At 38.8% G+C, this 67,186-nt stretch overlaps 1 protein-coding gene across 3 annotated transcripts; it reads left to right on the forward strand.

Annotated features, from left to right (window-relative positions):
* The first annotated feature begins 29,295 nt into the window (after nt 1-29,295).
* Nucleotides 29,296-52,610, forward strand: LOC104333634 (pulmonary surfactant-associated protein A). 3 transcript variants are annotated; one of them, XM_075424163.1, is made up of 5 exons: nt 29,296-29,466; nt 47,937-48,089; nt 49,606-49,807; nt 51,326-51,403; nt 52,119-52,610. In XM_075424163.1, the coding sequence occupies exons 3-5, from the start codon at nt 49,624-49,626 to the stop codon at nt 52,493-52,495; spliced, it is 639 nt and encodes a 212-aa protein (XP_075280278.1). In that variant the 5' UTR covers nt 29,296-29,466; nt 47,937-48,089; nt 49,606-49,623; the 3' UTR covers nt 52,496-52,610. The 3 variants fall into 3 exon arrangements, with proteins under 3 accessions (XP_075280278.1, XP_075280275.1, XP_075280276.1); XM_075424160.1 differs by having other exon boundaries at nt 49,650-49,807; XM_075424161.1 differs by lacking the exon at nt 29,296-29,466 and adding an exon at nt 47,440-47,577 and having other exon boundaries at nt 49,650-49,807.
* Nucleotides 52,611-67,186: the final 14,576 nt, after the last annotated feature.

The raw sequence follows: 67,186 nt of genomic DNA on the forward strand, positions 1-67,186 counted from the left end.
GGAGCACATTGGCACTGTGCAATGAAAATAGATTTGAGTGCAAGTGTCAGGCTGCTGGATACTGTCATGGATGTACACCGTAGCAAATGCAAATATTTTCAGCAAAGTATGGCATGCTTCTAGCATATCCCTATACAAAAACAGAGGTTTCATGCTTTTCTGGGACTTCTCTCAACCCACAGCTGACCAGTGTGCCAATCTTCTTCAGTTACTCTCTAGGTTTCATAAAAACTCATTTAAAAATTATTTTCTTGGTAAATTAGATATTAGGTAAAGTTACAGTCAGTAGTGACACCTCATTATACTACATATATTCTGTGAGTGGGTTCGTCAGACTTTTTGGGCCATAGTACTTTTGCATATTACAGTGAGCGATGCTGGTGCCCAGGACTGGGGGCAGCACACTGTGAAGTACTAGCCTTGCTGCTGTCAGCAGAAACTTTGCCTTCTCCTCCCTTCACCACAAATCTGATTTTAAAGAGCAATTAAAAATGCACTTTAGAGGTGTATTACGATGGCCTGTTATCCCTAGGCAAGGTATACCACCATGTTCTAAATCCCTAGTATTCACAGCCTCCTGGTAGACACTTTGGAGAGCTGAGTCCTTGTCTGAGCTCAGAAATAACTCTTGCTGGAAGTTTGTGGAAAATAATTTCTGAAAAGTATTGGCAAGTGAGAAAAAATACATTGTTTAGTATTATGAATAAACTCTCGCATTTTTACAGGTAGTACAACTGTTAAAGTAGTACCGTTTTTGTCCCTGCAATTCTTGTGACACAAAACTCAGTTGTAAACCCTAAATTAAATTTGACCACAGAAATAAGAGAACGTCTTCAGGACAGTCTCATGTATGAGCAAAGTTGCCTATAAAATAGGCTGCTGTTAGGGAATTTAAGTACTTTTAGTGGGTTCCAACACAAAGATCTCTACAGAGATCTGGAAAGAAGCCATTTTGGATCATTATTTTTATCATCAGGGATTAGAAGGAATGATCGAAACAAATTCAAAGTTTTAATAAACAAGTTTCCATCTTCATTGGTTACATTACGATTTCCCTCTGTCGTGTTATGCAGGCATTACTAGATTGCAGGTAGCAGATGGGATTCTTGTTCTTCATTAGACTTTAATACCACTTCATATATATTTAAAATTTATAACAGGTCTCATGAATTCAGATGAGATCTTACAGTCCATAGATACAACTGCAATAGCAGTTATACAGCTTTTGGAAAATAGCCAACCCCAGGTGTTGACTCATGAATATTTATACACATCAGTCATCACGGAAGCAATACTAATTCTTCCCTGTCCCCATATGTTTCCCCAAAAAATGTGATGGGGGAGAGGAATCAGAAAATGAAAACACAGCACAGAATTTTTTTTTAATTGTTCAGAGGGTGTGTATTTTTCCTAAATTTGGAATATATTCTTAAGACATGTAAACGAACTCTTTTTTACACACAAAATTTTAAAATTGTGTCACAAAGTTTGAACTTAAGTGAATATTCTTTACGTGATAAATTTCATGAAGTAATTTTTATGCTGCCTGTGGAAGTAAAATCATACATAAATTTTTTATTGACTTAGTAAAGATTTTATTTTCATTTGCTATAACTAGAATGCATCCAAATGGATTTTTCTCACTTAAAAATCCACTCAATCAAAACTTGAAAGTTTCAATTCCAAAATACAATTTTGGGGATGTTCTAGGAAAAAAAAAAAAAGAGTCTGTAATTGAAATGAGATAAAAATAAAAACCTGGTAAAGTATGAGCTATATGCCAGATTCTGGTTTGAGGTACACCCTTGTAGATACTAGGGTATTTCCATAAAGTAAGTAACATTGTTAGAGATTGATCTCGTGGCACTGAGATCAGTATCATGCACAGGAATGACTGACAAAGCAGAGGTGAGATGCAGGATTTTTATATCTTGGGAAAGCCGAGCAGATAAACAGATCAAGATAATAGGACCCATCCCAGACTTTGTATGGAACTTACATTTTAACTTTCTGCATTTCTACATTTTCCTTCTGAAAACAAAACTCCATGAACTAATGAGATAGGAAAAAGGGTAGGAAAAAAATGCTTATGGCAATAAAAATATATGAAACTACATAAAAATAAATAGGTACATTTAATATCAATTTAGAATATAAATAAAAGCTTGTGAAACATGATTAGTTGTTTAGGAAGACTCAAGTGTGTTATTTTTTCTAGTGACCGTGGATGATGTGGGAAGTCATGCAGAACTGGCGACTCTGTTCTACTCCTTTTGCCAGTAGTCCACCATTTTCCTGAATTGGCAGGTAAGATATTGAAGTATGAAAGACCTAATGATCAGCTCAGTCTGGGAAGTCTTCTCTGTCAGTCTTCGGAGTTAAAGAGCTGTGCTGAGTTACAGAAGACAGTATACAAATGTAGTAATCAGCAAAATTAGATAGGAGTAATTTCTGATCTATTTATTGCAATGCGATAGTTGTCTAGCAAAGGAGAAGAAAAAAGTTGATTTTATGAGGTGACAGTGCTGTTACTCAGAGGACCAGAGCTATGGACCAAGACTTTGTGTGTGTGCGGTTGTCTTTCACCTTACTAACTTGTGTCAACTTCCAAAACTAACTACAGTTTCAGGAGCATTGTCACTTGAGTAAAACACGTAAATGTAGGAAAATTTCTGCAAACATTGCAGAAGTGATACTTCATTTCATTGTGAATTGACATTTATTGTATGAGAGTTTTTGAATAGCCATTGTGTATTGGTGATAAAGACTTTGAATCCCACAAGATTTACAGAAAGCACTTAAGGATGTTGTTTCTTTATTCTTCCATTTAAAACATTTCACACTTCATTAGGTAACAGAAACAATATCTGACTTCAGTGTTTAAATTTTAAGATGGATATAATCAGAGTAAAAAAGCTAATACTTTAATGGGAAAAGAATTAGCTTGGGAATTATTTATAATGTGCAGTAGAGCCATGAAATAATTGTTAAAGTTCTGCTTTAAAGGAAATACAAGAGGCTGTAAATTAAAATCCATTCCTACACATGGTCAGAGAATAACATTAAGTAGGCTGCCCATGTGGATATCATATAGGCATTTTTGCATTTTCTTTCATTTCTTTTTGCTAAATATATTTTTAATAAAACATGCAGATGTCTTTGAGGCCCATAGCGCTGCGTGGGCAGAGAGCAATGTCCAGGCGATGCATTGAAAATATGGAGTCATTACTGTATTCAGTGCAAGGTAAGGAAAGGCAATTGGGTTTCCTCCTGCAGTCTCAATCTGGAGATAGGTAAATTTGGATTGATTCCACATCTTACAAAGGGATTCATATCAGTGGGAATCAGTAACATAGAGCAGTTAGATGGCTGTTTGCAACCTAGGATCGTGGTGGAGCCTCATCTGTCTTTGGATATCAGGATAAAACCAGGCGGTGGCAAAGAACATGGGGTGTCTTTGCATCACCAGGGAATGTTATTTGTACGTGCTTCATAACTGTGACTGCTAACAGAAGTCTGCAGTATCTAGAGAAACAGCTTAGTGCGTATTCATTTCTTGGAATTGCCTAAAACAAAGCAGAAAGTACAATCCATTTTCTCTGGACTCAAACAATTAAGGCAAATTTAAATATGTTAAAAACATCTATCTGTACTTATGCAGAAAAGGAATTAGGACTTAGATGTAACAACCTAAGCTTGTTCAGCTGTGTGTGAGGCAAAGTTTTGGCCTCTGTGCTGCACTATGATTAGAATCCATGTAGAACCATTGCTTAGAGAGGAAAGACATTATAATTCATATCTTCTAATTAATTATCAACCAAATATCATGTAAAGACACCACAAGAGAAGAAAATTGTATGAGACATCAGTTGCTCTGACGCTTTGTTGCCATAAGAAACAACATCTTTAGTTACAGTTTCATGACTGCATTGCTGGGTTTGATAAATTACAGTACACAGGAGCAGTGTGGAACCCAGTGAAATTTGGATCTTAAAAAGAAATGGGGCAACTAAATGTGTGCCGTGCTCAAATTAGCAATTCAGACGAAGGTTGTTCTCTGGAGAGACCATAATGTTCTGTGAGAAAATCCAATTGGAACGTACCAGCAGTACATTTCATCGCAACAGCGGTGCTAGAGCCTGATGTGTTCTCTAGCCTCAGAGCAGAGATACACAGGTGAAGGCAAGCTTTGCCCTGTCCCCAGCAATGTGCTTTAACTCTGACCCTGAAAGGCCACACGGGGATCTGGAATAAATTGTTTTTGCAGCAGCATAACTGCATTTGAGGAAACATCAGTGTAGGCAGGATGGCAGCGTGGGTGTTTCATGACTTTAGTGTGTATTGGCGAGGTTGGAAAGCACTGCATGGTCTGGAGATGAGAAATCAAAGTATTAGCAAGCTGAAGGAGGAATCCCAATTCCTTCTCACTCCATTACTGATCCTGGCAACATCTAAGATGCCAACAGGCATGATATTCTCTATATGATGAGATTACACAGTTCATCACAGGGAAGCAGGTTGCACACAGACAATAAAGCCATTGTCAGACCAGTTGCTACTGGCCTAGACTGGTGTGACCCTCTGGCTTCTCCCGCTACTGACACTGCAGCCAGCTGGCTTTTCCAGATTGGGGCATCGCTGCCCGGTAGAGTGTTCACACAGAAACAGTGGCATCCTGTTTGGCCACCCTTCCCCTCTCCCTTAAAATCTGCAAAGCCAAAAAAGCAGTTTTCTGCACGAAGAAATGAGTGCTTAAGGCCGAGGGGATTGCAGGTGCTGGTGAGGCCAGCCCTGGAGAGGCACTGCCCCTCTGCACTGGGGCTGCGTATGGCTCCTGAGCGGGGCTGACCCAGACCCGATTCCAGTCCCAGCCCTGGTCCCAGCCCCGCTGCCCAGTGGGGAGCTCCTGGGCCACCCACAGCCCACTCCCAAACTGCTGAGATCACTCTCCCCAAGCTCCAAACGCACCAGGGAAATCCGAATGTTTGGTTTCAGTGCAGCTTGTTCGCCCTTCGTGAACAGCACGTTGGTTTCCGTATTCTCTCCCAGCCGGTTTTCCCCAGGTCCTGCCTGATAGCAGCAGCAGGAAGCGTGAAGAAGTTAAAAAAAGTGCTTTGCAAGGCTTTAAATGCAATAATCCACCCTTATTTTATGTGCCAAAGAAACACTCTGAAGAGCTTAATAACTGCCCAGTCAGCTTCAGGGGGATGCTTCAGCTTCAACCCAACAGATCAGCATGCTTTCCTTATCATCTTCTGCCGCTGAAGGCTCCTACTTTTGGAGCGGATGTCTGAAAAGTATTTGGATGGCCTTGGTCTGTTTTTGTCACACCTCTGTTGATCTATTCTTCTAGCTGCTCCGCAGCAGCCTTTAGAAGGGATTTCAAACCGTCACCATGTTGGATTGTGGAAGTGCATAAAAAGTGCAGCAGATCCCAGAGCATTGCAAGAAGTGTGGTAGACAAGTTTGTTGTGAAAACTTTCACCCGAAAAAGTAGCCTTTACTTTGTATGTTGTTTAAAAGTATATTTAAATTCAAAGGGCAAGCAGATGGTTTTGGGAAAAAACCCCAAATACTTCATAAACTAGCATATCAGAAATTCATATTAATTTAGTATGCATTCTTGTCTGGACTTTTGCTTAATACCTGTGATTGATATTAGAGGCCAGGCTGAAGAAGAGCACGTAGAAGGCATACCAGGAGGGCACGGCAGCCTGCACAAGCCTATGGAAAGGGGGTGTGTGTGGAAATTAGAGAAAAATGTGGAAAATACCCCTAGAGAGTATAGCTGAAGACACTGCAGAAAAAGGTAAGTCAAAGAAAAGCATACGAAGAAAAAATGTTTAGGTGTTTTAGCTTGACTTTTGGCAACTGATGTGTAGATTATTTGATAAGCAGAAATTACAAATTTTCTTTATTTTTCTGACTATTTATCCAGTTTATATCCCAGCATGTTTTTACACAAACTTTAAATACTACTGGTAAACAAAAGAAGAGTATCAATATAACTTATGTTTGCTTTACAGATTTAATTTTCTCCCCCTCTTTTCACAACGACCTGGAGTTAGTATGTTAAATATCCTTGGCTCCAAAATACAAGACAATTTATTTTTATGTCAAGATACTGAGGAATTTAGATATGAAGTAACACGTTCTTGTGCTTTACAGCTAATACCAGTTTCTTGCTTTTTCTTGATATCTTGACATCTCTTCTGCTTATGATCATCTCTGCTTACCAGTTAGAAAATACAAAAGCACCATAAAGACAAGTTCTAAGGAACAATAGTATGTTAGCTAAAGAGGGAGCCACAAAACCACTGCCAGGCTCTGAATGTCTCCTTCTAGAGCTGTTCTATGGTCCTGATTAAACTGGTTGAGCTGATCCTAGGTCAGAGATGCCTTCGGAGTGATATCAGACCCTCTCTCATTTTTACAGCCACCCTATGTTTCTCTGTCCACATCACACGAATGTATGTTAGTGCACACATTTATTGTACTGAACACAAATAAAAGGAGAAATAGTTTCCGTAGAATTTTAGATAATCGTCTATAGGAGCAAGATAATGAAGGTTTGGATGAAAGCCATGCTGTACTTCTATTCCATTGTTGTTATCAGAATATTTTTAGTCCTTAGTTGTCTTTTGAAACTATACAGAGTGCTCTTCATGAAAAATCAAGGATGATTAAGAGAACAGATCAGAGCAAGCATATTTTTCCAGAATAAAATCATCCACAGTCCTTTGATAGCTTGTTAGTACACATAATTTGGGGTGCAAAGGCACTCAGACATGCTTCTCTTCAGTTTTACGAGTACATCAGTTTTCTAGTTTAATTTATTGTTTTTATTAAATAAAATTCTCTAAGTTGCAGATGATATCTTTGTTATCTAAGTGGCTAGAATAGTGGCTAAAATTTGGCAGCAGTACCATTTCTTTCCCTACCTATCCCAAAGTCAATTAAAATTCTATTTTTGTGATACAAGTGACAATCTGTAATAATTGCGTTAGAGCAATTTAAATGACAACATCTTTAAAGTAATTTAGATGCATCTAAGGAAGACAGTTTGAGTTACAAATTTTGTCTTCTAATATTGGAAGTAATGTGTGTAGATGGAGACCCAATTATAAAACTTTGTTTCATGTTAATTTTGTGGCCGTGTAATGCTCCCCATTAGATTGGTATTACTTGAACTGTCCTCAGAATTTCAAAAATGCTGCTTAATATGTAATTAGCACTGTTATTTCTTTTAAGTCCTCATAATCTTAGAAACCTGTGTTCAGATTTCTATTTTGTCTGGCAACGAAAAAATAAGAGAACAAGTATTAGGGAAAAGACTGCGTATGTGATGAGAGCTAGCTAATATGTTTATCGGTTTTATTTTCTGCTCCAAAATTTTGGCTAGGTCCAGAGGCTTGGGATAAGCTCACAGCTCTAGCTTTTGAAAATCTCAGGAGACGGGGAGAAGGATATGCTTCCACTTCAGAGGCTACAGGTTCCTAACAGCGATCTCATTCCAAACCGAGGCTAGGAGGAGAACGTAGAAAACAAAGACCCACTTGAAAACATATTTTTGTGTTTCAATGCACACAGAATATTAGGAGATGATGAAGGGAATCACTGCGAGAAGGACGGGTAGTTTGGCCTTTTTGGGTTCTGCAAGACTGCATGTCCTTGGGTAGGGTTTGAAGTGGAACATCAAAGGTACACAAGAGGTCTCCAAGGAGAGTTGAGTGTCCAGCGCATTCCTCAAGACAGACACTGGCTGCCACTCAATGGGCATAATCATTTTGTCAGCCAGGAAATTCTACATAACAATAATCTCCTAGTAGAGAAGATCTGTTGGATTTGAGTTTCAAGGAAGGGATAAAAGTAATTATTTTTTCTTAATTAGTTTCCCTACCGAGCAGGTTGGTTGGTTTCTCAGCTTTTAACAAATGTCATTCTGATCCGTTTGTGTCTCCTTAAGCGACCCAAACACTGATGGTGGGGATACAGCAAACATGTTTTTGCTTATCCCAGAAGCGCAATGCAGCTCCTGTGGTAGTCACTACTGGGTAGCTGCTGGTCTTCCTCAGGGCATTTGGAGTCTGCAACAGAGCCATGAAGACAGTCAGGGTTCCAGTCAGCAGCCTTCTGCTGAGCTCAGAGAGGACAGAGGGCCCTGCTACCTCATATTTCAATTGTGTTAAGATAAAGCAAACAGGCAGTATTGCTTTATCATAGAATCATAGAATCATCAAGTTTGGAAAAGACCTCTAAGATCATCAAGTCCAACCATCCACCCAACACCACCATTCCTACTAAACCGTATCTAGAAGTGCCACATCTACATGTTTTTTTGAACACCTTCAGGGATGGCGACTCCACCACCTCCCTGGGCAGCCTGTTCCAATGCCTGACCAGTATTTCAGTAAAGAGATTTTTCCCAATATCCAGTCTAAACCTTCCCTGGCACAACTTCAGGCCATTGCCTCTTGTCCTATAGCTAGTTACCTGGAAGCAGAGACCAACACCTGCCTCACTACAACCTCCTTTCGCATAGTTGTAGGTTGTAATACAAGGTATTCTCTCCTGCCTACCCTGTCTGCCTCTCTGAATTCTTCCTGATGCTTGATGTAACATTTGGATCCATTCTCCCTCCTACACTGAATTTTTTTTTTTCCAGGATTTCTTCTGTGGTGTGTTGCATGTAACTATGAAAACTGGACTTCAGAGCACTGTGGAGGTTTACAAGCCTAAAACACAGAAAATGAATCAAAGGGGCTTTTTTTGTTTGTTTTAGGAAAATTGTTATAATTTTTAAACTAATAGCATGAGCTTCTGCTTTTAAGTTCTCATTTTTTTTAATGCTGAAGAGGGAAAATAATGAAATTATTTGTATACGTAAAGGAAATATTTCTGTGTAAGAGTATGTCCTGCATGAGATAGATAGCTAGACATATGGCCAGTGAACCACTTATTTTATGTGTTGTACATATTTTATGTTAGCTATCCACACAGCTGATGTTCAGTGTTCCTCATATTGTTACGTTAAATTTAATGTCAAAAGATCAACTCTTCTGCTTTTTATGATTAAAAATACCATAAAAAAGAATCCTCCACAATGTAATCCTAAGTGCTGAAGTTAAAATACCTCTCTGCAGTATGCAGAGACAGAGCGAGCCTTGCTAATAACAAGATAACAGTCTTGTTTCCATTAGAAGACAGGTCATTTATATCACCATGTGAAATTTGAGAAGACCAGCAATGACTTTTTCCTTTCTTAACTACAAATCCAGCTGATTTTAACTATAATATTTTTACTGCAGAATGGCAACAGATGCAGTGACAGATATTTGAGCATTTTTGTACTAAAGCCCAAACTATTTTCATCTGTTGTTAAGATTAGGTTCTAATACAACTTTGATTGGGCTGCATGTACCTTCCCAGCATCAGCATTGGATGGGTATACCCAGCTCATCTCTTAAAGCTGCCCTGATTTTTGTACTGCCCTAAGTAGGTTAAAATGAGGTTGAGGTTATCTACAAGATGATTGTAGTGTGCACTGCCTATGGTCAGAGTGGTCCTAGTCTGCTCTGCTCTAACTCCTCGCAAGTGGTGCAGCATACTGTTCGCTCCTTGGGATTTGTTTTGGAGACAGCTGAGTTTCCTGCGTTGCTGTTATTTGTACTGAAAATGTAAACACAATTTGATAGATTTTAGAAACAATTTCTTTCTCATTTCCCTTTCAGATGTAAATGAAATGGTTAAGTGTAAGTACTGTGATAAAGTCACCAGGATACACATTAGATTTTCTTTAGAGAATTCAGCGAGAGACTCTTAGTGTGAAGAGATCTAATTCAATAGGTTTCTTTGATAACTTCTATACAGAAATAGGTTTACAACTCCTGGACTAAGAAAATATCTGACTAATCTTTGTCCATGCGTTTTTTGCTTTTAATCCAAAATACAGCATTAAGTTGCAAGGATTGTGCATTTATATGCATTTCATCCTAGTTTCTCAGAGGTCTAAATAGCACACAGACACTATGCATCTGAGATGCTCTTATCTTAAATATTTTAGGAGCAAAACCCTTGCTAAGTGTGGCTAGCTCTATCGGGTAAGGAAAAAAAGTGGAAAATTAGGGAAAAAATGGAAGTTGAGACAGTCCAGTTTGGTGTACCACCTTCACTTTCTAGTAAAAATGCATTTTTAAATAATTTCACAACTTTGATGTCTCTTTATGTGATGTTAATTTAAATACACGATTCCCATGTATATCTGGCAATTTCCAAAAGGTGAGATGAGCATGGATGAGGACTGATTCCTAACCGCATGGAATTTCTTTAAGGCAATGCAAAGCTGAATCAAGTACACACCTCCACAGTGGTCACCTGGGAGAGCTCGTTAAAAGAGTGAAAATTAAGATATTTTAGCTTAGTTAGTCTAATAACATTGTGGGGGGACACTACAGTAAATCAGGAGCTCCCACCTTCTGATTCCATTGAATAAAGAACTGTAATTGAGAAAGGCTTGTAATCTATTGAAGCTCCCCTACTAAGGATGACCACAACCGGTACATAACACACAGTTTTAGGAAAAAGCTGATTATGGAATATTAAAATAGCCTAGTATAAACAGCTGGCTTAATATGTTTTGCAGGTGTAAAAGGGCAGAATAATCATGGTTCCTTTCATTCACATGCCGTGTAATCTAGCTGTATAAATATAGCCTTAGAATATGTGCATCTTTTCGTTATCACGCCTCACTTATACCATTGGTACCTATTATGCTCTGCATAGGTTTAATCCTTTTATTCTCTCTGTGACTTTGCAAATGTACTCCATAATGCTTTGAAGATTAAGCCCATAACTAAAGGACATAGTTAAATAATGAAATTCTGTCTTGCTTGTACTGAAGTGGCATGTACAATCTTCAACCGTTAAAGTACCCCTAAAAGCATATTTTACTTCAAGTAACAAAGTGCTAGGTAATATTTTCAAAAGAAGGACTTACAACTGCTGATTCATGACATACCACGTAAGCATGAAAATTGGATCGTATATTACGCTTTGACTGGAATGTACTTCACTTGAGATGTAATGTTGAATTTATCTTTACTATTGTCATGTGACAGTAGAGACACCTTTCCTGATTATTAAACAGAAAAGGCTTAATTTTACAAGTACACCACAGTAACAATCCTCAATTGATTTAAGAAGCAGTGATAAGTGCTGAGTCAAAATCTAAATATCCTACAGCACAAATTACTCCAAGTTCTATTTTCCTATAGATAAGCAGGTTATAAGCTCATGAAAGTGGAGTCCTGTTTCTTCAGTTCCAAATTTGTTCTGATGAATGCCATAATTTGAGAATGCTGTCCCATGTCTCCTGCCAGTACAAAGTCATCCCGCTGGCAGAACAATAACAGACTAAGCAGTCCTACCGGCTACCAGAATTCAGGAAGGCACAGATGGAAGTTACTGTCATCAGATGTTTGAGGAGCAGAACGTCCTGTTTCTAGTCATTTATACTGAAGTTTTTCACCTGGGGGATTGCTCCATCCACTTCATCTCTTCAGCTTTGGCTTGAAATCAAATGCTGGTGATGGCTTTTTACAGTTAATGGTCCATCAGAGATCACTCGGACTTCCCTTAACTTGCAGCCATGGGGAAAAAAAAATGATGTAGTATGATCAAAATACGAGTACTGTCCTTTTTTTAGATAAAAAGCTGCATCTGATAGAGTGTTATAAAGTACTGAGCAAAATACTGTCTGTCCTGTGAATAAAACCCTGAGGCTAGAACTGACTGAATCATAACAAATGTTTCACTGACTGCCAAAATACCTGTAGGAAGCACTACCTTGTTGAGTGACAGAGCACATGAAATTTTGAGTAAGTCAGCAATGTCATGTGCATTACTTGAAAACGGTTGAACAAAATGCTGTAATGTATCAACCCTGTGTGGGCTCTGTAGGTTAAGAGGGAATTTCAAGCCAATGTGAGGGAGGGAAAAGAAACAATGGGAAGGATTCGATGGGAAGGGTTTTATTGAGTCTGAGGCCTTGATTGGAGAGGAGGGGATCGAGAGAGGGTTTATAAGCTGCAGGATGTAAAGCTGGTGAATGACCTGAGAAGTATGGGCCATGTCCAAAAGTTCTTGGCCTCAGTATCGTTTAGTGAGCCAACATTGGTGAGATTTTTCAGTAGGATGAAATGTCATGCATAGCTATCTCTCTTTTTCTCTCTCGCTCTCTACCTGGAAGAAAGAACACCCATTTAGTTGCCCTGTGTGATCTTTTTGCTTTTGTTGTTCTCTGCTGTAAGACAAACTAGTCAAAAAGGAAAGTCCTTTCCATGGAACAGGTAGCAACAATCCTGTAATGTTTATTTGAAATCTATTTGTAAACAGAAATAGGAATTTGATTGATGGTCTTTCTCTTAGAGTTTAAAAATAGGTGCCAGACTGCAAGATTAACTCTTGCTACTAGCGTGTCGTACTGTAGTGTGTATTCTGAAAGAATTCCTGTTACCCTAAGTTCACCTTTCTCACTTCCTAATTGCTACTCTTAGTAAGGTCAGGTTGTGGGATTGCTTGTTATTTGGAAAGGTATAGAATTAAGATTTCTTAAAGGCTGTCAGAGGCTGAGAAGTATAGGAGCCGTTCTAGCAGGAATACACTTGACCAGTACAGTGCTAAGGTCTGTTCTTAAGTGTCAGCCCTTGTGATGTCCCAGAGTAATGAGATTCCGCCAAAGTTTAAGACTTCTAGCAACTTACTTTAATATCTACATACATGAAAATATGTAAATATATATACAAATATATGCAAATATCTTTGAGCATCCTTAGAATAGGGTGTGAAGGGAAGGGGTGGAAGTGACAGGTGCAGGGCCCCCTTGTTCAATCCCACAGTAATCCATGCTTTACGCACAAGAAGCTAGATTAAATGGAGAGTAGCAAAACCACCTCTATTGAAGTACATCGTACTGAGGACAATTTTTAGAAGATTCTATGACCTTTGTAAATCATTGGTCTTTGTTACTGAAAAGCCAGGTGTATGTGCAGGTGACATGGAGAGAATCATCCGGACAACCTGCAGCAGATGAAGCAGCATTCCATTCAGTGTGGTTTTTCTTTCTTTACTGTGTCAACACTAAACTTTCTGTTGTTTGTGATCTCTCTTGTGGGTATAGCTTCTAGTATGGTATGTGCCGTTCCTGCTTACTGTAAACTGGAACAGCTGAGAAACCAAAGCTCCTGTTCCTTAATCCATAGTGTGTGTACAACATGTATACGTATAAAGTGCCTGATTCTAAAGGAAAGGGTTTATGTTAAGGATCCTCTAAAACAAAATTTCAGAATTACTTATGTTTTTCACGTCTCAATTTTTTACTTTAAAGATGAAGCTGTATGTTATTTGCCAGACTTATGTTTCCTTAAAGCATTTGCATTTTAAATATCAAACATGGAGCTCTTTTTACGCAGCCATTGCAGTATGTGCTCATATCTTAATTTGAACACTAGCACTGGTTTTTAATTCTTCTCCTTTCCTGACAACAGTACAAAATGCACCTCTAAAGTTATGCTGTTAATGCAGAAAACTTGAAACATAGATGACTGTTAGGGCTGGTGCAAAATTATCAGTGTGACAAGCATGCAGTTGTGACTGCAGAGCATAAATATTGCAAAAGTAGGTGTTTTAAAGCATGTGCATGAGGCTGCAAATACAGCAATTCATTTTCTTAAAAATAGCTGCCTACCTAAAGTTTGTGGTTTCACAAATAGCTCTGTAGCATGGAAACGACAGGATGCGAGTAGGGGCATTCAAATGTTAAAACTGTGCATCCATTTTACTACAAATTATAAAAGCCTTAAAAGCAAGTTCAACAAAGTGACTCTTTGTACAGGCATGAGGTAAGGAATGCTCAAACATCAGCAAGTGTTCAAATGTTTATGATTTAATGGGATCTGTCTGAAAGACCAAAGAAAAAGTCTGTATGAGAATTGAAACTTTTGTTGATATGTATGTATGCAAATAATTCCAATTGTAGATGTTTAGCACGCCTTTACGTTTTTTTATAGTGCTGAAACATGTGTACCTTACTTGGCATCATGATATCCTGATTGCAAGTAAAGAGTTGAATGATACCGCTACCACCACTTCCACATCTGAATGATACCGCTACCACCACATCCTCCTGTTCTGGTGCAAACCCTAAATGGTAACTGCCAGCTCTAATCCAACTCTTACTTTCCAGAAATACAAACCAAAATTTTGTGTACCATTTAAAAAAATGAAGAAATGAGATGGATGGCCTTAAAGGAGAAAAGATAGCTTGGGATGTGCACTTACTTATTTTCTGTTTATTCATGGCTCTAACTTCTTTTTGAGTTGATCCAAAGGATGAGTATTTTATGTCATGTAGTGCTATATACCTGTTGTAAGTTGTTGCTCAAGAATGAAGGATTTCGCTACCCTTAAACTGTGAGACATGTTAAACTCTTAGAACAGAAAGGAAAAACAATGTTCAAAATCTAGATAGAAACTCAGTAAATTACAGGCCAGGATACCACCTGAAGAGGTGGCTTTGGGGAACAAAGATATGCTTGGAGGGGCTGAGGGCAGGCATTGAGTTAGAGGTAATATCTCCAAGCGTGTGATGAATACTTGGGAAAGAGGCCTGAGGCTGACCTTTGTGCCAGCCCAGGGAGTGAGACCTGGTCCTGCTGGCCGTATGGCACCCTCAGGTGAAGAGCTGGTGGCAGCTGTGACGGGGTTTGATGAGTGAAAGCTTCAGAAACACCTCAGTACCGTCATTTAGGAAGGAAATGTTGCTGAGCAAATTATAAAGCCAAAAAAAAGGTGCTGCTATTTGGAGTGTTTAGATTAGGCGCAGCAGCAGTTCTCCTTTTTTTGTTTGTTTTCTTCTGATATGCAAAAATAGAAGTATCTGGAAGAAGAGAGATTCTGTACTGTCAAAATCAGATAAGTGAAACATAATTGCACTGTAAGCCCATGGAACACTACTAAAAAGAGGATGGTTGTGAATTGGACCTTGAAAAGGGTTAGAAGGGGCACATTAGTGGAGATCTAGCAGGTGTAATAGGTACAAGTTAAAACAGATAGCTGGCATATTTCTTTTCTCATCATTATAAACAATCTTTTTGGTGTCTGGATATTTTTTGCAGACTTTTTTGTTTGAGAACCATTTCTGACTGCTGTAAAGCTGGCTGCCATCCTGTAAGTGCCTGCCAACCTGCTGCAAAACTCAGGTAAGCGCTAGACTTCAACCTTGTCATGGTGGTGGTGTAGCTGCTTAGATGCCAAAGTACTTTTCTTTAGAGTCTCCCCGGTGTTTCTTTAATGCCAGTGAATTCCCAAGTGGCATAACATAGGTATAAGGGCAGAGCGTACCCCTTTTTGAATAGAACACTGGCCTACAAGGTTCCTTTAAAAAAAGCAGGATTAGAAACTCTCCAGGTTTCTCTGAAAATACTATCCCTGAAAATAAAATAATTTGAATTTTAAATTGAAATTAATTTAAATTAATGAGAGTAATATAAGGAAGGAATAGAAGGAGTTTAAAACCTGATCTGCGTCTAAATCTAACAAAGATGTTAAAAATAAATTCAGACTAGGCATTTAAGACAGATTTTAGGAAGTAGAAGGTTTTGTATTTAAAATCTCTGTAACCAAATATATAAGGGCAACCTTTAAAGTGTAGCTCCCCTGATGTCACAGGGAGTGACTTGGGGTCAATATACTTCTCTGCTAAACAGTGTGAATAGGCCTGACTTGGATACTTGAGTGACTCTGGCTTCATAAAGTGCCAAGATTTTTATTCCTTTTAGACTGTTCTAAGGAAAATCAGCTTTTCTGTCACTGATCTTAGGCCACATTATTACTGAAACTGTTAGTAACTTAGCATGTCCTTCTTTTGCTAATCAGGGCTGAAGAAATAAATCATTGCCATTTAGAAGTATGTGAAAACACGTGGCTAGAAGACATTGCAGAAGTCCTATAATGACTATCTCTGGTAGACAGCCCTATGAAGTTCTAATAATATTTGGATTATTCAGCTCTGCTAGTTTTTGATCACTGGACTGTAAATTACTGAAATCATAAAAAATGACATTTTGATTACAGAGGAAAAATCATGAGTGAAACTGAAAAGAAGCATCATCAGTTCTTTCGCTTCTCTGCTGTAGACATGGGCATCCCTGTGGATGTCTTCTACAGCAGTCCATAATTAGACACCCATTTTATATAATAGATGATAAAGTGACACCTGGGGGGTAGGGGGAAAAGCACTGGGATTTCCAAATTTGGCCTGAAGAATATGAGTTGAAGGTGAACATATTGCAGAAGAAAAATCTTTTCTGTTTGTATTTCAGTTTTTAGATATTCTGCCAAGTTCAGCATCATGCAAAATGGCTCTGACAGAGGCATGATTCAGACTTGTTACAGTCTATGGAAATATTTTCCTTGCTTTTTTTAGACTTTTGATCAGTCCGAAATGTAGAATTTGAATGGGCTTAAGCAATAGCTTGCATTAATTTACATGGACATTGTTTCTGGTCTTATCAAATACTCTGGGAGCCTGATTGTGATGTACATATGGTCTCTAATATGCCATGATGTAGGCATATCAGTTAATTAGCTATCAGCTGCAAATCCTATGTTACTACAATGTAATATTTTACCACGAAAAGAAAATTGAGAAAGCTAAGATTAATTATATAAATGTACCTAAAATAAAGTGGTATAGCGGAGAAATTTGAGATCATTCCTCTAATTGCTTAGCAGGCTGATGGAGAATTGAACTCCAAAATTACTTCTGCTTAAATCTTCTGCAAAGCAACAGAAATTAGGGACTAAATAACTGAGTGCTCTCTCTGCCTCTCGTTTTCATTTTCATTTCTTTTTATTCACTGTCTGTATTTATGTAGATGACAATCTGTTGACGTATCTAGTGTAATAGTGCTGAATTTGGCATAACAAGGGACACCTATTAAATGTGTCTAAAGGAATTCATATTTCTAACCTCCTGTTTTACAGAAGATATGTTGATGTGCATCATATTATTATTGAGAGTTCATAACACTAGACTTGACTTACATTGGTGTGATTCACACAAAGCAGCTTCTCTGTGCATATCTACCTCTTTTTATGGTTGGGAAGATCTGTGGGAAGATAAATGTGTGGTTGATAGATCCAGTCTATATGGTTTTTGGCTGCTGATTAGAAAATCCTGAGCTTATTAAATTGGGTTTTAGTGCTGTTCTGTCTGAACAAAGTGAATCCAGAGCAGCTGTAAGCTGAGATGCAATTGGGCTTTAGGTATAGCTAACAAGTAAAAGAGCAAAAAAGGATATCAAAAGACAGGATTATAAGGGCTGAATTTTGCTTTTAAGGAGGAACTTTAATTAGCATTTAAAGCCCTCACCAAGCTCATCAGCTTACACATCAAAGAATAAAGGCTTCATAACATGTTGGACACCTGTGCAAGAGGAATTGCATCTGGGAGTACTTACATGCCAAGGCTCTTACACTGTAATGTGATGAGACTTTAGTTTACCACTTTGGATTTCCAAATTGCAGGTGATTTTTGCAATTAACTTCTTCTTTCTAAAGACGTCTTTCTTAAAGGGGTTATTTAAGAGCTGTCCAAGAACACTGATGCAATGTACTAAAAAGTGGCAAATCAGAATGAATAGGGGTAATCAACCCAACTTGATTTAATACAGTTATCTTATGGAGCATGAGCAGCTAAAGAGAATCAACAGTTCTGAAAGTAACTCTGTCATTAACTCTTCCAAACCACAAGACTGAGCGATGGTGCTGCACCCAGTGCTGAGCACATCGATCCCAGGAGCAAGCGCTCCTGGTGACAGCTCCATCACTGCAAACCCACGCCAAGCTGGGGCCCTGCTCAGAATGGAAAGCCAGGCAGAACCAGCAGAAGCAGAAAGGAAAAGCAGGTAAAAAGGGATCAAGGTACAGAAAACTGTTTTTCTCTGATTTGACTCACTGGTAACTGCATTCAGCTATCCTTCAGTAAAATGATGTTCAGTACAATCCTCACCCTGCTGAGTATGGATAGAAGGTTTGTGAGCATAGCTGATCTGAGGGTTTATAAAATCTTCTGATTTCATGTGACCATGTGGTGAAAGCCTAGATGAACATGAGAGCACCATGCAGGATATGAGTGGAATTTTCCACAAGTCAGTATTGTTCTGTGGGTCATTTAATTCTAGGTTACCATTTTTAAACGTGCTCTGGTCTGGTAGTGAATTAAATTTGTTCCTAGTGGATTTTCAGAAAGTTTTTGAATCAGAATTCTTCATGTCATTTTTTTTAAGGATAATGTGACGCTGTATTGTATATAGCCCAGTTCAATATTTTACACTAAAAAGGAAAGGATCTATAAACAAGTCAATTTTTTTTCCTTAATATCAACAACTAGGAAATAAAAGGCCAAAATAAGGGAAATTCTGCACAAGTAAGAAATCTTTTCGATATAAGTTGTTGGCTATCTGGCAATGCTCAGCCAACATCCTTAACAAGCGTGCTCAAAATGACCTAAAGTTGAAGAATTTCTATTCATTATTAGGGCAATAAAAAATGCTTATGATAAAGCTAAAAGGAGTTAATATGCAAAGTTGAAGCTGTGTGGGTGCATTGGAAACATCATTCTGACTCCTGTTAAATTCTGCAGAAATCTGGTGTTTCTACAGGGCTAAAGGAAAGAAATTTAACTTTAGCTTCAGAAAAGGTCTGAAAATTTCCCACTAACCAAGTTAAGGAAAAATAAAAATCAAATATATGCATCATAAGAGATTGAGGCATCATAAGAGATTGAGTGCTTAAGAGAAATGAGGCTGCTTGCAAGGAAATACTATTAAGGCATTAAAGCAATGAAAAGAATCAGCACAGAAGAGGAGGCTGCTGAACGTTGTGAAAGGTCATGTAATCCATCTCTGTGCCTGAAGGAAGGGCAGAAGAACAGTGCCTTTAGAGCAAACCTTCAGGCAATATGCTTCACATCTTCACTTGGAGCTAGGTAGGCAGAAAAATGTAAACCTCTCTGATTAGAGCAAGCAAGAATTCCACCCCTTCCTCAGCTTTTTGACACTGATGGTGGCTTATTTACTCATCCGTGCTGGCAGGCAGCCGAAGAGGACAACATGGAAGATAATGGAGCCCCAACACATGGTCACAGACAAAGGAGCCTTGTGCATCAGCACCCAAGCTTCAGCGGCCAGAGAGGGGGCAGGTTTGCCCCTTCTGTCTAGCAAATTAGGCACTTCATTAGTACTCCCCAAAAGAGGCCTCTGTAATTATACACTTTACCTGAGTTCTTGCAAAACTTTTCATTATTATCTCTCAATACTATCAGAGTCTTCTCCAGTTACTTTCTAATTTACTTTGCTACCAGATGTCTAGAGTTTCTCTACGACTTTGCATTAGTACTTATGTTTTCCCTGTAACCAGCCTGAAGAGGACAGCAGAATTTTTTTTTTTCAAATATGCCACGCTTGCACACAATTCTTATCTTGCTATTGTCTTCCCAGGACAGTATTAGGGTAATGGATTTTTCTCATGCTTTCCACATTTTCCTCTTTACAAATGTCGTTACAAGAGCACCTAATGCCATTTTATGCAAATATAAGGAGAAAGGAAATAATTTTTTACACTTTTGTTCCTTGCAGATTTCCCAAGAACAGCAGAGACTGTGAGGAAGATAGTAAAGAAATATTAGCAGACCAAGATAAAACAGCAGCTACTTTCAAGCTGGAGGAGTGTCTCAGCTCAGCTAGAAACAGAGACTAAAGTCAAGCCATGCTTCTAATAAGGCCAGTATTAACTCACCATAATTAACTTACATTAATGCTAATACATCATCATGGCACTGCTATAAACAGCTTATCATTACTTCGCATTTTCCAGTAAATTCAATACATTCTCAAATTAAGTAGGTTAGTAGAATCTGTGATTCCACACAGTAACACATGGCAATTGTTTTTTACCACAGAAACCCCTTTTAATGAATGCAGTATTAGGGGGTAGAGCTGATTTTAATTTCAGAAGAGAGACTGAATTTTCTCCTGAAGAGATAATTTATATATTTCCAGTCTATCTAGATCACTGCAGTTGTTCAGTTTATGTGGAAAATTGACTACAGGGTACATCATCCTACGATGAAAGAAGAAATCCACTGCGTTGCACTAAAGCCTTTTCACTATTGGACCTCTTCCCACCAGGTAACTTTACAAAGCCTGATTGGTCAAACTTGCACTGAAAGCAAGGCCTCGTTTCCACTTAAATAATTTTACCAAGGCCAAAAGGAAGAGTTAAAAAGCCATTACTCAGGCAGTTATAGGAATTGATTCAAGAAGTATATAAATGCAAACGTATGAACTTTTTGAATATATTCAGTTCTTGAATTCCAGTGAAGGTCCATAAGGATCAAATCTTGTACTTTGCATTTGTAGTAAAAGATCAGGGTTTCCTTTGAGTTGTTACAGCTTACGTCTTGTGGTTTTACCAAAAATCTGCAAATGTTTACAAAGCTGTGAGACTAAAGTAATGACTTTCTTTATTTGCACTGTTTCTCTTTAATTCATTCTCTTCAGCTTATCTGATTCAACTCATTGGATCATGAAGTGTTGAGGATCTTCTTGAAAAAATAGAACAGTGTGGACCAAAAAGGACAGTGTCCAAAGACTTTAGAAGAACTGGGTGGCATAGATCAGCCGTTTCTTAAAGGAAACAAAAGACATAATAAAAATAGACAGAAGCCTAGTAAGGTAAACAAATACGTTATAAGCATAGGGAGAAATGTCCACTTCCTCTTTTAAGGGTGAGATAAGGTCCTAGTTTAGATAGGAGAAACTGGTGTAGCATAGGTACAGCAGCTTCTTTAATCACTTTCTCCAGATAGATACATTTTAAAATGTGAATAAGACTGAGACTGGGTTTGCAAGTGATTTGGGCTCTTGTGTGGTTGCATGTTTTGTGTTGTCCTCAGATGAGAGATACAGCCAAGCTGTAGCATTGCTGGTGGTGATATACTGACAACATAAACAACGGCAAATGAGTGTGCACAAGAAATACAATATTCCTCCAAGAAAAAACATTTTCTAGATTTACTCCAGATTCATCGGAGATCTGACTGAAGTAATTCTCCAGGATCTTAGTAACACCAGTGTGACAAAAAAGATCATCTCATAGGGCTTCTTGTTGCAGGACCCTTTTGATCCTGACCCCCCCTAGATCTTTCAGAGAACTACAGAGCCAGAAACCAATTTAAACTTTTCGTTTGGACTGGCAGTTCTCAGCTGAACTGACATCAAAGTAAATTGGCAAATTAGCTATGCATTTATATGCAGTGCTCTCACACATGGGTTACTCAGGGAAATAACGTGGCCTTGCTCAGTAGGCTCCTAGAAGCTGCCACTCTGCTACACTGTGCTGAAATTAATTTAAATGTATTTTGCTTCTCAGTTCTCCTCATTCTCCTGTTCCCAAAAGGTATGACTGCTGGTGGAAAATATTCAAAACTCGTGTTTTTGACGGTGACTTGAGACTTCAAATGCTCTTCATTGTCAAGGTGTTGGGCAACTTGCTTCTCTCAGAAAGTCAGCAGAGAGCAGCGCTATAGAATAAATTGCAGCTTGGTCTAACTATTGCCTGAAATAGATGATATCCAGGCAGGAGGAATGCTTAAGCAAGTAGGTAGCGAAATCGTACAACTCAAACCAGAAATTAATAGAAACAGAGTGGTAAAAAGAGACCTACGGACAAAAGTGTAAGTGAGAAGATGGATCCTGTTAATCTGCCTGTCCCTGGGCTATTTGTTGCTTAGTATAAATGTGCATTTTGCTTTATATATTGTCTGCGTATAAGAGTTAATTCACAGTTTGGACTAAATTGCATAAATGACATCACCATTATGGCTCTACTCTATCACACTAACAAATTCATTATTTTACCATTCCTGCTTGGATTCCGTATTGAAGCACGTCAGCCACATGACTTTCTCCATTCATTTTGTCATCAGTGAAAATTACTTTTCTTGTGTTCTGCCCTTCTTACTGCTTTTAGACATACAGAAGCCGTCTACTGGGTAGTGACTCACTGAAAAGAAGCAAACATTCCTTCTTACTGCAAGGCGATACTAGTGACAATAAATCCTCCTATGGCCTTATTTACCTATCATTTACTAGGCAAGTCACAGTTATGTGAGAAGAGGTGGGGTGTATCCTATGATTATCTAAAAACAGATTAGAAAACATTGGGAGGAAACAATTTGTTGGTTTTTAGGGCTTCTCTTGTTTGTGTGAAAGCCCTTGGGGATCTATTCCATATTTTTTCAGGATTATTTAAACATCTAGGTTAAAATTAGGCTTCTTAACAAATAAAGTGAGTAGGTTTTCAAGAATCCTGGAAACTCACAGCTCTGAGGTCAATGAAAACTTTGGGGTACCAGACTTCAAGGAGATAACCACTGTCTTTGGGCTGTAGTGAAAAGGGGCTATAGAGATTTTACAGTGTAGACATTGCCCATCTACTGAAATGATTGATTACTAACAGAAAATTGTCTGTGCCAGAAAATCCTGTTCTGTTACATACCTCACTTTGCATTAAAGATAATATTCAAACCACTGGTCACATACAAATTATTCAGGCTGCATGAGAGAAGTGACTGACAGAAGAACAGTCATTCTTATTGCACTGGAGCTGCAAACCTCCTGTCGGATGAGACATGACCAAGAGGTATTTGCGAGCTAAGAGGCGCTGTTGGAACACATTAACAAACCCATTTTTGCATTTCTGTCATCATGTCAAGATATCTTTGGCTCACTGTCTTTGGAAAGATCTAGAGTTTCAAAATTCTGGATCTGAAAAATCCTGATAACTCTTGCATTTTTGGCAACTGCCTTTTAAGAGCACTTAGGTTTCATTCCTTAATAATTTTCAAATACCAGGACACACTCTGTGGCATGATACTCTACAAATGCAACAGCTTTGATTTCTAATGAGTAGTAATGCTGTCAAAGATTAATGACAACAGCTAGTTGATTGGTTGATGCTATGAATTACCCAGTCTATGGGGAGGGGCTTTAGCTTGAACAAACGAATTAAAAAAAAGAGTGACCTTTTTGGTTTTAGTCCATAATGTGGGGAAATTATCTATGACATTTACAAAAGGCAAAACTTGTTCTCTGTTTTCCTTGTATTCAAAAGCATCAGATCCAGAAGAGGTGCCGGGGAGAAACATCTTGTTCTGCATTACTGTCCATCTATGATGTAACAGCCTACAAATGCATCTCAAAGAAGCAGGTAAAGCTTGGAGGTTTTATGTAAGCAGGCTCAATCTGTAAAATGGCATCTGACCCATAACCAAGCTGTGACACTACTCCCAAACCATTCAGAACCTTAAAAGTGTTTTTGAAATAAAGAGAACGAATAAGTAAAAACATAATAGAAAGATATTTGTACAACTCATTTTTCTGTGTGACAAAGGGAATATAAGAGAACTGGTAAAATATTAGTGGAAAGTAGATGATATGAGCTACTGTGCTAGAGCAGTTGTTGTAAGTCTTTAATTTCTATGCAAATATTAGCTGTTTGATTTTTCTTGTTTAGTTTAACAGTATCTCTTGTATGTGCTTAACAGTACAAAAAGTTAGTGGGATGCTTTACAGCGTCTCAACTGTTGGTCAAGCCCGATATGCATTTTAATTAAATTCAGTTTAGAAATTCAGCTAAATGCTGAAGCCAGGTAGTTCTTTTCTCTGGTTGGGTGACAATAATTGGAGGAGGTATCTATAATTCTATACAATATCAGAAATTACAGAAAAATTAGGAAGAGATTAAGTCGTAGAACACAAGAAAGTAATGAGGTAGACATTACTGGAAGGGCATGGAAATGGATTTGGCATGGAAATACGCATATCGGAAGTCTATCTTAAATTCTATGAAACTGAAATTCAGAACAAAAGGTCACACAAAACTGAGAGCAATGGTGGCTACTCTTATTGCATCGTTTTTATTATGCGTATGCAAATGTGAATTATTTATTCATTATATAAAGTCTGTGTTCCTTTGATGTTGCTTCAGCATAATGTGTACATTTAGTTCAGAGTTAATGCTGTACCATTTGTGCAAGTCAAGACCAGTCTTCCTTCTGTTCCACAGCTCGCACTGAGTTCAGAGAAGCTGTGGACAGAGGCATGATCAGTCACTCCGGCACCTGGGTAGGTGGGCATGTTTTCAGTGCCCTTATTGGAGATATTTTGCCAGCAGAGAAGGGAAGGAGTGGAGGGAAAGGAGATTTCAGGTGCTAAAAGGGAAAAAAAAATTCTTTCTTGAGGCTGTACTTCTTCTTTGCACATCCATCCGACTGGCGATAATGCCTGTTTTCTTGTTGAAAGATTTCCTACAGAAAATGACACAGTCCTGGCAGAGCATGTAGAAAAAGTTTTGAGACAGCTGACTAAAAAGTATGTGAAATCTGAATTTCTGAAATGCTGATAGGTACTAAAATATTCAATAATTCTGTCAGTATGGTACATCAATTCACACTCTGCAAGTGCACCACATAATATTGCAGTACCTCTTGACCTGAGTTGTTCATTGCTAAATTTGATGTCCAAAGGAGTGCAGCAATGGAAAATGGAAGTGTTTTAGTAGAGGAGAAAAAGTGCATTTCACCTTCTCTATATTTATTTACTAAAAATTCTGAAAACGTTAATCCCAGAGAAGAAATGTAGCTCTTCATCATAAACTTATGATTGGCTCGTGTTACCGTTGAACCTTAAATACTTTAAGAACATTTCAAAAACAATGGTTTCTTCCCTCTCTCCTCACGCCTGTCCTGTGTAGCAAGAGGTTGATCAGGCATACACTGTTAGTCACCATCCCGACATTACAGGGCTCAGCTGTTAATAGAAGTGCTGGAATGTATGCTAAAGGAAGCATATGGCTTCGCAAATCAGGGAGAAAATTATTTAGTAATAGAATTTTATTTAGAGATTGCTCATTAATTCTTTAATTCAGCTTTTGATTGCAAGTATTTGCTTAAGTTTATGCAACATAAATTGCATACAACTACAGCTCAAGTTATTTCTTATGAATAATGTATTTGAACAAACACAGGCCTTTAATGTGTTTGCAGTTGATTTGTAGCTCATTTTTTCAAATAATTTACTCATTTAGGTTAGAAGTGGGATTTTACATATATCTAAGCATTTGCTATGCAGTTTTCAGGGTGTGTGATCTGCTGCATGAGGTGTTTTTTCCTCTCCTGGAAAGTCTCTGGGAGTCCACCTGTCTAATAATCTCCTGAAAATTTTACTGTGTTTGAATTTACTGTGCAGGTAATAGAAAGAGAAGTATGAACTGATGAAAAAAATTTCCTTGCTTCTAGGGCAGATATTAATTCATGCAATGGTTATGCTATCATCTAATAAACTCTTTTGCCTTGCTCCTATATGGCAATGCATGTGTCCAAATATTCATGACCAAATAAATAATATTACACAAAGATTGGCATCGTTTAGATGAAAAAGTAGAATAAACCACGAGAAATATTCCAGGAAGAAATAATTTTATTGCAAAGTGATGTTTCCTGAAACAGGAATGTTTCTTTCAGATCAGTTTCTCAGAAACAGCTGGAAATGCTGCTGTTTCTGGACGTGGATGTCCTGGTGCAGCCCCGCTCATGCTCATACCGACCCTTTTGAGCTGGGACGGCCTCAGGTGCATCTCCTGTTTCGTCAAACTGATCTGTTTCAAGTTGTGGTAGCTTAAGTTTCTGCTCATCAGTCATCCATCCCCTTGTTCATTACTCTGTTACCAGAGTCTCCAGCCACACACATTCTGTGAGAGAGACAGCTCGGGGATGAGAAGCCCATGAGAATGCGAGGGCAGATCTCTGTTCCGTTGCTTTGTCCAGGAGGCAGGATTTCAAGGCAGCAGATTCAAGATTTCACCCCGTGGCCAAGGGGCTCCTCGTTCTCCTCTCCTCGCGATGGAGAGCTGCCATCCCCGCAGCCCCTGTCCTGGCATGAGAGCCCTGTGGCTGTGACAAAGCAAGGTTCATCTTGTGGGAGCCTTCAGGAGTTTGCAGGAGGTGTTGGGGCAAAGCACTGGGACGTCTGGGAGGGTGAGGGATAAAGGGAACAGCAGGCTTTGGCTGGGAAGTGAGGTTTGGTGTGTTGTGCTCTTACACCTGGGGGAAGCATGTGTGCAAATGGTGCTGAAAAGGAGGCATTTTTACTTTCATGTTTCCATCCATTTCAATTAATGTGTTCTAGGCTTATGCAGCAATTAATACAGCATGTGATTTGTCCCAAAGCGATATTAACTTTAGCACAAAGAGCAATAAAACAGGCACTCAGGGAGAGCTGAGCATGGGAACACTGTCCAAGGCGAAAGACCACCATTCGAGCTCCTCGCTATGAGCCTTTGGCTCCACTGAGGCTCAGGTCTGGGGCTTTGCAGTTGCAAGCGCAGCACCTGTGTCACTCTCAAAGTAAAATATGAAATCAAAAGCTTTGTGGCTCTTCAAAGCTTTCACACTGTCTTCTGAAAAACTACTTAGACAGAAATGTGCTCTGCCATTTTTATCTGTGCTCTGCTTAGTACTGTCGCAGCTGTGTTGGCTTATATTCTGACATGATTTTTCCTGTGCTATTTTCCTCTCCTGCTGGGGAGTTAAGCTAGTCCTTAACATCACTAGCTAAAATAAAAAAAAATGGTGTCTGTAAGGCTGCTGCTTATTAATATGCCTTGTAATTAATAGGTCCTGGAACTATGTTTAAGAGGCAGAATTTCAGTTAATGTCTTTGGCTGGTGGGAGTTCCCTTTCAATGCTAGCAAGAGGTGAAAGCCAGATGGTGGGGGCTCTGCAGTGCTGTTCCCTAGCCTCTCTGGTCTCCAAGAAAATGACGCACGGATAAGTTTCCACGGATCAGTGGCCATCATCCTCTGCACGGAGACTTAGTTGCCAGGACAACTGTTGCCAAGACAGACTGGTTTTCCTTGTAACAATTTCATTGTGTTATTTCTGTACAGCAAAACTGTCCTGTGTCTATTGTTAGACCCACGCAAGCAGACATTAGAGTTTTAGCTCCAGGTGGAAATAAGGAAACAGAAGGAAGGGTAAACAAGTCTAATTACCAAAAGAGAGTTTGTGGTCCTACATAGATCTTCACAAAGTTCATAGTCTCTCAGACTGTACATGCACTCTGCAAACATGGGTCCCAAGACCCAGCGCTGGAAGCCTATTCAAGACATGAGATCAAAATGAATACTCAAGATTACAATTGTCTTTAAGAATATTTAGTTGGGAACAGGAGAAGGCCCTTGGGGATACTCTGTATTGTAGCACATAGCGCTAAAAGTTCTTATGATTGAGTACAGCGGCTGTGATCAACAGCCTGCATGTGCTGGAAGCAACAGATTCCAACACCTCACCCGACCTGGGAAATGCTGGAGGTTTTTGGAATGACTGAGATGTCCTCAAAGGACCACTCACTCTGTTCCCTTTGCAAGTGGTTCTAAGCTTAACATCACCTGAAAGATTGCCTTAGCTTTACTTTGTTAATGACATATACGAAATAGCCAAGAATCCCTCATTACAGAGATTTTTAAAGTTTATGATTCAAAACTTTACTCTTCCTGTATTAATTTCCAGCTTTTTGCATGAAATACTTTTGGTTCAAGTGGAAAATCTCAGTAATTATTTTATAATACTACATAATATTCAACTGAATGGAGGTTAGCAAATTAAATGGATAAACTACTCTTCAAAGAGATACAAAGCAAACAAATTTCACACTGTTCTTGCTGTCCACCAGAGGTCACTTACAGGCCACTTTATTCACTGTTGGCTGTTTTCACTTGCCTAGTTAGCCTCTGCTGTTTCCTATTCGAAGTACTTCTGAATCACCTGTGCAAATGCAGGTCCTGAAGACCGTACTAAATGACTTTGAATCTTTTCTAGAATCGTTAACATTAAGAAACAGAAAAGAAAAATCCTGCTGAAAACATAAGAAATATCATGAAAAAGTGTAAGGACTTTATTGATCCCATAGTCTCAGTAGGTAATCTCTATAACTACACCATGCTTCACAAGCTTTGTTGTGTATAAAGAATTTTCAGTGCGAACAGACTCTATCGTTTATTACTAAGTCTACATGGGATTCGTATCTGGATTCTTATCTGCTCAATCTTCACAAAACTTTTCTTAATGTGCACTTAAACTGAAAAAAGTGTGTTTACAGCTTCTGATACTTCAACTGTATATGAATCTTAGCTGTTGCGTTCTTGTGGAAACCTTTGCTTCACAAATTTTTGTGGAAATTTGAAGAAAACCTTTGAGAAATCTTTACTTAACCGATCAGTTGTCAAACGTGAACAACTCATCCAATTTTGGCAAAAGATGCCTTTGCACATCTTCTGTTGCTGTTAGAATGAAAAGCCGGAAAACAGACACAGTGTTTTATGACTCCTGAAGCCTCAAAAAAAAGGCCTATTTGAAGCAGTCTGAACAGAAAATAACCCCATTCCACTCATGTTTCATTTACAATGAATGAAAGAAAAGTAAAGGAGAAGAGCAAGCAGGTTCCTGTTCCTCCAGGGTGAATGGAAGGGCAGAAATTCACCATTAGTCTATAGACTCTATTAGCCCAATAGTTAGACTCTGTGTTCTGAACTTTGAATGAATGGTTTTTATTTTTGTTTTATTACTTTCTGATGGCAAGATTTAACCACTTCTTGCACAGAGCAATACAGCACCGAACAGTTGAGCAAAATACAACCATGTAAACAACAGCATATTATTTGTTTGACTCAATTGAGCAAATATCAAGGTGTAAACTGTTGTTTTATCGTGAAGCACTGTGTATTACCTGTGTATGCTGGAGCAGAAGAAAACCTGTGAAATCTTCTGTCTCTAGCTTCCTAATTCTTCTGATACTGGGACAAGATTGTAGCTGCTCTCAAATACAAAAGTGTAAATATCTCTTGTTTCTATACTGAGCTTAGTTTTCGATTTGCAATGCTTTATTTGCAGAAGTCAAACAGAAAGCTGGGTGAAAAGTGGCCTGGTGGCTGGATAAACACTTTTCTGGCTGGATGGCCACTAGAGATACATAAGTTAATTTCCCTTGAAGCCCTATGATGGTGAAGACAGAAGTTCTTTGACTTTATAGTCAAACTTTTACAATGTAGGTAAAGCAGAACGGCTGACTAGAGACAGTCACCTTGATGTTTATCCTCATTCTGACTCTCATGATTTTGAAGCTCAGATCTCTTTCAGCTTGGGTGACAGGAAGCTCAGTCAGTGAATTTTCAAAAGAGGTGGAGAAACTCAGTACTTGTATTCTTAATAGACAGTATCCTGCGTGAGGGATCCTGTGTGAATTGTGAACTTTGAATCTCAGACAGAACTTCCTCAAAATAAAGCAGGTTGGTTGGGGTTTTTTTGGTCTGGTCAGCTTCAACACTGTCTCACGCTGTCATGATTTTTGTAAAGATTATATGCTCGGTCTTGCAAACTCTAAAGTACAGATTCAGCACCTCTGCAAAGCATGTTTATAATAAGAAAGAGGAATAGGTATTGGTTTTTAGCTTATGTCCAGAATAATATGCAGACATTAAAAGACTGAGCGAGGGGAAAGTGGTACAAAATTTGGCTTTTTTCCTAGTTTTTCTGGTATCTGGCCAAGGACAGAATAATAATATCTGACTCTCATTAATGTCCACTGGAAACTTTCAGAGATCGGGTTGTTTACGTCTTTATTTTTGTACATAGACATGAACTTGAAGTATTATACGTGCTGATGTTTATGCTGCCTGATACCTACCACGAGCAAAGGATAAGGCTCCATAACCATAGTATTCTTCTTCCTACTTATATTTGTTATTACTACAGCATTGTTCCTAGTGTGTCCAGCTATATATATTTTCTCCTCTCATAAGCCATTGATACTTTTACCTTGCGCTTAAAGCACAGAATGGACACAGTACATCAAATGTTTTTATCAGTGATGGGGGCTGACATATGGTTCTAGCCCAGAACTGGAAGCAACTCTTTGTCTGCACACTCTCTGGGTCAGGCTGACAAGTGAAAAGAAATAGATGACGAGCTTAAGCTCTGCTCCATCCTTCTTACTGTGCAGCACTACGGATGCATGGTAGGTTACACAGGCAAGGGAAAAATCACTACTAATTCAGAAAAGATCCTGCACAGGAAAGATCCTTCCACTTCATATCTTTTCAAGAGCTTTAATTAAACTCTCTGTATGAACACCTATTAAGAATGGTGCTCCATGATGCCTGTTTGGAGGTTTTTCTGAAACAAGGTTATTCGTAGGGTTTTTTTCTTCAAAACTACTTAATCCTGACTCTAGTTGTCTCAAAGTTTGAAATACTTTGTAAACCCCTAGTTTGGGGATAAGAGCACTCTGTTGGTCTGATATCAAAGTGAATCAAGGAGATAGCTGTGCATTTCTAGCCACTGCTTTAGCCATATCTTCATTTGTAAGTGTCTAGAAGCTGTCACCCTGCTATGCTGTAATGAAAATAATTGCATATAGTTCCTGCTTCTGTTATTCCTATATGATATTTCTGCTGGAGAAGAATACTCAAAAGTAATGGCTCCGAAGGCAAGTGTGAATTTTCAAAATCCAAGTGTTCTCACGTGCTGAGGTTCTTGCTTCTCCAAGGAGATCTGCACAGAGCTGAACCATACATCAAAGAGCAGCCAGATGTAAGACCTTTCCCCTAAATGAATGATATGCAGCAAGAAGGTACATTCGGGGATCTAAATAGTAAGGAACTCGGAACTCCAACTGGGAATCAGGAGAACAAAATAATTCTGGGGGAAGGGAAGCCTGTGTAGAAATCAGGAGATACAAAATGAAATTACAAATCAAGTAAAGAAAGGTATTTAATAAATCCATGAGGGCTACCTGCCCTCATTATTTTTAGTTGTCATTTAGTTATCATCATAGATGCAGGAATTTACAGTAGTCCTGTAAGTTTGGAGCCATGTAAAAACAATGCTGTGTTTGCCACTACTTAGTAAAATTTCTACTGTGTAGTGAGATAAGTTTCAGGAAGATTGTGTCCTGATCTGGTGGGAACCTAGGCGTGGGGACATTGCTGAGAATCCTATCTGCTTCATACTGCTACTTTTCCAGGCAAGCAAGCTTCAGGGAAGTTCCACAGACATTCAACAACCAGACACTTCTGTGGGTTACAAGGTTACGAGATGAGCCCTGGATGCCATGTGTTGACAGCTGATAGATACCATATTTAGTTCTTGGCCAAAACGGCAGAGGATGTGTGGCCATTTCAGATTCCTTTTCTAAAAAAAAAACTCTAATTCCAAATCTCATTTTAATGATATTGGCTCTACAAAGTTTTTATAAATTCATGGCTGACAAATAGCACTGCTCTGAACTGATGTTTTAATTTTATTTCTACTGAGACTAAATTTATTCCAGCTCCTGAACAGGAGGCAGCTTGACAGCCTCCAACATCTCTATCTGATACCACCGCATCAGAGAACAGCCCTAGAAATGGGATCTTGGGAACCAAATCGCTCATGACACTGCTGCTGTGATGCAGAGTTTGAACTATTGTTTGCAGCTGGGGATGCCTAACAAAGATTCTTCTGGGTAAGGAAATTTTCTGCAAGAAGAATTGCCCAAGATGTGTCTTCCGCAGCATTATATTTTGTGTCATTAATTTTACGGAACGACCCATGGCAATATCCCACACAGTATTCTTGCTACTGTACTTTTCATGTCCGCAGAATGGTACGATAGCCAGCTGGACAGTGCGAGCTCTATCGATAAGTTTATTCTATTCACAATCTAATCACTAGCATTATAGAAAGACAGGTAGTAATTGATTGCTTAAAAGTTTAAACATATATTTCTTCAGCCCATGTTGTTTTCCCAAATCCCACATTCCATTTTTAAACATGAATGGCTATGTTTGAGTTGGCCAATTTTTTTCCAGTGATAATTTAGTGTACATTGCAGGAAAAGCAGTCACGAAAGCCTCAGATATTCTTCCATCTCCTCGGTTATTCAAAAATGAATACATTGACTGAATAATGGGGAAAACCCCTACAGTAAAAACTTTCAGCGCTTGCAGTTGATGTGATTTTTCGGTTGTTCATTTGCACTGTAACAGTCAATGTCTGTCCAAGGCCAGGCAAAGAGCAAAGGACTCATTCCCAGAATGCCATATGCACTGTGTGTAAATAGCAGGTGGTAAGTTTGAGGTAGGCAATCATTAGGATTGTGCAAGACAGAGATAAGCCAGTAAGCAACCTTTTCCCAAAATCAAGCACAAAATTACAGCTTTTATTAGAAACGTAAGGGATTATTTTTTTCTCTAGGTAGGCTCATCCTCGTGGTAAAAATCCAGCAGGTTTCTTTTCCATTTCTTCTCTACTATCTTCTGTTGTGCTGGCTGTCAGGGAAGCCAGCAGTGTGATAAGTTTAATTGTGTACTGATCAAGTAAAGGTGTTGTTAAGTAAAGATCTCTTTCGCTGTGATAAGTACTTGACCATGCTGAGGCCATACAACCCTTGCACTTGCAGATGTACAGGTAATAGAAAAGATTATTGTACGCTGCCCTACCTGAGCATGGCAAGATGATGATGACTGTTAGCAGGAGGTAATCTGTCAGTGTAATAGCATTCTGTCCCTAGTTATTCTCTGTATAAATGTAATATCTGCTTCTCAGGACCAGTTTCCCTACTATTTGACTTCAGCGGGGCTGTCCTGTGCTGTCAGACTCTCGGTTTTCAGGATAATGACTTCTAGCTGTCATCTCCACGACTAGGGCTGGAACAAGTACTCCCTGCTGCCTCTTCCAGGATCCCTTCCTTGCTATTACATGCGCTGGGTTAATCCTGTCCTAAACCATGTTTTATGGAGGAACAAAAGTATTGACGGAGAGATATGTCTTGAAATAGGACCTCCAGAACTAACTACCTCCTAAATATAAAAGTTTCGTGGCATCTTTCAAGGCCTAATTATGATCTGTCTGCTGAGAAAGTCTGCAGCTGTGTAAGCCTTGGGACCTGAGGACTGTCATTACATCCACAATTAGTGGGATTCTCCATCTTCTCTAAATATAAATTTGGATTGCAAGACCTGTTTTTTCTATTTCAGCTGCCTAAGATTTACTCAACTTTTGTGAGAAATTTGGAACACTTTGCTTTTTTATCTAAACCACTGTTGGTGCATGTCCTCATTAGTCTCTCTGGGAAGTGATTTCATTGCTAGGAAACCCTGCCACCAATTTGCCAAAGGTAAACAGGCACTTCAGCTCTACTAGAATAAGGGAGTGGAGTGGTCAGCTTGTAAGACTTGGGAGGTAAATAGATCTTAGCACCTGGCAGGCAAATACATAAAAGGTGTGAAGTTGACTCTCTGTAGAGAGGACTTCTCTGAGAGCTTAACATTTTGGTTTCAAGTTTTCTTTTGTTGTGCTATTATTTCATACTTCGTCTTGCTTGCCTTTCTGGGAGACAGTAGCCATTTCCACTTCCCTGGTATCAGATGATTAACATAGGATAAAATTGCAGCAGAAGGAAATTCTTCAAGGGCTATTAAGAACTGACTTGAGTCCAAGAAGCTGGGTAAGAAATATAAACCAGGATTCAAGTTTTGTTATACTAGTTACCTAAAAACATTTCCTTATTTTATTTTGCTGTATGCCATTGCCCCCAGATTTTGAGGTGACCCTAATGGAGGAAGCACAAAGTAGTAAATAGAAAAGTGCTGCTTTCCAAACACTGCTTTTCATTCTAAGGATAATGTTCTCACAGTGATATCCTAGTGATTATATTTTATACCATCCTTTGTCAGATGAAACATGACAGTGGAAGCTGCTCGCTGTGGGTAAACTTTACTGAAGCTTAAAACAAAGAGAAATAATTGAGGTGACAAGCAAACTTCACACTGCAGTTAGTTTTCTCTCCTTACCGCAATCTGTGAACCAAATGGTGCTTCCTTAGTCCTGTTTTTCATTTTAACTGGTAGAAATGGGAGAAAATAAGGCCAGTTGAGTTTAGTGTGTGGCCTACTTACTGTAAAAGTTTGTCAGCTCATGTTTGCGGTAATTTCATTTTATTTTTTCTGTTGAACACAGAATACATGAGACATGATTGGCTTAGATTTGACCCTCATATTAAAATGAAGGAAAATTACTGTGTTGCAACTTGTCAGAAAGTCTTGCAGCACTTTACCTTATGGTGTTACTGCCTGTTACTGTTCTGCTCAGAGAGGGCAGCAAAGTATTGCAAATCTGTGCTCCAAGAGAACTTCGGGTCTGAGGTGTAATACTCAGGAAGAGATATAACTTATTAATATACAAAGTCTGAAAGGAAAAAATGGGAGGCAATCAGATCGTTACCTCTTAAAAGCACTTAAGCTTTTTGTCCTTCAATATACGGGTGTTTACTATTAGTGGAGATGCTATCAAGAGAAACAGCTTAATCACTCTAAACTTGGACATGCAGCAACACTGATAGCTGTGGAAAGAAGAGTCCTAGAAATGCAATAGCTGAAGAGTGCGGGGTTCATCCCAAACTGGAATACTGTGTGACTCATTTGGCACAAAGAAAAATGCTATAAACTTAGATATGCAATGAACAAAATATTTAAAAGGATTTGCAGCAGAATAAGATGGAGGACTGTTGCTCTATCGGGTATTTTCTTTACACTTTCAGATTAGCAGATTTTTATGAGATTGTTGGTTTCTTTTCTGGCTTCCATATATGAAGATACAATCAGAGGCTAGAAGAAACAGTTTAGACGCTATCCCTTGTTCTTGGTCTTTTGCCAGAACACATTTTAAAATGATACAAATGTAGAAATTTATGAAATTACTCTGCTTGTTTCGTCATAGCTCTGTGGACATAGCAATGACTCTTGTTCAGCCTTTCAATGCCTTGGTACTTCGGCTCTTAATAATAAGTTTGGTTAACACAGATAAACCTGAAGCGAAAATTTATTCCTGCCCAGTAACTCAGTGCAGTGCTCCTGTACTCAGTGGCTTACCAGGAAGATGTGAGACTCTCAAAGGTGAGAAGGGACAAGCAGGTACTGAGATATGACCATTTAGCAATACAGTATTTTTGAACAAAATATAGCTCATGCAGAAAAATAGCAAAAGGCCTTATTTACATGAATAGGTCCTTAATGAGGGAAAAATGATACTATAGGCTTTTGTGATTTTTCTTGCTGTGAGCTTCTTTCACCTCAAGTGGATTACAAAAAGTGAACTACAGAGTGGATTAACTACGAATAGGTGAATACTGTGAAAACAAAGACAAACACTAAAAGTTTGACAACTAAGAAAAAATTTTCATGGAGGCTTCAAGTTTTTGACCATGGAAGAAGAGAAGGTTTTCAATTCCTCTTCTACTTGGCTTAAGCTAGGTAAGCTGAGTACCTCTATGGGGAGAAGTACTGTGTCCAAACTGGCAATTTATGTAGACACAAAGGGAAGGTGCCTGTACAGAGGAGCATTTGGCACCCAGTTCCTCTGTTTCACAGCTGTTACTTTCATTGCCTAACACCATGTCTACCTACATAAGTAATGACATGTCTTTTCTCTGTGTCAGGTTATACAGGCACAGTAAAAAAGCAAGTACTGAAATTGATGAGGATATGAATTTTTCTACAGTATGATTTATCTGCATTGTGTTCTCCGTGTCATTACTGACAGCATATCTTTGCAGTTCTCAAGTGAATTGCATTCCTTTTCTTCATTAATTTGTGACCTGCAGCTATGAAAGCAAGAACCTTTAAAATTTTGCTTGGGACTTTTTAAATCAATATTTATTATGTGAAAATGCAGGATATGGTGCATTATTTAAAAGACAAATTTGTGTTCATTTAGGACAAGAAGCAGATTTTTTCTAGAGGGTGCGTACAATCCTGTTGCGCTTCCAGGTTTAGGGATCAGAGGTAATTCAATCTCCACTGCATTTATTTGGAAATATGTAAGTCTACCTAGAGATTGTATCCAAAAACCACAGTGGTAGGTTTTGTGACCATTTAGTTTGGAGCTGGACTAAAAACAATGATGTCTTATGCCCCAGTGCGTCAGCCAGTAGGTCACAATGACTGAAGTGCTGATTTGAAAAAGATTTGGAGTGATACATTGCAGATATGAACTGTTCCATTTTAAGCTGAATTTTTTTGAACTACTAATCCTAGTACCCATGTCAGTCACTCTCTCAAGAGTCCAGCACTGAAATGTATTAATAAACTAATTTTTATGTGATTTTGCACAGCAAATCTCCAATAAAGTAATTAGAAATTCATGAAGCTTTTTGTAACCTTATGTTAAGATTGTGTTATACATCATTCAAATGGAATCTATACAAACTGCAGAACAGTTTGCAGGTAAGTGCAAAAATATTCTTACTCTAAAAAAACTGGTAGTTCACAAAATCAGACGGGAAAACATTTGTCTTGTATGCTCAGTTTCATATAGTCCAAAGTTATCAGATAACTAACATTTTAAGAAGGCTGTATACATGAAAGGTGTATTTGGCCCCAGGAAGGATGTTGTACATAGCAAATCCATGGTGTGTTTCTTGAATGTTCTTGAAGTAAACACCTGCTCAGCTCGTCTCTTGGTCCTTAAGCTCTCATATTTAAGTTTGGTATCACTCCTCCCATTTCCAGCGTTTCTTGTAGGCTTACCCTCATGGAAAGTATCTCAAGGAAAATAGTTCTCCAGCTGAAACATCTCCTCTGCAGAAGGGAAGCACGAAGTTTCTGTTCCTTTCTAGAAAACCACACTCTGCTCCTTATTACACTGATGAAAATCCATCTCTGATGGTGTTGCCCTAGAAACGCACTGTAGAAGGGAAAGTATAGCTGCGTTAGTCTGGGCTCACCCAGTAAGCTGTCCTGAAGCATTCCTTGGAGGAGCAGAATAGCAGTGCTGAAATCTGTGACCTTTGACAGGCCATTGCATGGGAGCAGGCAACTGCTAAGACTGGGCAAAAATCCACAGAGCAGGATCAAGACATGGGAATAGAAAATGAGCTTGTATTAAGGCATATTACTTGAAAATTTTGAACTCAGCGAGGTACTATCAGATGTGCCATAATTTCTGACCTTTCTCACATGGCATGTTACGGACCGCTTTCTTTAGGGAAACCTTTCTTCTCTTCAGTAGAATCTGAAAAGAGAGAAAGACTTTGAAATAGTGTTCTATTATCTTCCAGGAGGCTGGAAACTTCATTCCTGATGACCACTTCATTTTGCATTAATTATAAACAAGTCTCTGTTTGTTGTTACACCCCTGATTAGCACCATCTCATATGGTGCTAATGTAACCTCCTCAGAGCTTCTGAATAACCCCAGATGAGACCAGCATTTGTTAATCAGCTGCTGGGTTTATCTTTGTAAATAATAGAACAATTTCAGGCTCAGTACAGGTTTAGGAAGAGCAATCCTGTCACATAATAAACCAATCTCTGAAAAACTCTTTTCCTTCTCTTTATTTTTCAAGTGGCAATTTTCAGTGGGAACAACAGGGTGGAAGCAGGGACATATTTCAACCAGTAACAACTTGTACTTACTGCTTTGCTTTTTAATTACACCACTTCAATAGGGGTGAAGGAGTTTTTAACTTATACTCGGGACAGAGGAGAAACATGCCCTTTGCTCTGGCTTGTTTCCTTTTATGGAAGAAAGCATCACCCTCTTGTGTGAAACATGAAGAACAGAATCATTACACAGGGTAGTATCTGTCTTCAGTGCTACCAAAGCGGCTCTACAGTTTGTCCTGGAACCTGGAGACAGAAAGAAAGAAAAATAGCTCTTGGACTATAGTATTGTCAATAATGCCCAAGAGAAGCAATAATATAGGAGAGCCTGGAAACCCACGTGCAGCCTCTTACCTCTTTTAAGCTCTCTGCCAAAGCTCTCAGCATTAGCTTCATGACTGGATACTCTAGGGAATGAATTTGTCCTAAGGCACCTACAGTTAACATCTCTTCTAAAAGTCTGTGACCCTAGTGATGTTTCAGACATCGGTAGCTTGAGCTGTTTAGATCATTGCTTCAGGGCAGACAGTCGTGAGAGTGTTTTTTCTGGCTGGCGTTGAGCTCTGGTTTGTTTATGCCTTCAACCAGCAGTACAGTTTGTCCCCGGGAGCTGAGATTGTGCCTTATTCCCACAAGAAGATTCTGGCAGCTTGGCAGAGGGAGGAAGACTCTAAGGTGTCTATCTGGTTGGCATCATCTTCCCAGACTGTTTAAACGCAGATAAAACTTCGAGCGAAAGCAGTAGTCAGCCACATATAGATGACGGATTTCACAGCGTCTGACAGTGTTAACATTGGGCTTCGTGGAAATGGGACTGATATGCTCAGGGGTGCCACAGACTGAATTTCAGTGTTTGAAGCCTTAACAGAAAATATTAATACAGAGCTGCAAAAAAATGCATTGAGTATGTATACAATCTCACAATGTTCAAAACCCCATATCCTCCCTCTGTTCCTGTGTCGCTTTGCCTTAGTTTCATCTCCTATTTACCCGTTTTTTAGATACTGACACAGCTGTATCATGATTAGTCCCAGTTCACAGAATCACAGAATGGTCGGTGTTGGAAGAGACCTCTGTGGGTTTTCTAGTCCAACCCCCCCTGCCGAAGCAGGGTCGTCTACAGCAGGCAAAGGACCTTGTCCAGGCAGGACAGTTCTTTACATCCCTAACCGTAATACTCCGTCTCGCAGCTTGCACTTGAACGCAGTCCAGAGATGTGCTGAAGGCTGTGAGAAGGGGAGGAGGGATTAAACCATCTGCTCCTGCTGCCTTGTTGCAGCTGTCCCATCAGGCTTTCCATGCTCTCTTGGCAGAGCTCTGGACAGCATCTCTCTCCCTTCCTCTCATCTGCACTGTTGGGTTACAACTCTCGGCCAGCTTTGCCTTGTGCTTGAGACATATACAGAAAAAGGCTCTGTGCAACTTCCCTCCCGCTCCAAGAATTATTCCCATGAATGTTTTTGATACAAAATTTTGTTTATATAAGGCATGAGCATCTCTTGTACTACTACAAGCTGCTTTATCTGAGGCGGGCACAGTACATCTCAGGATTTAGCTGCACATCCTGCAACCTCTTAAGCAAAGTGTATTGGTTACAGTCTCTATTGTCTCCTGCCTTGTACTTGATGGATCCAATGACAAGTGCAAGGGCATCCCACTCAGAAGGGATTAGATCAATCCTACTTTACTAAAGGATCACAGCCCCTTGTCCCCTCTGTCCTCTTCTGCTCTCTCCACTCTGCTTAAGCAGCTGTATGCATTCACAGGAGAAGGGTAAATATAGGAAAAGAGAAAAGCAAGTGGAAGACCTGATGCATTTTTAAATCTTTTTACCTCTTTATCTTTTATGCTGGAGAGCTACAGCTAAACTTAAAAAAAGAGGGGTATTGACAGTACTTCCTAAACCAAATAAGTAGATCTTTTATTTGTGCATTAAAAACTACTAAATCAAATATAGTCTTGAAACCTCAGATTGCCCTTTACTTGCTGTTATTTTTCTAGTACCTGGTATTTAGCTTAAAGCTGCAATTGCCAGCGTTTGGAGAGTTTCTGCCTTCATTTTCAAAACAAAAGTGCATTTCTAGCTTTTGTGAATAATGGCGAAAAAAGCTTAAAAGCCTTTCAACTGGAAAGTTTTATACACAAATTGAGAATATTTGTTTGCTTTTAGTCATATGTTTTAAGCTTAAAAGCCTTTCAACTGGAAAGTTTTATACACAAATTGAGAATATTTGTTTGCTTTTAGTCATATGTTTTAAGGTTTATAGTAAAGCAGAACAAGTCTTTTTAATAAATGAGGATTAAGTGTCGGGAACAATACGACAGGACTTTGTATTACAAGAAAAGCTGCCAGGTTGCCACACAACAGGAGTTGTAAAAGCAATTTAAGAAATATTTCAAGTGCTCTCTACAAGGCATATTATTTCACTGAAAATTCTATACCACATACTGTCTCGAGTCACTAGCAGCTCTCCAGTGGTTTTTGAAGGCTGCAGCCCTGAGGTTTATCGTTGTCAAATATTCTTAGACTATGTCTGAATTTGGCCTTTATCTGGCCAATTGTGTGAGTCATTCTGAATTATAATAGTTTGCATCCTTTAGCACTGCAACAGTGGCACAATATGTTATTCTGGAAAGATAAAAGGATGTAGAAGATGGAAATCGTTCAGCTGAGCCCCGTTTGTGTGGAAACATGGCTGGAGAAATAGGTGCTAGAGAAATGCAATGTACCATTTGCACGGCAACACTGGTACTGCAACAGTTGGGAGCACAGTGGCTCTCTGCAGCTGTTGAAAACTAATTTTTAGAAGTTAATACTTAAAATCCTCTTCGGCTTTATCTAATTGCTCAAGATAACAGTGGATACAGACTGACCTTGTCAAAGGGGCAGTCCGTGCAGTTGGCAGGCTGGACTGTGCGTAGGCCTGAACACCCATCTGAAAAGGCACAGTTAGGAAAAACCTGTGCTACACTTCTTTTCTAGCTTGAACCCCTGAGACAGCCTGCTAAGGGAGACAAGCAGTGAGACTACTTTAAAAATAATTGTATCTGAAGAGCTCTTTTTAGATTCCCGCTACTAACAAATAAGCATATTCCTGCCTGCCAGCTGCTGATGTTGAAGGGGTATCTGTCGCAGTCCATTCCCTCTCGTGGATGTAGACAACTACGGGTTGCAGTGGCTTGTGCTTCGGCATAGGAAGATGAACAGAACAAGATAAGGAAGATGCTAACAGTGCTGTTAGTCTAAACAAGTGTTGAATTGCTCACATTTTCCTCTTTCCTTATCTGATTAGAGAGAACTTTCCAGTGATTTCTCAGACCTTCACCACGTTTTCCCGTTTCTTACTGTTGTTCATCTTTCTCCTCAGCATTTTATGTGCATATGTAAGTTTCCAAAGGGCAATTAAGTACCATGTTCCCTTTGAAGATCACTGGAAATTAGACTTTAGAAGTGCAGGTGGCATATTTTAGAGTCAAAGTTAGTTGATTATTCTTTGCTTATTATGTAGTGTTCCCTGACTTATTCTGTTCAGTACAGAAATACTCTTTACCAATTAAAAAATTGAAGAACTTGCCACTGTTCTGTTTCACGTGGAAATTTTACTGAAATATTCAAAGAAACATATAAGGAAAAAATACTACTGCATATTGCTATGCTTTTTAAAATGTCATAGCTTGAGCTGCTTGAATTTCAGTTACACTGCAGCAGTTCTCTAATCCTCACGAATGAATTCATGACTTGTTCTTTGTACTTCTCTTTCCACTTCTGGTTATCAGTTTTCACCTTTTATAATCGGAACAGAAGACTCTCGCTGTGGCCCCAACAGTAGTACTGACAAGCAAAATGGTACCAGAGGAGTGCAGTTTTAGCAACTATGAGCTAACGCTATAAAAATGGCACATGCTTGCAGGGAGAGGTCATAGTTGTTATTGTGGCACCAGACATAAGCCTTAAGCTTTTATTTTGCACGTGAAGTATTGCTGTGCCCAAATTTTGCCATTTTTACTATGTCTAAATGGTGAAAACAGGAGTCCTTATTCCTTAGGGAACATCTCAATTTACATTCTGAACCTATGCAACAAGTGTTGCAACAAAGCCTCTTTGCTTTAAAATAAGCCTTGCTTCTGTTGGGAGAATTCTCCAGTTTTAACCTATTTGCTTACCCAATTGCTAATTGTGAAATAAACTTTTGCCACAATTACATCCTCTTAATTACTTCTGTTAGCAGATGAGTAGTTTTGGCTACATCTCACTAGACAGGAAAATCCAAACTATTTTGACAATCTGCTTTTATTTTCTTTGTTTGGCTTGCAAAGTCTTTCACCAAAATCAGCAAAGAAATTAGGTTGTAATTAAAGACTTTTAGTCCAAGATCTTTTGAAAATATACAAATAAACTAAATTACTGCAGAAAACTAAAAAATCAGCCTCTCTACTATTTTGGCTCTAGGATATTCTGTTGTGGATGCCCAGGTACAGTCAGGGAGCGCTCAGGGTGAAAAGGCTTTTAATAAATATATGTATGTAGGTGAGCCTTCTTTTTCCATTTGTCTCTTACAGGAAACTTCCAAGAATATTTCCACACTGAAGCCTCTGCAATAAGTGCACATTATATAGATTCAAGTCAGATACAGTATCAAAAAAAGATAAGGAGATTAATCTGCTTTCTTCACCTCTGCAGTCTATGGCCTTTCCTTGGCACCGCGGTGCTCTAGCTGTCCCACTAGCAGTGCCCGGCACGGGTGGTTGGAAGCTGCTTGTGATTTACGGCAGAAGATGCGGATGCTGTAGGCAGGGCTGTGCTGTGCTCAGCTGCTGCTGTAAGGACTAGCAGTGTGCAGCAGTGGATTGCAGCAAGGGCTGGGGACAAAAAGCATCGCTTGCTGCTGCTGTTTATTGCCACGTCCCTGGGGAGAGAGAGATCTTCTCCTCTGGAGGTGACGTGCAAATCTGCCGCGCCAAGTTGTAGGAGCTGGATGGATGCATGGCTGAGCTTTACCAGCCAAGCAAGGTGCTCAGGAGCTCTACTTTTCATGGAAAATGAAATACTGAAGTATCTCGTTATCTATGTAACCAAAGAGGTATAAAATTTTCCTCTTTGCACTAATTAGAGTCTAAAAATGTTCCACTCCTAAAGAAACAGAATCGGTATATTAAATAGCATGTGCTTCAGACAACACAATCAGCTATGAGATACAATGTTTTGTGTTCAACCTTATGGAAAGTTCTGTGCAAAATCAAATTCTGTAACACCTATTGTCTCAATTTTGCGCTTATAACAACAATAACAACCAAGATACATGGTATTTCCCGGGAATTTATTTCCAGTTGGTGTACCTTCAGTAAAATGAAAAGCAGAGCTTCCTTTTACAGTGACCCCTACTCCCTAACAGGAGCTTGGCGTGTTTATTATTTTCATTTGTAACTCTGTATTTTTTGCCACGTGTTTTCAATAAAAGGTTTCTCCCAAGGACAGGGAATTTCAATTGGAAATAGCATGTTGACAATGCTTTTGGATATGTATGTTATGAGACATTAGATGGGCTAATTCCCAGCAATAAAAAAAAGTAATAACAGCTTAGAAGGGTTTTTGCTATCTACAGGCTACATTATCTTTATTTTAAGTTGATAACAAAGGCCAGGTGGCTGTTTATAAGGGCAAGATAAGAATTACAGGCATATATTTCTAAGACAATATTGCCCAGTGGCTGTTCAAGCATAAATGGCTTCCTATAATCACTCTTGATTATACAAGAGTGATTATACAAGTACAGTTCATCTCTATGGCAGCACAATATGGCAGAAGACCTCTATGATTACTCTTTGAAGTATTTACGGTAAAAAAGCAGTATTTACTCCATTGTGACACAAATAATTGATATTACAGTGGTTAATTTAATTACTTTGTTGACCAAGTATTAGGACTCATCTCCCATACAGTTGTGTACTAATGCCATAGAGGGCTACATGCTTAGCTTCGAAGATGCAAGGAGGAATTACAGAGTCAGTAATGTGGCCTACAGGATAGAAAAGTGAATTGATACATTGCAAAAAAAAGGCCTTCCTTAATAATCCTGGAAGTAGCATCTCTGTAATCTGTAGTTTGTCTAGCTGTGAAGCAGTTAAGATAGAGACCTTCTGGGAAATCGTTAGTAGTTTATGAAGTTAGAATGAGCTTATTTCCGCTTTTCTGTTTGTTTCTAAAGGGTAAGACAGAAACTGACTGCAGTGCTGTTAAATTTTTACTCAACCTGGAGCTACAATATGGGAAGGGAGGAGGGTACTTGTCCTTCCTGAAGGATGGAAGAAGGCTGGGTCTAAAAATCTGCCATGTTCTGTCGAAGAAGGAGCTGCTGCCTTTGTTTTAATGAGCTCTAGCTGATTTTCTCACATTTTTTTACAACATACAGAAATAACGCTCCAGTCAAAATGACTTTTCTAGTAACTTGCCTACTATTTCCATATGATCCAAGGGACAGCTTTGCTGATGCCCTATGGTATGCTGCCTATGAATCTGTAGTTCAAATCAATTGCTCCAAATGTACGAGAAATAAGGTATCGGATATAATCTGAAAACAAAGGACAAGTAGGTCTCCTGTTAACATAGTTTTAAGGTTGCGAGTTTTTGGCGGCAGGGAACCATGACAGGTTTTTTAACAAAAGCTCTGAAAAACATGATCACCCCTTTTCTTCATAGTACAGTGTGAATTTTCTTTTCCTAGAATGGAAAATAGATTGGAAGGGAGGTAGGTTTTTTAAATTTAAAAATTTTTTAATGTAAATTTTTTCCTCTCTCTTTGTCTTAAGCTTACATTTTCATTACTTTGCAAGAACAAAGCTGTGCAAGGCCTGTTCAGTAAAGTCTAGTGGAGCCAGCTCTTTAAAATCCAAGCTCTGTTCGCCATCTCTGCTGTCCTCTCTTTAGGAACTTCATCATCTATATTTACTATTCTTTCTTCTCTCCAGCCGTCTGTTTACACGTAAGCCTAGAAATCTCTGCCGCATGATCCATTCCCCCAAATTACAGTGTATTATTAGCTGGCAGCATATCATAGATAGAGTGTTTGTTCATAAATATGTCTCATAAGCAATTACATGCTTCCTGTGAGCTGCTTATTCTCCACTTAAAGTCGCTTAAGTCTAGTGTGCACACAGCAATGATAAAAGTTTTAATATCTACCGACAGCGAACTTGTATTCTTTCAGTATTAGCAGTGTAGTAAAGTACCATACTCTCTACATTTTTCATCCTATTCCTGCATGAATGCAATGTAAACTAGAATAAAGATGATTTTTATCAGTGTATTTTATTTTCCAAAGGCAGAGGGACAGTTGAACTTGCTGTATTTGTTGTTTGGATTTGTCCCAGTGAAGTTAAAGCACAAGTGGGAAGAAGGCAGCTTTTTATGCATTGGATTGTTTCAGTACTTCATAGGTGGCAGATGTTTAGTTCCCTCTGTTTCTGATGAGGGCTGATGCTACTGGATCTTCTGAAAACTGACTATAGGCCCCTAAGTCTGGATGGTTTTAAGATCTGTAACAGCAGAGCAGGCAGATTACAGTGGAAATACCAGACAAATATAAACAAATGAATTTTTTTACCCTTGAGCAAGGTAAAGAATTGAGCACATCTGCTTTCTCTGCAGAAGCTGTGCCAAGGACGAGCTCACAGAGGTGATATCAGGAACCTGCAAGAGTGACACATTGATGTTCAATGTCTCACAGATCGCTAACATAAACTAGCGTGGCTGTGAGGCACTGCATTTTATATGAAATAGTGCAGCATAGCTTTATGCAGATTGGGCTATGATAGGGCTCTTAGTAATCAGCTCGTGATAAAGCAGTGCGCTGAGCAAAATAGAGCACACCTTGTTTTCTGAAGATTAGAGGTTTGAAGGCTATGTAAATTTAGTTCTGGTTTTGAAACCGCCTTAGGTGTTAAGAGTTTTCTGTTTTACTTTTCTGAGAGTAGCGTGCACGGCTGACTTTCTGGGTAGATGGAGTCTTTGAAAAATCAGATGCCTTTTTTCCTAGTCCTTCTTCGCTAATATTTGAGCAGGCCATTTTTGTCTTTGGTTTCATTTCTTTAGCATAAATAATAAAGCATATTTAATGGGTTAGGAGACATCAGAAAGAATCTTATTTTTCTACTTCATGACAGACAGAAGGATGTAGTACCTCGGCCCCAGATGAAGCTAATAATCTTCAGCCATTGCCACAGGTTTCCTGTTAATTTCAGAATACAGAGCCTTGCAGCTATTCTATAGGGTGCCAGGTTACAGAAAAATATTTATTTACTTTCTTCCTTAGTGTGGTGTATTTGTTTTCCCTAATTCTTTTCCACTTATCTAAGGAAAGTAAATCTAATGACTAAGTAATCTCTCACATAGGATTTTGTTTCAGATTTCTTATCAGCTGCCATTGTGCAAATGTAATCTGAGTAATAGGAGAAGAACTGTTACCATATGTATGTTTCTTTGATAGTTTTAGTAAAAAATAATAATTTATATAGTTTTTCCATGGTTTAAGCCAGTATATTAGCCAGATTTTGCTCATGACACACTTCCCTTAATGGACAGAGAGAGTACGCAGCTGGTGGGGCTTTACTGACTTTCCTGAGTAACGTTTCAAATTCTTTATTTATTTTTTTATTAGGTATAATCTCTGTTAGGTGGAAGAAATAGTACAAATCTGCAAAGATTTGTCATGGTGTTCATGTATTAAAGTTGCATGCACATGCTTGGGCAGGATGTGTACTGGCAGTGATACCGCAAAATAGTACTAGCAATTACTACTTGTTGCAGAGTTACCTAGAAAACGGGATCTATCTGAGATTGTGCTCAGGTAAGTTATATTCCTGAGAACTTTAGAACCTAATCATTTAAATTGTTAGTTCTCAAAATCTGGATCCGTTAAATTTTATCTTGTCTTGCAACTGCAGCCATTTCTTACAGCTGTAGGTACCCTAGATGTCCGGTGCCACTCAGGAACATAATTACAAATATCTTGATTGTGCGGCGTTGTCTGGTACTTGTGCTATTCCCAGACAGCAGCAAGATTCAGAAACAATGTATTTTACCGGCTGGGCACTTACTAATCCACATCTTTTCTTACACCTCATTTGGAACACATAAAGAAATAGCTTCAGCTGGTGGGATTGGAGGTTTTGTGACATGTCCAGCTCGCATTCAAAGCTTTGCTGCATATTAGCTAGAGGAAGGACTGCAAGACAGATTGTTTACAGCAGGTGTTTTTGAGTGTTAATTGATCAATTGCTACAAAGACACTGATATCTCCTCTGTTCATGGGTTCTTTGTGAGGGAGGACAGACCAAGCTGAGAACGGTTTCAGTGCAGGATGAGGCTCACAGTTGTGAATGGAGAGGATTTAAGTGAAGACATTACTTCAAAAGAGTATCGTATCTCCTCCATTGGTATTTTCTCTTACCTACATCAGCCAGTTGATAGTAGACATCTCTGTTGTTGAACAAGGAGCCTAAAGTTGTTAGCTTGCAGCTGTGAATTCTGACGGGTAGAAAGACGCTGCAGCCTAGGGAATAATGAAAAAACTTAAGTACTTTGAGTAGATACAATGGAAAGAAGAAACTGTTGTATCCTTAAGCGACCACTGTGTAAATAGGAAAAACAGAGAAAAGCAGAGGTATTTCTATTTCTCATCTGAATAACTGGTATGCTTGTTTCCTAAGGTTCATAAAAAAAAATACGTCCTCACAGTAGAAGGCATCAGAACCAGAAGGAAGTTGTTCAGAATGTCCCACTCTGTTGCAGCGCAGCTGGAGCTGCAAAGCCTCTGGTTTCTTGTTTACTTGAAAATGTTGTCCATTTGAGGATTGTGCACGTATACAGATTTTTCGAGGATCCTCCTCCGACAAAGTGAGGATCAGATGTACTCTACATGCAAAAGAGACTATATGCTCACAGAAACATTGAGCGTACACAGAGCTAGAAAATTATATCCAGGTAAGTATTTCAGATACAGAGATGGGAAGCAAAGTTTTGAATTTGACTATCAGATCAGACACTTCCTGGACAGAAATGTGGTTCCCTAATTAACAAGAGTACGTTTCCTTATGCAAAACCCACTGGTGGTCATAAGCCATTTTTGCTTTATTAAAAAACAAGAAAAGATTGTTACAATTTCATAGAATCACAGAAAGTTTTGGGTTACTTAGAACCAATTAATGTTTCTTACAATTTTTATACTTTTTGTATGTGTCTAGAAATGTGGAGTTATCTGTTAGTTCTTGATTGTTCTCCAGATTTATTTTTCCATTCTTCTAGAAGAAAAAGAAATGTCTCAACACTCAATTTGTTCTCAGTATTTGCGTAACAGGTGTGCAAGCAAAAGTAAAGAGAATAATTTGTGCCCTTGTTATCCAGTCTCCACTTCAGCGGTGTCATTTAACAGACGCAATACTTTATAAAGGGGACTTGTGTGACCTGATGTTTCATTTCACTTTGGGAGCAGGAAGGTAAGTTGAATTTTCTTTTAATAAATCACACAGAACTTTAGCTAGAAGGCAAATATTCCTTCTCATTTCCGTGGTCATATTTAAATTTTAAAATTAAATTTTCCTTTATTATTTTTTACTTTTCTTGAATTAGAAATTTTACTATATGAGAACATGCCTGAAGGACAGCAGACTGTAATGACTGATGAAGGTCATTAAAACCAGATTAAAACTGAAGAGCTGTTTTTTCCATTTTGCTGTGTAACTGATCAGGACTCTGACTCTGCATCATAATCTAATTATGAGCTGGATGCAGTAGTCCATTCAAATGTAATTTACTGAATGACCAGAACCAGACAAAGAGTACATGTTGTAATTGCATTTCCTTATCTCAGGGACAGAATTATTCCTAGCCACCTAAGGTAGGTTTCTGTTAGACACTTTAATGATCAGTTCTCCAAGACTTTCTCCAGCATTGTCAGAAGTGCCTGCTAGCCTTCAAAATAGTAAATGGTGAACAACTTGAGACATTTGTGATTCAACACATCAAACTGAACAGCACTTTTAATACAGCATGTTTCTTATCGGTTGGATTTTAAATTTCCACTTGTCAAAGCGGCAATTCTTACCCACGAGGAACAGACACTGCTACTACTTCAACAGATTCTTTATGCAGCAAACTGCTGAAATTTACGACGTAATTGAATAGACTCATGTTCAAGGGTACGTCCCACTGAACTGATTTTGATGAGACATTCCTCTAGAAAAACAAGAGAACTTTGCGTGTAATAATAGTTGGTATTGAAGAAGACATTGTCAAAAGTCTTCTATGATAGAGTGATATAGTCAGTCTGGAAGATGTAAACAATACTTTTTTTTTTTTCACAGTTCTGTCCTATTTTAGTGTGTCCATTTAATAAATGGTAATAATAATGAAATTATTTTTGTTCTGCTTGACTAACCCTGACATTTTCAAGCTTGTGGAAATTTGTTCAAAACAAGATAGGAATTTCAATTGAGCTCTTAAATTTTGCCCATGACTCTATCAGTCTGCTTTTTTCAAATAAATTTGCTTAAATAGTACTGTGATTAACGACATTGTTAACTAGCTCCAAACTCTCAAAACAACCTATGTTATCAGATTGTGCCTTTCAGGTTGGTAGCATACGCAGCTACGTTTCATTGAGTGATTATAACCCTTACAGACAACTAATGACTTAAGAGCGACCAGTTACACCTGAGCCATCATTTCTCCAGGATTAATCCAATAAATAGTCAGTGAGAACAAAAAGAATGATTTGTCTTCAGTGCTACTAAAAGTGGAGCTGTCATGACCATACCAATCTATATCAGTCTAGAAAGGGTTTGGTGTATAAGCTATGCAAGGGTAGAAAAATATGTCTGGGAAATCTCTTATACCTGTACGATAGACTTTGAACAAAAAAAGACAGTAAATTGCAAGAAGGGACTAATGGTTGTTGGAGAGCAAGGGAAAAAGTGTTCAATTATATAAGCCAATGCCTACAATTTCACACAGGATAATTTCCTGACAAACATGTGTGGTTTTTTACATCTGGCCAGAGCAACCATGTTGTCTTACACATCCTACCTGCTCACAGCAGCAGCTGCTTTGCTAGTGACGTGCCACGCTCTGTGTAAGTGTCCAGGAACTCCTGGGCTACCTGCTGTTACTGGGCTGCTTGGAAGAGATGGTCTGAGAGGACAGCCATGTCTACTCAGTAAGTAAACTTCCCTTTTATGCAACAAATCCATGTTCTGAAGGCTGCGTGAATAAAAACAGTCAATGCAGAAGGACACATGCTGTCGAGGAAGCACCTACATCAAGCATAGGAGGGAAAATAAATGGAAGAAATGGTCAGTTTATTTTATTTTTTTCCCCACTAAAAAAAAAGATAGGCTTCCTTTCTCTTCTGGGAGAAGAGTGGAAATGAAGAGGTTATCAATAATTAAACAAATGAATATATTATACATATCTTTGTAGTGCTTTTCTATCGACATTGCAGGAGGAATTGCTTCTTTCACAGCAGAAGCTTTTTCTTTTTTTATAGTGTGAAATAAATGTTATTCCAGTATTTACAACTCTAGTTAAAAGGCTTCTAGCATGTTTCTCTAGCATTTAAAGATGGTATATGCAATATTAGTGTAGCAAGGAACACCCTTTGCACAGTGTAATTTTCTTTCTATGTAGAAACGCTTTCTCCACGTCAATTACTAAGGCTAAAGCACAAGCAAAATTTTTCATAGATGTGACACATTTCATCTTGAAGTTAAGTTTTATTTCATCCTGAATTTTCCAGAATATGTTTCGATTGGGAAGAAAATTGTGCTTCTCTTTTCCGGGTCCCATAGGAACCTCTGGAAACCTCGTGTGGCCTCTTGGAAGAGGTGGTCTTCCTTGGGCACAAGGCGAGAAAGGAGAAAAAGGGGATAAAGGGCCATTTTGTGTAATAGGCTGATGTCCGTATCATGTTCTGCCAGTCAAATGGACTCTTTTTATTGGGTCAAAAATGCTGGGTTTTTCTACACACTGTGAGGTGCAGTAAGAGTTGCAACATTGCGACTTAGAGAGGGAGATGCAGCAATACTTTGTGCTTCTACTTTCCCAATTATTTTAGTTGTGAGTAACAGGAACACAATAATGAGAGCACGTAGGATCTCTGTTACCCATGGAAATTTGTATGAAAAAGGTACCTACCATTACAATGAGTTTCCATCTTTAACAAGCAGCGCTGGATGGACAGTAATTCACACAATCTGTCCTGAAACCCTTCTATACCAGTGTTTATGGATTCCATTAAAATGAGTTCCTACAGTAAAAACACAAATCATCCACACAAAAAGATAAAAAAGAAAATGGAATGATGCTATAAGAAATTTTCCCTCTCCAACGTCTCCTTGTGCCTGTTCAAGAATGGTTATTAGAACGAATGTCTTTGGCAAAGCCATTTTTACAGACATGAAAAACTTAAGGATTCAGCGTAGAAAAAAATCAATTTCTTCTCTGCAGAGCAGAATTATCAGCATTTCAGAGGGTGGAAAGTTTTTGTTTATTTGATGTCATACAAAATGAACAGCAGTGTGAAAAAATACTGGAAAAATATTTATTTATTGCAGGTGATGTTAAAAAATACATTGTGTTCTAGTTAGTTATGGAAAATGACTAGTTTTAGCCAAGGAATTGTTTCTATCAGCAGAGCCTAGTTTTGCTTGATTGTATAACTTCTGTTTTTATCTAGGTCTAATGGATTCTCTGGACATTGAACTCAACAATGATTTAGTAAATTTGAGACACAGAATATCCAGACTTGAAGGCGGTAATTCCCATTTTTTTAATTCACAATGAGTTTTAAGTGCAATAGGCAAAACTAGTTATAGAGCCATGACTTGTAGGAAGGAAATTGCACTTGAAAATAGTACTGCATGCCAAAACTCCATTTTGTTATTCAAAGCAAGGAGAACAGGACTGATTTTACCTGGACAAGAATATTTCTGTCAGGAACACAAATGAGCATTTATTCAAATATAATTTATTAAAAAATATTCCAAACGATGTTGCAATTTCCAGGTAGATTAATGGTAACTCAGCCTTGTACCACATTGCTAGCATTTTTATCTCTCAGCAGCCAGACTGTTAGAGGTACTAGTGAGAAGGACTTCACAAAAATTATCATTTCTCTGTTTCTTTCAAATTTGAAGCAAATTGATCCTCTTTAGAGAGTACACACAATATAATAGCACTGCTAATGTCTGTAGGAACTGTTTGTGGGGCATCCTTGTCTTGGAGAAGACAATGACTGATCGTCACAAGCAGCGTAGCAATGTATTTAGTGAATAACTAGTGTATTTGTCAAATTTTGAAGATCTTTATACTCCTCTTCATACTTTACTCCCATTCTTGCCCAGTTTCCTCCTCTGGTCCTCTTACTGCTTTTAATTTCCTCTTCATCTCAATTTCTTTCTTTACTTTCTCATCAAAATGTCATAGGAAATTAAAAAAGCTAACTAGGTTTTTTTATTTTCATGTTATAGTTCTTGCTTTGAATGGCAAAATAAGAGAAGTAGGAGACAAAATACTTGCCAGCAATGGGAAGGAAGTTGATTTTGAATCTGGACTAGGATCCTGTGAAGAAGCTGGAGGAACTGTTGCAACTCCCATGAACGAGGAGGAGAATAAAGCTATTTTGGATATTGTGAAGCAGTATAACCGATATGCTTACTTGGGCATTAAAGAGAGTGAGACTTCAGGTCAGTTTCTGTACATAGATGGCACAGCTCTGAATTACACCAAGTGGCACCCACATGAGCCTAATGGCAAAGGGGCAGAAAAATGTGTAGAGATGTACACTGATGGGAGCTGGAATGACAAAAAATGCAACCTGCGACGCCTCACAATCTGTGAATTTTAAAGGACAGCTTTTCAGCAATCTCACAAGATAGAGACAATGAAATAGCCTGCCTCTTGGGTTTATGTAATTTCTACAGATGTTTATTATTCAGAAAATCAAAAACTTAATCATATTTCTGCATTTTTGATCTTTAAGAAAATGCCAAATGTGGTTGATGATCAACTTAATTAAAATATGCATGATCTGATGTGTTTATCTCTTTTTGGATATTTGGGAACAGCTCAGAATTAAATTTTCATTGTAGACTGTCTCTGTGCACTGTGCCTTTGTGAAGATTATGGAAAAATTCTAAGGCAGGACTTGGAATGTTGAAAAAGTCTGAAGTTCAAAATGCCCGTGGCTTCGTAGTTGAAGAATTTCCAAGTGTTTAATACCTCTCCTTAAGAGATGTACAGAAGTTGACTTCCCTGGAGAACTTATGGTCTCATATTTTGTACATATCTGAATTATAGAGGTTGGTTTGCGTCATATTGAAGCTTGCATTGACTCATTCAGCATACATATTTAACTCGTTACATAAAATTATTAACAGTACCAGCCACAATTAATTTTCTTAGTTTCAGAATCTACTTTCTAAAAAAGAGCAAGATAAACATTTGATTAGATGCATGTAAAAATAGAAATATCTGTATATAATATTAAAGATGGCATTTCATTTCTAAAACATCCTTTCCCTCATAATACTATGACAACTGCAGTGTTAGAAGGCCAAGCGTCTCTTCCTAGTCTACTGAGCAAGCACATACTATTTTGGGCGAGCAGGTAAGATTGGAAGTTTGACTAATTCTAAAACAAGCAATTTCTCTGATGTCATGCAACAACACAGTCAGACCATGACAGGATCAAGCAGTGTCTTTTCACAGAGTATGTTTACCACTACTCACTTTGAGTACATGGTGAGAAGTATGAGCTCAGTAAAGTAAAACAAGTAGGAAATTCTCACATGCTTACTTTGCAGTGAGGAAATGCTGGGCTCATCCATTTTCGTTTTCACACAACATAAGGGGAAAAAAAACTGGAATTAAAAAACATGCATAAATACTTTGACTTCATCTTCTCTTTCTCCTCCACACTTGACTCTGTGTTGGGAGACCACAGGGACCTGGACTTGACTCTGGGTGGTGTTGTCCTGTGACCCTAGCCTGCCTTAAGGAAGAGATGAAATGTGTTCACACAGTCATTTTCAGCCCTGTCAAGTAGGGAAGTTTTAAGTTCTTCAGATGCAGGAGATCAGGGGATAACTTTGGCAGTGGAAGATTCATGTCCAGCATTGCCTGCAGCACTGCATGTGATCTGAGACGACAGGGACTTAGAGATTGGAAAAGTACAACAGGTACCATGTGGGGTAGATTTCAAAAGTGTGAACCCGCTATATGAAGCAGGTTCCATTGAGGCATATGAGCATGATATCATTTTGGCCAGAAATTTCAAATGGGATGGGAACAGGTCATGCCACAAGAGAAAAATTCTTACTCTCAGGTTACTTTGAGAAAAGATAAGGCTAAACTAATATTTTTTGATGTTCCAAGGCTTAGCTCTGAGCAAGCTACGCTAAATACGCTAGAGTTGAAGGTTTACTTAAAACTACCTCTTGTGTTTTAATAATTAGTACTTTAATGAGTAAACCTTTTTAGCACTTTTTGAGTCTTTCAACCATACAGATTCTCTATTAGAGCAAGATGATTACCTAGCATAAAAAGGCGTCATGTTGGAGAAACAGAAAAAAAAGTCACTCTAACATGATCTTTTACTATCTGAACCAATTTCACATATTCGTTTACACAGCTCTCCAACTACGTTTGGAGTGTCCTATTCCTTTAGTTAATCAAAGATTTCTATACAGAGTATTTACAAAATGACTATAGAAATCTCTTGTTCAAATCCTTAACATGTAAAATCTTCCTAATGGCTTAAAACTATGCATCACCTACCTCTAAACAGATTTAGACTTCAAGACACATCGGTGCATATTAAACAGTTAAGAAAAATAAGACAATTTTGCAGTGAAAAGCTAATCTATATTACCTCTATAAGAAAAGCATCTAGGCTAGGTCTCGGAGTCCAATTTCTTTCTGCTTAAGCCATTACTATTAGGAAAAAACAAACCAAACATGCACATGTGACTTAAAAACAAAATCTCCTCAGATACTCTCAAAGAACTGCTAGGCAGCATTTTCCCCTCCATGGTTCACACCGAGAACTGTAACATTTCAGTTACTTTCATAAAATATCTCCAAGTAGCATAATACTCAGCTCTTCTCTTGCTGTGCTTCAGCATTCCCCTTACAACATTCTGAAGCAGCCATCCTCGTTCCATGTCCAAAGTCTTAACAACGTCTCATATATAAAACTGAAGATATCAAGTGGATGACTGTAAGTTTTCTGTTTTCTCCATAAAGAACTGTGTCCTCTTTCATTTGCTTGGACTTTTGTCTCCTAACTTTGATGAACTTCATAGAAAAAAATAGTCCAGTGTCCACCATCATAGATGTAGAAATAACATTGCATAGTAAAAGCAATATGCTGCAGAAAAGCTTGGATGTGTTTCCATGTCATGGGATTCAGATGTGGTAATAAAAATCTTGGTGAAAGTAAATATAGTAAAATGTTACATGATTATTCTTTGCAGTTCCACAGAGGAACAGAAAAGATCCAGACATCATAATTTTGTTTTTTTGTTTATGTGACCCTAAAAATTTAAACCCTCAAATGCTGTTTAACAGAACTGTAACCATTTCAGTCTATTTTTTCTGTAAGATCCAAATTCTGTATTTAGGTATTAATAAGTTTTTTTATTGGACAGACACGTCAGGCACAAGAAGAAATTGTTTCTCTGTTCTGTGGTTATAGGATAAATAAATTTGATAAAATCTTTCCTTATAAATGCCATGAGAAATAATTAATCCCCGGGGCATAATGACCAGAACAGTAAAAATCCAGGTTAGTCTTTTTTTCTTGATTTGTTATAATTTGCCACACAAAAGCAATCTAAAAGAAAGATCTTTATCAAACAAAATTACTTATTCATTTCTAACATGCTACAAAAGCAAATTTTGAGACTTAAGATCTCAGCACAAGTTAAAGGTCACAAAAATTCATTCCCTTCTGCATAATACATAAGAGAAATTTAATGCAATTTTTACTACAGTACATTTAACAGCAAGAGCCTTGTCTGGCCACAAAAATGATGAATAGTCATTTCGGAGAGAATTCTTTCTGGTCTAGAGTGATATTGTCTTTAATAACTGTATAATTCAATTATGTGTGTTAGCTTAGAATTACTATTAGCAGTATTGAGCACTCAAAAACCACTCCCCTGCTCCCATCAATCCCTACCACATGTAAAGAAATTGACCTTCCATCACAGCAAGTAAGTATTTCTCTGCGGCTTCCTGATTTTGGGAAAAATTTGATTTTAAAAACCCATGCTCCACAGTTCTTGGGAAAAATGAGTACAAACTCAACCTCATATGAACATAGTAACTCGCAGGATGTGACAGGCCGAGAGAGCTACCTTATCGTGTATAAATTTTGACGAGTGCCTCCTAAAATTATTTTTTTGTTATTTTGAAGCCAAATTTAAAGAGTAATTACATTAGTTCTCTGTTCTGAACCAGAGGAAAAACAACATTCTTGGGAGTATTGAGTAACTGTATAACAGGCATGTTTGTCTGGCGCTCAAAGTGCATCAAATTACAAGTGATTTTCATTATCAGAAGTTGAAATGTACTTTTATAAAATCATATTAAACGGCAGCTACATAAACATACATGGGTTTAATGCACAATCAGTACAGGATGCATGGGTAGTAGCGTAGCACCTTCAAAAATGATAAGGGCACTTGGATTTGAGCTGAAGTCCCTGTTAGGAAGAAAGGTTTGGCCGAATTTGGCTTAAAGGCTGATAAGCTAGGCATGACACCAGGTGAAACCGAGAATGAAACTTTCACCAGTCTCTGACCTGGTGGCTCAGCAATGGTAATTAAGGTTGTAGTAAAAAATTTAACCTTCTTCTGCAGAAAACAGAAGACAATTGCAAAATAAATGGAATAACAGTTTCATCTAGTTCCTAAACATGAGGAATTTTTTATTCTCTTTCCCGTTAGAATGCTCTTTTGCTATTTACAATTACAAAAGACATGAGCTATTTTCTTGTTATCTGTTTGTTATAATACAAAACTCTATTTCTTCATGTGTTTTTCAGATGATCTGCTCAAGTGACTTATCAGAGCCATCGCATGGCCTCCTCTTGGTTCTTTCACACACAAATCAGTGGAGCAAGATGGCAGGAAGCGGTGATCTAGCTGTCTACAGGTAAAATTAAGACTTTATCTACAATGCTGTTTATAAGTAAATGAAAAGGCGTGTTGAAGTTTGCCATTCCAGGTATCCCTATCTTGCCAAATTCTTTGCTTCCTCTTTCTATAGCTCAACAAAAATAGCCTCAGTCCTACTTTGAGCAGGTGAGACACTAGGTCCCATGTACTCTGTGCTCTTCCTGTTATTCTCAGGCATCAGGGAGCTGCTGCGGACAGTCTGACAAAGATTTGGAAGAGACAAGGAAATGCAGAAAGCACAGGAAAAGGTGGTTTCTTCCAGATGCAGTTGAAGAGCAAAAGTTGTTCTTACTGCCATTGCGAAGGCCCAGATTCTGCCAGTGACCTTTTCTAGGGCTCATCTGGACCCCCACATAATGCCTCGGCTCAAGTTCTCTGGGTGTTTTTTAATAAAACAATTAGAAAACCTCAGCCAAAGTAATTTTTTATAGCATGAAGTCAAGCACTCCAAAGATAAGGAAGTAGAAATTTAAGAAGAAACTTTAAACAAAGGTTACTCTTTAAAGTGGCCCTCTTCTGTCAAGGTATACGCAGCTGTGTTCCGCTCATTTGATTTTCACAAGACTTCTGCCCTTTCCAGGGCACTCAATAAACAATTGTTGTGCGTTATACTAGTTAGATAATAGAGAAAAACTCTAATTTTTTTATCAGTATTCAATAGGTTATCTAAGAATGTGCTTCTGTAGCTGTCACCTCTAACTATGCTGCAGATGTACCGTTGTTGTTCGGCTTTGCTGCTACAATTATGAGATTCTATTTAGTTACAAAATATCAATAATTATCACAGATAACTCCTCAATCTGCAGTGAAAATGTTGGTGGTGTTCCTGCTGCACATTATATTTCAGGTGAATTCCTTGTTTTGGCTTGTCCTCAGTGACATTTAAAATTTAACATTTACACAGACATTCCGTGGAAAGATTAAGTATTTCAAATAAGTGTTAAGAAATTGCTTTGTTCTTATCCAGAGTTGTGGTTTTATAAACACGTGAAAGTGTTTCTACACATCAAGAAAGTACCTTCAAATACTTTCCTCACGTAATGTGTGTTTACATTCTTGAAACAACACCCCAGCATTCAAGTTAAACTTCTTGAAATTTCTATTCATACACAAATTCATATCGCGTTACATGCTCTTTGTCTTTCATCTTGTAACAAGATGAATCTCAAGTTACATTCCCTATAAATTAGGCCACTCTCTTATTTTGTATTGGAGTTGCCGTACAAAAAGAAGTTTGAAGGAGATGTTTTGGGTTTTTGCCCTGTAACTTAAGCTCTTAAGTAGACTAACAGATGGAGTCTTTCAGAGAAAGGTTTTAAATATTTGAAATAACCTAAATTTTCAAGTACATCAATGACATTCATTCACTGAGGACAAAGACTAAGGTTACATAAAACTTCAAACCCATGCAACAAACTTCTCATACATTTCCTGTATTTTTTATTTTTTTTTAAACACAAGTGTCTAAAATGGACAGTAAACCAGTGAGGTTTACATTCAGCTTTAAATAATGCTATCTCAACTGCTTTTCCACAAAATTTTAGGAGTAGCTTTTTCCTGCTCCCACACAGTGCTCAAGGTGCACCAGCATGATTTTCTCGACTGCCCAGTTTTCTGCGCTTGCCTGAAGATGGGATAGATAAAAGCTTTATACCAGGTACATGAAGTTACCATATCCATTTTTATCTAGATGTACCTTTATGTTCCGTTGTTATGCTTTGTAAATTCAGTGCTATGTTTTATCGTCTGATGGGGCTTCTGCTTGATTGATAACAGACAGATCTTTATTAATTCCTTATATGAAGTCAGATGCTTAAATCAAGCCTACTTAATGACGCAACAGTTCAATTCACAGAGAAAATAATGTCATTTGCCATTATACACGGCAGAAGAAACCTGTTGCTATGTGCCAGGTTGGAGCTGCAAGCAAGTGCTTGAGCAGCTTGAAAGATGCTATCAACAATCCCTGGAGTGTTAGAAACCAAGTAAACTTACTGGAAAGCCAGTGTTTTGCCTGGACTGGCTCACTCGGAGTGAAGGTTGACTCTGTGAATTCAAGTTTTCCATAAACATCACTGCTCTGCAAGCAATTTCCAGGACGTATTCCGTATCCTTACAAAGATCAATGTGTGAAAGATTGCCCTAATGAAAACTTCACAGCAAATTAGAAAAGGTCAAACATTTCTAAATTTCATATTAATTTCACCTGATCACCTCTGTTCTAAGCTTCATTTCCAAGATTCAGACTGTAATGCAAAGTGCATAATCCCTAGTTTTGTTCATAGTTTTCCCAATGATTGTCGGTAATGAAATGGAAGACTTTATCCGTCTATTAGAACATCAGCTTTCCAGTCTTGAATAACGCAATTTGTCTGCCTTTTCTTTCTGCTGTAGTTGGGATTAGTAGGCATAAAAATGGTGAGCAACGAAATGGCTCCTTAGAAAAAAAACCACAGAATTTTCTGCTGTTTTGTTGCATTTCACTCATGTTTTATTCACTGGTAGATAGAAAAGCGGTAAGTCTCAAACAGGGCAGCAGGATAAGATTTTAACAACTAGTGGGGGACACATAGGTAACAGCTCTGAAGTGTGTGTGCAAGCAATTCAAATTCATCAGACTGAAATCCCCACCTGTACAAAGGTGCTACATGGGAACCTTTTTCTCTTAACAGACAAATAAACAGAACACTAAAAACAGACCTAAGCAAATCACAACCAAATCACATCCAAGATGCTACTCACTCAAGGGCAGTTGTATACCCTTGTATACTGCAAGCTATCTCAGAGTGTTTATACAGATTACAGAGACTCAAAGAAAATACTCTTTTTCCGAATTTAGAATTCATTATTTCCTTGCCCCTTCGCCAATCTCTTTTGAACTTCTCCTATTTCATTGTCTGTATATTTAGGTGTTTATTCCTTCTTCCCCTCCCCTCATTTTTTCAGGTTTCTTCTCTTTTGGCAGTTGTCTTTTTTCTTTTTTATCTTGGATTTCAAGTTTTCCTCTCCTTTAAATTTTCTTGGGTTTACTCTAAAGTTATGTAGGAAAACAGTAGAAATCACAATAAGCCGCAAAGTGACCACAAAACAATCTATAAAACTTAAACACTTTTCACCTGATCTTGCAGTCCTCTGCTTGGAAAAGGCAGTAACAGCATCTGGAGGAAAAAGATTTGCTAACAATTGGAAAAAAGCTGATTTCTATAGTGCACTGAAAAAATGCAAAGAGGCTGCAGGGTCTATTGCTACTCCTAGAAGCAAGGCAATAATGATGCGAGTCTGTACTTTGTGAGAAATTTTAATACCTATGTTTAGCTGGTGACAAAGGAACATGTAAATTCCAGTCACTGGATGGCACAAAACAGAACTGTAATAACTGGCATTAGAATGAGCCTTCTGGCAAAGGGGAAGAGGAATCTTTGGAGATGTAAACTGATGGCACTAGGAATGACAGAAAGTGCAAACAGAAACACCTCATTTTCTGTCAGCTTTAGTTCTCCCCTCTATTTCTCCTTTCTCCCTGGAATATGCTTTCCTATATCTTGTCTTTTCATTAGTAGCTAGCAAAATCAGATAACGCAGCATGGAAGATAAAAGTCACTCTTCTCTAGCCTGCTTTTTCTTTTAAACAAATGCCAGCCATAAAGAGGAAATTACTCCACGAGAGATGAGGCCTTTTTCAATGTACTGTTATTCCTTGCTCACTGAGTTTCTCCGTAGGACTGCCTGTGAACTCCTGTCGTTCTGTTAGCCTGCTGACTAATTGCAAGAGCAAACAGCAGATTTCTTGGGCACATTCGCAAAGAGACTTGTGGCCACAAGGTCTCCCAGCAGATCTGTACCCAAAAGCCTCTAAGGAGTGTGATTTTGATCCATTTCTGCCTTTCTCACCAAATCTGCCCATACCGCACACACTTCTGCTACCACTGCTATTGCTCAGCCTGCATTTCTTTGGCCGTCCTACCGACATCTGAGCCCCTGAAAGAACTAAGCAGTGCTGCTGGGGTGACACTGAGCTATGAACACAAGGGCGACACACCCACCTTACGTTTCCCATGGGAAAGCTTTAAAGACAGCAGGTTTTAACTTGCCAATACCGAAAAGCTGTGGCCAGAAGTCACCTGTGCTGGGCCCCTCCAGTTACTCCTAATCTCTTCCCTGACTCAGAGTGGCAGCAGCACAAGAATCCCAAGGTCCCACACCATGTGGGATGTGGGGGGGAACACACAGGACTTGACATGAATTAGTGCCCACATGGATTAGGGAGACCAGTAGAGCCATGACAAGACCAGGTGTAAGCTAGAGAGATTCACATACTGCTAATCTGTTTTCACCAGAGAGCTGCTTGGAAAACACTCCTTGGGAGTCCCATGGCTCCAAGCTTCATCGATGCCTATGTTTTTGAATTAGCCTATACTCTGTACTCATTGTAGCAGCTGCTCAGAACATGTGCCCTCAAAGCTAAAGGGTTAAGACAAATCCAGGCATTCCTCTATGCACAACGAGCTAAATGTGTGACTTTCAGTCACAGTCATTCACAATGAGCTTAGTTTGTTCCAGCTGTGTCATGGAGAACTGAGCAAGGAAACACCCAAGCACTGGAGCCCGATCAGCTCCTCTCACTCCCCCTTGTAACTAGGAGACAAAACAGGGAAAGTATGAAGATAACTGGGGAGGGAAGGTATGCTCACAGCTGGTATGAACATAGGGTCCAGCAAAGAGGCTGCCTGGACCGTCCTAGACATGCATATCGCTCTAATTCCATAGCAGCAAATGGCCATGCACAACATTCCTGAGCTGACTTAAATTCATTTCCTAAACTGTATTGAGTACACTTTCTCACCACTTGCTCTAGAAAAGGGATGGATCTTCCTTGTCTCCGTTCAACCTACTGTTTGGTGTCATGGCCTGGGAATAATTCCTTCTGTTATTCTCTGCAAACTAAGCAAATTATCTTACAGGTCTTTACTTAGGATGATTAATGCAATAGGTCTAACATCCAACCAAGACACATTTCTGCTTGAACAATTTGGTGCCCGCAGGTGGTCTGCCTCCATGTGTTCCTAAATTACTCCCTTCAGCAATATTCAGATCCTGCATCACAATGATGCATACTGAATAGGACAGTGTTTCCCCGTTCCGGGAACCATAACCTTGTCTCAAAATCTGCAGAGAGAAAAGTTGTCAGTTGTCCTCGCTTTATCCAGTGCATCTATTCAGCACACAAGGAAAAACACAAGGTGTTATGTAGTGCCCAGTCTCTGGAAAACGCAACTTAAGTATAAAATACTGAGTCCTGTATCATGTAAGATCTAGGTAGACTGCTACGTTGCTATGTTAACCCCGTGGAAACAGGTCTGTAGAGGGGAAATGAGAACTTCAGTTCGTAGGCACTGTTTCTCTTTCAAACTCTGTTCTTACTCAAAAATGTTTTACAGCTCACCAGTATCTGCCTGCACCCACCGGCTCCCCCGCCTACGGTCTTAAGCCTTACGTGACTCCTGTTGTGAAACTCACTCTGCCACCAGCACAAGGAAACAGGAACACAGGCATCAACTTGTGCTGTAGTTTTCCAGTCATTGTATTCCAACAAAGTTTACAGTGATTAACATCAGTCTGAGAATGAAGTTGAATGGCTCCAAATATTGAAAGCCATGGTAAGCTTTTTTATTTTATGCTGCTTACATCCAGCGGGTTACAGGGTCATCTGAAAATTAGAGCTAATTGCAGGTGTGTGAAAGAAAGTGGCTGCCTTCCATGTCTGTCTGATGAACAAGTGCCGTGTTCCCAACGCCCTGTGTTTGAGAACTTTCCCTGTGGACTCCCAAGGAAGAGGGTAAAGGACTTGGTCTCTCAACACACAGCTACAGATGCTAGCACCATTTGGAAACCCTAGCTACTTGCTGTAACTTATTCGGACATAAAACCTCAAACAAAGAAAATATTTCCTCACCTTGCCTGATGTTGCTCCCTCCAGCAGCCGTGCTGAAAGCAGGCAGGTCTGGAAACAGTGGTCTTGACCAGGAAAGCAGATCTGTTCAGCTTTTGGGGACGTAATTTATTTCCTAAATCTGAACAAAATGGCAGCACCGCATCACATGACTTACAGAAAGACAGGATTCCCAAGGCTGGAAACTCTTCAGTGTTATTTCCTGAAAGATTTACAAACTCTCTTCAAAATCTTCATCCACTCTATTCTAACCTTAAATACTATCTGTGCCTTCTAAGACTGCCACTATTCAGCTTGTATTTACCAGTTCTTGTGTGTGTCCTGGACCACTCCGTTTTCTACCAAGCCAAATTCTGTGATGTTCAATTTTCAGCCAACGGAGAGCATCACTTCCAAAGGTAAGAGCAATGACACTACCACCAGGATCAAGATAAAAAATCTTATTAATCTTAAGAGTAGCAAAAAACAGGATAAGCAGATATCTTGGAAAGAGCCTTAAAAAGGAAATTGGTTTGTCAAGATCGGTGAAGTATTAGCACAAAATATTAAGACATGGAAGCCACCTATCAAGTCTGGGGGAAAAAGTGTTACTGATTCTTCCTTGTACAATGGAAAACAACTATTTTTTTTCCCCAAAGTTGAGAAAAAAAATTTTTGTTCTATAAAAACATCTACCATGCAAAAAATTTGTAGTAACAGTTGTTCTTTTCTGTATAACTAACCTAGTTCATATTTTATCTTTGTTGTAAGAGTTTAAAAAACTAATGACAGCTAGATGACTTTGAGGTCTAAAGGGACATCGTTGAAGTCTGAACTTTTTTCAGCAGCTGCAAACATGCACCCCTTAAGACGCAGCTTTTCCAAGACCGATAGTTGCTCAGGCTACATTGCCCCCACCAACAGGTTTTTAGCCCAGGTTTCAGTCTGGCCTTTGCATCTTTCCTCTTCATCAAAGTGCGAGATGCAGTGCTGCATATAGCTCAGAGGCCTGTTCTCAGGGACCACATAAGGCCATGTCCAAAACAGGACGCAGCAGAGCCAGACCTTGCTTAGCAAAGCCTCCAATAAGTTTTCTATGTGCTTTTGCTATGTATAATAGATACAGCAGCGTCTCAACTATAGCTGTGTTTTCTCAGATATTTAAATAAAGCTAAGCTTGTAAGTATCAAGAGGGTTGTTGAACATACATGGTTGGAAGAGAGGTGGGTGTAGGAACACCTCAGATACAAAATCACCTTCATGCTTTGAAGACTGCTTGCTAATCATTAAACTCAGATTCTGACTGGTTATTATAAGATTATTTACTTCTGAGTAAATAAGATGATTTAAAAGGAAAGCCCAAGTGGTTTCCTGGCAAAAAAAGGCCAACAATTTTAACCAGAAGTGACTTTCTCCGAAAGCAGCTTGTGCATTTGGGAACAGCTAGCTATTCTTTTACTAGTCCTGAGAAAACTGTGGTCAAGGCAGAATGGCTTCCTCCTTTCTTTGGAAGAAAGAAAAACCAGTGGGAGTTGATATAGGCACCACTGTACAAGCAAGTACCTCTGCACACTGCGGCACTCACCTGAGCCTCACGCAGCTGAGGGGACGCTGCCCTCACCCCGGCAGGTTGGACACCTCCTTGTCTTACACAAACATTCACAGCCTGACAGAAGATGATGGACAGACACAAAGCCACTGGATTTTATCTGCAAGATTTACAAGACACCTTGAGGATTCCAAGAAGGTAATACTGGATGAAAAGAGCTTGATGCCTACAGGACCACATGAGCTACACAGAAAGACAGAACTTCTTTCAGGTGGTCAAGCAGAGAAAGATGCAAACTTTCAACTCAAATTCAATTGCTGGCCCAGCTGCAAAAATACTGGGGTAGATAATTTATTTCAAATTTGGATAAGAGGCTGTCAGCAGGGAAGGAATGAAGAAAAAATATAGAGTTGCTATTCACGTAATTTATTTTAAGTTCACTAGTATAGAAACACTTTGCTAAATGGCAAAAGTTGTGTCTGCAAGTGAACTGCAGAAGGGAATCTTTTACTTCCTTTTAAGTTAGCAGACGTCCGCTTGCATAGGATTTTTCAGAAATGTGAAAAGTCTAAATATTTCAGAACAGGAAATGTGTATTTCACTCATAGATGTATAACACCCCTCACTGCAAAACATTCAAGCGTCAGAATGCCAAGAACTTTGAGCACATAAAGACATCTTATAGGATGAAATACAAAAATGAGAATTTACATGTCCAGGAAACAAGTGATTTCTGCATACTTTAACAGCTGAGAAACACTTCTGTTGCATTTTAACTTTCATTGTATTCCCGTTCTTACGTTGGAAGTGAGGTGATACATATTGCAACTAAAGGGAAGATCAGCAAAATCCTAGCAGTGTGCACTACTACCTTGTTACATATGATCTGTCTTCTTCATACCCATCCTTTTAATACCTTCTCCCAAATTTTATGCGTCTGTTTTCTGCAGTTAACAGACAGGGAGGCCACAGCCTCCCACAAGAGTCTTGCTTACGGACCTTCTCATGTTACAATGACACCTATAAGCTTTGGAAGGCTCTCTTAAAGTTTTACAGTACAAAGGCAAATAAGCCTTTTTTTCGCATAACAATATTGCTACCTTCAGCATTTGGCTGCATCATACATCAAGGAAATATAGCATCCCCAAGTTGTGATAGGGGAATAAATACATCTGGGTTTTTCTAAGGTTTTTCCCTACTGTTAGTTCTTCAAAAATCAAAAGATATTCATGACTAACTTGCAGAAAAAAATTTGCAATATTAGTGGAGAAAAATAACTGTCTTTTTCAGAATAGGCTAATTACAGGTAGGATCAAAGAATATACTCAATACAGCAATGCCTGCAGCAGGCAGGACAAGCACTAAAATAGTTTCTGCTGGTGGGGAAAGGCTGAGGGAGATTCCTTACAGGGCAGAAGTCACAAAGCAGCTGTCTCAGCTGCACCCTGCTCATCTTCACTGAAAGAGACTAGCCCACACCAAGGAGTAAATCACCCTGTCTGCCTATATGTGGGTTTGCTTCTTCCTAATAATCAAAAGTTAAGGCTTCAGATCAAGTGGTCAAACCGTATTTTCTTGTTTTTCTATATTGCAGCACTCTGAGCTGACAGACATCAGCTAAAGAAGTGCGATATATATATAATACTTACACAGCGCAAGTCTTTTGTTCCCTGCTCACATAGTCCTCTGCGGCAATTGTGTGCCGTGATCTTAAAGATACTAAAATTCATAAAGAGATCTGTGCAAAGATAACAGGAGCTGTGAAGCAATCCAAAGTTTAAGACATACATTTTTTACATGGCCTACTTCATATTGCATTAAACACATATACTTAATGAAGCATACCAATTTCCAGAAATATATAAAAAGGTTATAATTTTTTTTCTGTGCAATGTGTAAGAATAGAATTGTGATTTTTCTCACAAAGGACTCTGTCCACTGTGCTAAGATGACACTTTCTTCTCTGTACCAAATGGTCTTCCATCGATTATTTTAGAAATAGGTTGTAGTTTGTATAGCAGCAGTGAAAATCATAAATGATACACTGGAAATGGAAGGTGCAACCAGAAATCACACTTCTCTATCAAGGCCTCTTTCCCCTCCCCAAATACCTTCATTATTGTATAATTCGCTAAAGCAGTCATTTATTGCATTCCATCTGTTGCCTTCATCTCCAGTCCTTGCAGAGAGCTGTACTCTTCTATATAGTTGTTTGATTTAGGGGATATATCTAGACCATCCCTCACTGCAAAATACTTTGTGATTTAGAGACCAGAGCTGATATGCTCACACATTCATTGATGAGGATTTTAGTTGAGATAAGGAACTTGCAAAGCTCCAGTGACTGTGTGTATTTTTTCTCAACGAAACTCTACTGTTTTTTAATTTCTAGAGCTATGTTTTGGTTAACAGGTATTAATATTCATTCATACCCTCTCACAATCAAACCTTAGATGTTCAGAGATTTGACCAGGGAGCAGGTTGTTTGGAAAGATTTTTTAACCACAAGCACGCTGTGCACATCGAACTCTGTAAAAGGGAGAAACACCTCATTAAGTGAGCAGCTTCAGACCTTTTACAGCCCTGCTGGATGAAACATACGCGAGCAATATGCAGAAGCGTCACGCAGTCCCGGCATCCGGACTCTCTACTGCTGCTTGTGCAGCACCACAGTTCAGCAGAAGCACTTGCCAGTGCACCTGTTTCTGTTCTGTATAGATTGCACTGTCGTGAATGTACCTCACTGCTGACGTATCTTGCTGAAAATTATGCGGTGTAGTAATACTGGTTTATGACATGACCCTCTTGTTTTACCTGCATAGTTATGAAGATTTGCTGATATGTTCGGTCCCCAAAAGACCAAAGCAAGCTGCATAC

The sequence above is a fragment of the Opisthocomus hoazin genome, chromosome 6 (assembly GCF_030867145.1).
Source record: "Opisthocomus hoazin isolate bOpiHoa1 chromosome 6, bOpiHoa1.hap1, whole genome shotgun sequence".
NCBI lineage: Eukaryota > Metazoa > Chordata > Aves > Opisthocomiformes > Opisthocomidae > Opisthocomus > Opisthocomus hoazin.

Bases quoted from the DNA above. Each gene is read 5' to 3' on its own strand.
- LOC104333634 (XM_075424160.1), top strand. From the start codon at position 48,061: ATGTTTCATTTCACTTTGGGAGCAGGAAG. The intron at 48,090-49,649 runs GTAAGTTGAATT...ACATCTGGCCAG, and splicing joins TTCACTTTGGGAGCAGGAAG to AGCAACCATGTTGTCTTACA. The intron at 51,404-52,118 runs GTAATTCCCATT...TTCATGTTATAG, and splicing joins AATATCCAGACTTGAAGGCG to TTCTTGCTTTGAATGGCAAA.